A 72089-nucleotide genomic window follows, 5' to 3' on the forward strand; every position below is an offset into this window, starting at 1 on the left:
TTGTTTCTTCCTGCAAAACGTACACCCATCCTTGCACCGCAGGAGATTCGTTCTCGCAGGTCAAGAGGCACACATCACATACCTAGAATACGTAAGAAAAGAGGATAATTAGCGCATGCTAATTCCTGTACATTTCTCCCTTTGTGACGAGCCCTGGAATCTGTTCTTGAATTCTATACAAACAAGGTTCGCACCCGGCCTTAAACTGAGGCCTGTTCCTGAACTGGCCAAGATCCATGTCTGAACAGACAATTTTGCTGTAAAGAACTTCGAGATCTCACTTCCGTACGTGAGAAATATATTCTGTTCACCACTAACTGTGTAATGAAATCACGTCAAGAATTTTCAAAATGAGAGGATCCGCACATGTGTGGATACTTCTTTTATCGTAGTCTTGGCTCCTTGCTTTTGGCTTTTTACGAACTTTGACCTTTTGTTTAGTCACAGAAACTCACGTTCCCATGATATGATTTTTCTTTTTAGATCATGTGAGTATCATATATGAGGATATTTTTGCGGGAAAATACGGTTCCCGGTTGACGCTACCGTCGGTCAAGTGATAACTCCCTAATAACCAGCAGCCTTGCAGGCTTGCACACAATCAGATCCATGTTCGCGTAGCGGTTGGATCGGAGTGTGGAGCAAGTCAATGTAGCAGCCGGCAATGCTACACTTATGAAAGAAGTTAACGTAATGTTACGTAATTAGACAGTTGGCAGATTTTGATTGGTGTAGGGGGAGGCGGGGCCCACCCCCACTGAAAATCAGGGGGGGGGGGGGGGATTAGGGAAGGAAGGTTTACGTAGCCTTTTCGTAGTCCTTGGTAGGTGTAGGATTATTGGTGTAGCAGCCCCTTCTCAATGACGTTTGTGTTGCATATTAAAGCTACACACCATCAGACCACATCGTAGCAAGTGATGTTGCGATCGCAACATGGGTGATGGTGCGAGCCGCAACCTGGCAGCAAGCTAGAGATGTTCCTCCCCTTTATTGCAGCGGAGGCGCCGCTCTCCAATTGTAGCATCGTATGAGTGTCGCGACGACCGGCTGCTAGTGCCTCGTCCCTGATGTAGGTCCTAAAGGAGGGGAGAGAGAGCGGACCCCAAAGGACGCGTTGCGTTATAATTACTCGGTGGATTGTGAGTGTTTCCCAATTATATATAGTCAAAAAAGAACTAGGCAGGGCACGTAAACTAGTAATGAATATCATTGCATGAAATCCTCCTACATAGTTCGAAAAAAGAATATCACGACATGAAAAGTAAAAAAAAAGGTGATATTTTGTTATCTGATACGATTCTGTTCTAGAAAGTTGAACAACAGTCCAGGCATGCAAAGACGATGATGGTCTACAGATTGACTAGTCGAACAATCAATCCATTTCAAGCCAGTTATATTGGCCTGCTGCCTGCCTCAATTGTCAAGTTAGCTGGTTAATGTTCTGAGCATGAAGTCCATGCCGTCTCATCCATGCCAAGTGGAGAAAGAACCTATACTAATTTGCTCAAAAACTGATAATGACGCTTTGGGCATTTCAAGATTTACTACTATATGTCACAATCTAAGTCTGATTGCTAGATATTATTACCATATGTACTCTAAAAATGTACAGAAATATTGTACTATGACTCTATAAATACAATGTTCATTCAATAACAGTATTCATAAACAATATTGGACACCAAAAATGTTCAACCTATACAAATTCGAATTTCAAGTGGACCCCTAAATATGTTTGAAATAAGCTACATCACAAAAAATTTAATGCGACTTATAATAAGAAATAATTTCATCAGTTCACTACTGAAATGGTCGCTTTTGCCTAGTGCCCAGGGAGTTTGCCCTTGTTGACCAGTTAAGGATATAGGTGTGAAAAGACAAGAGTGCCTCAGGTTGGGCTTTTCTGCTTAATTGCATAATTGAGTTTTAGGAGTTTTAGAAAAACATGATGAATTTGCAATGAGTACCTCTAAGAAATTACTAACTACTATAAAAATAGAATGAAAAATATTTTTATTGATTGTTTGCCAAAAACATTATTGTTAAGAACTACACATGTCTCATAATTCTTTAAATTTAAAGTATGTTTTAAAGACTGAAACAAATCTTTTTCCGACGTGCACTTGTTGGAATAATGTATTGTCGGCAAAGGAATATTGAAAATAATGCTCCCGTCATTCCCCTTATATAGAATGTATTATATTTTTTTTGGACGAGACTTTGACAAAGAATAATTTTGTTAATATATGGTTTATATGACATGGAATTGTTATACCACAATTCGGTTGTTCAAAAGTTCATTGTCATTTTGTATCATGTAAGAAAACATTATTGTTAAGAACTACGCATGCCTCACATCTCTTTTATATTTAAAGAACATCTTAAAATACTGAAACATATCTTTTGCTAGGATTAGAGATTGAACAAGCCAAACTCAAGCCTCCCAGCCAAACTCGTGAACCTCAGCGAGCAAGCTCGAAGGCTCGGTGGACACAAAAGTTATGCATAACATTTGCGCCCCAAAACAACTAACAAGTTCATAAATATACATGACATAATATAAGGGACCATTAAGATTATACGTACATCCTTCATGCAATCATGCAATTGCTTGATCCAGCAAAAATAGTCTAATAATTCACAATGTGCACCATGTCACCTCAACAAGTGCAAAGTCTAATCACATGACATGCAAAACTAAACATATGCAAGCAATGAGATGTGCACCACACCATCACCACACAAGTGTAAATAACAACAAATGAGAAAACAATTCCAACCATCAAAGGGGCCATATGTCCATTACTCCATCAATTTCATTCGGGTACGTATGGTCAAGTATGAAGATGGAATCACACAAGGAATGAAAAGGAACCTTAAGTGAAGTTTCAACACTTTAAAGCCACCTTGCATGAAGACATGACAAAATATACATGATAGCACTTTATAATTCCTTTCAAGCTATATATAGGTGTAGCCTCAACTTATTATTGAACCAAACACATGCAATTTTGGGCTACAATTGTTAGGCGGTTCTAGAGTTCTAATTAACTCAAGGAAAAAAACGTTATGTCGTTCGTTTTGTCCATTTCTCCTTGGGCTGTCCAAACCCCTTGATTTCCTCCTTAAATACAACCCTTAGGGAGTCATTCAGGCCGGGATACCCAAAGTGTTATCACAAACCCCACATTGTCAGCCTTTTAAGGTATAAAAGATCCAACATAACGTTGGACTAACTTGACGTCGTTTCTTATGAAATCCATGCTTATAAATGGGTAATATGCCAAGGCTGAGCAGAGTCCTATGAAGAAGACTCTGGTCATCAACATGTCAGGCGCCAGGAAGGCTGTGCAGGCACGTTTCCTGGCAGTCGGGCTCTTCCTGTCCGTTCTGCTTGTGAATTCCAGGCAAGTGATCGACCACATGAAGAAGGTACGGAAGGTCCGTGGGGAGCTGTGTGACCATGAGCTGGCTGCGAAGGAAGGGCGGAAATTTGTCCTTGAGTTTTCTGAGGATGGAGACCGGCAACACGTCATCAAGGGGGGGGGCCGTGGCAGTACAAGGGAGACGTGTTCCTGGTGGTCGGTTTGGAGGATGGAGTTGATCCTGCATCGATATCATTTTCTCATATGTCAATGTGGGTTCAGTTTAGGGGTATCCCCTTCTATCTGCTCACTAAGGAGCTTGCTCGCAGTCTGGGTGAGCAGGTTGGTTCAGTGGTGATGATCGACCAGCAGGCGAGGGGCAATATTTGTGACAAGTTTCTCAGAGTAAGAGTCCAGCTGCCCTTGTACTCTGCTTTGCAAAAGGACGCTTGCCGATGAGATTACTAAAGAGGAGGTGACAGTTTTCTTGCGGTATGAGAGATTGCCAAATTTTTGTTTATTCTGTGGCTACATAGGGCATATGGAAGCGAGGTGTGATTTCTCAAATGCAGAAAAGAAGTTGAGGTACAATAAGGAGCTTGGGGTGTTACCGGTGCACTTTGATGATCCCCGCGCTTGGTTCCTGCCTGAGAAAATGGGACAAGGAAGGGGCCCTCAGTCACCAACTCCCCTGTGGCGTGCTCCCAAGCCTGTCATCCAGGCCATGGTGTTGTCAGCCGTGGAGCAAGTGTGGGGTGGTGTTGATCGGCTCTCGATGGGCGATGGGATGGAAACTGACACAATCCAAAAGGAGCGGGATGAAGGAACACAAGCTGACACCAAGGCAATTGCAACACCGGTGAGCAATGATGATGAAAAAATGCTATGGAATCTCCAACACCTCCGAAGACCCTACCCACGCCGAGGGGGAATGTGCCTATACCTATCGACACCAGCTCCGAGCACTTGCAGGACAAGGCTGAGGGGGTGGTGCATGACCCCAAGATAGTGTCTGGAGCAGCTGCAGGAGGGGATATGCCGCCCTTCACCGACACTAGCGACCCAGCTCCAACTGTTGTTGGCACCCAGTACCCAAACACTAACACTCTTTCCGCCCTAGGTGATGATGGAAGACCCCTGGAAATTGGGGCAGTGGAAAAACCGTTGTTGGAGGACTCAAAGGTTGATCCTGACGAAACTAAGAAAACCCTGAACAATGTCAAAGACAAGAATTCAGCTTCAGGAAGTGCAACACCAAGTAATGTCAACACTGAGGATGGTGGAAAAGGTACTCTAGGGTCAAGAGTTACAAGCAGTGGACATAGGGGTCGTAGTCGCTCTGAATCCATTGTGAATGTTACTGAAAGTAGGGCTGTAAAGATTGTGAAATCTGCTCTAGGCAAAAGGCAGGATAGATCTCTAGATGGAGAGAAAATAGGGAGTGAGAGTAGCTCAGGCAAACTTGTGATCAGAAAGAAGTTATGTAGCGGTCAAGAGGAGAAGCAAGGCATAGGTCAGCAAGGTGGAAAGGCGGCAACCGATCCTGGGGCCATCGGTACTCTGACGGGCGCGAATGGCGACGCCCGTCAGGAGAAATGAGTCTCCTCAGCTGGAACTGCCGGGGCTTGGGGCAACCCCGGACAGTTCAGGAACTAGTGTGCCTAGTGCACACATACAAGCCCAAGCTTGTGTTCCTCTCTGAGACGCGGCAAAGCAATTCCTACGTCAATAAGTTAAAGTGGAGGCTTGGCCTCAGGCATTGTATCACGCAACCCGGCATAGGAAAAGGTGCTGGTATTGTGCTCTTCTATGATGAAAGTGTGGAAGTAATAAAGCTTGCCGTTGGCCCGAGGTACATCGATGTGTTAGTGCATTTTCACTCTTCGAGTTTGCAGTGGCGTTGTACCTTTGTTTATGGTGAACCGAAAGCAAGTGATAGGCATCTCATGTGGGAATTGATGAGGAGATTAAAAAGTAACTCAAACGCACCATGGCTGATGATGGGGGATTTTAATGAGGCGATGTGGCAATCAGAGCAGTTATCAGCTACAAAAAGATCAGAACGGCTAATGGAAAATTTTCGAAAGGCTTTATCTGATTGTAACCTGTTTGACCTTGGTTTTAAAGGCCCAAGTTGGACTTTTGACAACAAACAAGAGGGATGGACGAATGTTAAAACCAGACTGGACAGGGGGGTCGCCTCGCCGGAGTGGTCAGATTACTTCAGAGATGCTTCAATTGAGCACATCTGCTCTTCCAGATCAGACCACTTGCCTGTGTTGCTGCGTGTAGGAAAAAGAAAGGAGTGGAGACCCATAGGGGAAAGAAAGAGTAGGCAGTTCCACTACGAGCAGATGTGGGAGCGACTGGATACCTTGCAGAACACCATTAACGCAGCTTGGAGTAGGAATGGATCGGCTACAAACCTTCAGGACGTGGGAGCTAAACTAAAGCTAATGCAGTCCGCTTTGGCTTCTTGGGCTGACAGAGATTTTGGCTCTGTGATCAAACAAACAGCAGTGATAAGGAGTAAACTTTGTGCCCTCTGGAGCGGACCCAGGTCAGTCGAACGGCAAGAAAACATCAAGAAATACTCGAAGGAATTGGATGAGTTGCTTCTAAGAGAAGAGCTCATGTGGAGACAGCGATCGCGGGCTACGTATCTTAGAGAGGGTGATAGAAATACAAAATGGTTTCAGAGAAAAGCAACATGGAGAAAGAAAAAGAATGATATTGCGAAGCTAAAAGATAGCACAGGTGTTTGGAAGGAGAACAGACAGGAAATCAAGGTGATGGCGCGGCAGTTTTTTCAAAGCCTATATGAAAAAGAAGCAGAAGTGAGGCCACATGAAATTCTGCAGCTTGTTGAAAAGAGGGTGACCGAGGACATGAACAAAGAGCTAACAAAAAACTTCACAATGGAGGAAATTAGTGACGCTCTATTTCATATCGGTCACCTTAAAGCTCCTGGGCCGGACGGATTTCCTGCGAGATTCTATCAAAGAAACTGGTATCTTCTCAGAGATGACGTTACCAAAGGCGTTCTGAGTTTTTTTGATAATGGCCACTTACCGGAAGGGATTAATGACACGGTGATTGTACTCATCCCCAAGAGTAAGGACCCACAATCACTGAGAGATTACCGGCCTATAAGCTTATGCAACGTTCTGTACAAGGTGATCTCAAAGTGCCTAGTGAACAGGTTACGCCCCTTGCTGGATGGTATCATTTCAGAGACCCAGAGTGCGTTCATCCCAGGCAGGATTATTACAGATAATGCCACCATTGCTTTTGAGTGCTTCCATAAGATACAACACAGCAGGAACACCCATAATACTCATTGTGCATATAAACTGGACCTCGCCAAGGCATATGACAGGGTAGATTGGTATTTCCTCGAGGAGGTGCTGCTGAAAACCGGTTTTGATAAGAGGTGGACGAGCTGGGTTATGCAGTGTGTACGGTCAGTTAGATACTCGGTCAGGTGCAATGGAGAGCTGCTAGAACCTTTCACGCCATCTAGAGGTCTTAGACAGGGAGATCCCCTCAGCCCGTACTTATTCCTTTTTGTTGCTGATGGCTTGGTTAACCTGCTATGCAAGGAAATTAATGATGGGAACCTAACACCCCTTAAAATCGCGAGGAATAGCCCGGGCATCTCAAACCTCCTATTTGCTGACGATAGCCTTCTCTTTTTTAAGGCAACAGTGGATCAAGCAAGAGTCATCCGAAGAGTCTTGGAAATCTTTCAGAAGGGTACAGGCCAACTCCTTAGTGAGAGCAAATGCTCTATTCTATTCAGTGAGATTTGCCCTGCTGAAACTAGGGAAGAAATCAAGAGCACAATGGGAGTTATCTCTTCGTCCTTTGAGAGCAAGTACTTGGGACTCCCGACCCCAGAAGGGAGAATGAAGGATGATAATTTTCAGCCGATCATGGATAGATTCGGAAAAGATGTAATGATTGGTCGGAAAAGTATATGGCATATGCTGCAAAGGAAGTACATGTCAAATCAGTCGTCCAAGCTCTACCTTGCTACACGATGGGTGTTTTCCTCCTTTCTAAAGGTTTTTGCGATAAATACGAGAAGCTGATTCGCGATTTCTGGTGGGGGGATGAGAATGGACACCGTAAGGTTCACTGGATGTCATGGGAACGCATGACGATGCCGAAGAGAGCGGGTGGAATAGGTTTTAGGGACATGCACCTCTTTAACATTGCTCTACTTGCCAAACAGAGCTGGAGGCTGGTCCAGAACCCAAATAGTCTTTGTGCTAGGATACTCAAGTCAAAATACTACCCGAATGGCAACCTTTTGGACACTGTGTTTGCGTCTGATGCATCACCCGTGTGGAAGGGAATCGAGGCTGGGTTAGAACTCCTTAAAAAGGGTATTATTTGGCGAGTGGGAGATGGTAGGAGTATCCAAATCAAACGAGACCAGTGGATTCCAAGAGATGAGGGACTGAAAACAGCTACATTCATAAAGAGGTCGAGGTTAAGATGGGTAAGCCAACTCATGTGCCCGGACAGGAAAGAATGGAACGAGCCACTAGTAAGGCAAATTTTTCACTCCTTTGATGCGGATGAGATTTGCAAAATCCCCATCCCGAGGGTGGATGCCACGGACTGCATAGCGTGGCATTATGAAAAGAGTGGCAATTTTTCAGTCAGGAGTGCTTACAAACTTGCGGCTGCCATCAAGGTCATACGAACTTGGCTCCCTCCAGCTCGTCTAGTGCCACCAATAACCGCAGCATATGGGACTTGATCTGGAAGGCGAAAGTACCCCCCAAAATCAGGATTTTTGGTTGGAGGGTAGCAACTAATACCCTGGCAACCCAACGCAATAAGTTCAGACGAACCATCATCCAGGATGGTACCTGCATCATTTGTGGTACAGCAGCAGAGGACGAGCATCATGCGGTAATTAACTGTACTAAAAGTAGAGCTCTGAGGCAGGCCATGAGGGAAGTTTGGGATCTCCCTCCAGAGAAAAGCTTCTGCTACACGGGTCAAGACTGGTTACAGATTCTTCTGGACTCGGCGTCAGACGATCTACGTGCTAAAATTCTCTTTCTTCTCTGGAGATGCTGGCACTTGCGAGATGATTGTGTCCATGCAGGGGGCAAGGAGTCAATATTGGGATCAATGGGCTTCCTTCAGAGATATGAAGAGGAATGGAAATCTGCTTCGGTCCAGGAACTTTCAGTTTCAGGCAAAACTACTAGGACTCTGTCCAAACCAGGGGGAGCGGCCTCGTTGTACAACGCTTACTTTGGTCGACTCCAGCAGTTGGATGGGCAAAGTGCAATACTGACGCGGCGTTTATTCAAGAAAATGGCAATAGCTGGGCGGGAGCGATGAACCGTGATCATGCCGGTTTGGTCTTGTCTTCAGTCTGCAGGAAATTACCACATTCACGCACGGCTGAGGAAGCGGAGGGTCGAGCGGCGCTGATCGGCCTTCGGTCCTTGGCAAAGGTCTACAAGGGACCAGTGGTGTGGGAAACTGACTGCAAGTCTCTGACCATCCTTTGCAGTGCTGATAACCCAAGTAAATCGCCGCTATTTGGTCTGATCCTGGACATAAAAGCTAGCCTTGCAGTCTTTACTGAATACAGAATATCACACGTCCCAGGGAATGCAACCAGCTAGCACATGAGCTCGCTGCTGAAGCCAGGATTAGTGGAGACCAGGAAATTATTGCTAAAGTTCATGACAGACTTCAGGGCCTTGTTGCCTCCGAGTGTATTACAGCCTGAGTTGTTTCTTGGGCACTCAAAAAAAAAGTGTGTTCTAAACTGGCCCTCACACGATGATGTAAACCTGATTCGATACATATATGCAGCAGTTAATCAACTAATTAACATCTCCTTAACGATTTGAACGGTGATAGAGTTTTTGGGCGCAATCGCATCTCAGACATATCTGCATGCATTTGGCGTAGATATGGGGTAGCATCTCCTCTACTTTTAATAGCACTTAGCCTTTTTCTCATCACACGATGATGATGATCCATTGGAGGAGTTAATTGCATAAAACCACCACATTTAGGATATCGTTTGCAGAAAACCACGAGGTCACTAATTTCTTGCAAAAACCACCGCGCATTCAGTAATCCTTTTGCAGAAAACACTTGTTGCTTGCTTTGACGTGTTTGATTGCGTTTCCGATAGGTGGGGCCCGCTCATCGAGAGCTGACTTGGCAAAAAATTGCCATGTGTGCGTCTTGACCAAGTCTTCTTCCTTCTCCTCTCTTCCCCTCTCATACACATTACAACAAACATGTTGAGGGCAGGGCCGACGCTGGCGCCGCTTCACCATGGGGAGCAGAGGAACGTGGCCGTGTGAGAGGCCATGGAGGAGAGTCTCACCGCTGCTCGCCGCCGGCCGCTCCCTCAATGCCCACGACCAGGGCACCCGCTGCTGCGCCACCCGGTGAGCAACCGCCGACGCGCTCGTGACACAAGCGGCCTCGCGAGCCCGAGGCTCTGCATTGTGGCCTCGCTCCCTCTGACGCTCCCTCTGCGCGGCGGCCTCGCTGGGCGCGTCGGGAGCGCCGTCGCCGGGCGCGCACGCGTCCTTGGACCTCCACGAGCTCCCCTGCATCTCCCAGCTCTCCGTCCACGCCCACATGGCTAGCGGGAACCATGTCCATTCCAAGACTATCCATCATCCTCGCTGTGCTCTTACCTGCGTTTTGGATGGCCATGGTCTCCGTGTGCAGCTCAATGCTGCTCCTAGCACGCTCGCACTTGCAACTACGTGGCCTGCGCAAGGCTCGGCACGCCGTCGCAGACTCTGCTGGTCGCCATCGACCACATCAACGATGCCACTTGGATCCCGTTCAGCGCCTGCGGCGGCTGCGCGCCCAAGTCGTCGCCGCGAGCATCCAGGCTCAGCACGGCCTACTCCCCCACGGCGGCGACCAAACCTCCCGCTGCCTTGCGGCTCCCTCGGTCTCTGCACGGCCGGCAACAATGGGCCCTCCTGCACCACACACACGAGCGGCAACTGCTCGCCGGCCCACGGCTCCACTCTCCCCGTCCAAGCCGACAACGTCAGGCCCTGCCCCTCCGAGTGCATGCACACAACGTGTTTGTTGTAATGTGAGTGAGAGTGGAAGAAAGGAGAAAGAAGAAGACTTGGTCAAGATGCACACGTGGCAATTCTTTTGCCAAGTCAGCTCCTGACGAGCGGGCCCCATCTGTCAGAAACGCGTTCAAACACGGCATAACTTGTATCAGCATGCTGCTAACAGGCTGCCACATGGAATCCCCGTGGGCCCCACCCCATGTTGTTTGCATTTATTCCACAGCTTATTAATTTGTTGGTTGAAGCTGGCCTCAAAGTTCACGACGAGTTGACGGGGTTGTATTGCGCACATTTGTCGTGCCGGTGAATCGTTGCATTGCTTGGTGCTGTCCATTATCCATCAAAGGGGGTTGATACATGTGTGCAAGAGTAACCAACCAATTAACTTTGCCTTATCGATTTGAACGGCAGTAAAGTTTTAGGCGCAATCAGCCATATATATCTGCATATATATCGAGTAGCATCTCCTCTACGGCTAGTAGTTAGCCTTTTTCTCATCACACGATGATGATGATGTCGTGCACGTGACGGTCTCATGACCCGCCTCCCGCCACGGTCGTCCTTGATGTCGTGATCCATGCCCTGGCATTCTCGGGCATTGTGCCGGCCCAGCCAAGATATCTTCCATGGTGTCGTGCACGATGTCTGGGCGCGCGGGTGCGTACGCCTATATGAAACTTGTGATTGTCAAGCGTAGTGCAATTCGATTTAGAAAACCAAATCCATTTGAATAGGAATTTTTCAATAGGTCCATTTGAATAGGATTTTTTTTTCGCACCGAATCAATTTTAAAACGAAGTCATTAATGCAATTAATTAATTTGTTAGACAATTCTTTATGCTATGGATAATTAGAGGGTGTTTGTTTTCAGGAACTTATTGGTTTAGGGACTTAAAAAAGTTCCTATAAGTCCCATCTAAACCAAACAGGAGGGACTTAAAGTGGGCATTTGGGACTTATAGGGACTTATAGTTGTAATATGGTCTTATAGAGACTTATAAGTCTCAGGAACCAAACAGGTAAGGACTTTTTAGGGACTTGAGACTTATAAGTTGGGACTAAAAAAAGTCTTAGGACTTATGAACTTTTTCAATAGGTTTTTCTCCCATTGGTTTTTCTCCCTCTCATTGAAAAACCAAATCCCATTAAGGGGAGATCTTGTTTCGTATTTCTTTTGGTAGGAGTTGATTCAATTCAATCATGTAAATAATAAGTAATTAACAATTAAGAAATTGCATCATATATGTGAAATCACCGTCCTAAAAGATAGACATAAGATTTTTTTCTTATACTCTTCCATAATAAAATAAGATATTCCTTCATAACAAATCACTAATCCAATTTGAATAGACATAAGATATTCCTTCAAGCATAGAAATATCTTATTTTATTATGAAAGAGTACTAAGAAAAATCTTATGTCTATCTTTTAGGAAGGTGATCTCATATATATAATTACTTATTATTTACATGATTGAATTGAATCAACTCTTACCAAAGAAAGCACGAAACATGATCTCTCCTTAATGGGATTTGATTTTTCAATGGGAGGGGGTAGTGGGAGGTGGGACGAAGTAAAATCGGACAAAAATAAACCGTATCAGGCTACCAACTGCTTAATTGAGAGTAGAGATTTCGATTCCCCATTTGATTTTTCCTTGCACACGTGGTCAATTCAGAAGCTGACACTCACTTGCTGATCTCTCGCGCTACATATATAGCTAGCTGCAGCAAGCAGTACACCACACTCGTGCCATCTTAGCTTGGGGCAACGAGATCAAAGTGGATCGATAGTCCAGTCGAGCTAGCTGAGCCATGGTGTCTGGCGATGGCGATGGCGGCGGCCGAGTGCCGTCGACGCAATTCGCCAAGCACGTGGTGGCCGGGCGGTGGTTCATGTTCTTCGCGTCCATCCTGATCATGGCGGCGGCGGGCGGCACCTACATCTTCGCCATCTACTCCAAGGCCATCAAGTCGTCGCTGGGCTACGACCAGCAGACGCTCAACACGCTCAGCTTCTTCAAGGACGTGGGCGCCAACGTCGGCATCCTCCCGGGCCTCATCAACGAGGTGACGCCGCCGTGGGTCGTCCTCGCCTGCGGCGCCGCCATGAACCTCGTCGGCTACCTCATGATCTACCTCTCCATCACCGGCCGCACCGCGCGCCCGCCCGTCTGGCTCATGTGCTTCTACATCGCCGTCGGCGCCAACTCCCAGTCCTTCGCCAACACCGGCGCCCTCGTCACCGCCGTCAAGAACTTCCCCGAGGACCGCGGCGTCGTGCTGGGGCTCCTCAAGGGCTTCGTCGGCCTCAGCGGCGCCATCTTCACGCAGCTCTACCGCGCCATCTACGGCACCGACAACGACGGCGCCGACCTCGTGCTGCTCATGGCCTGGCTGCCCGCCGCCATCTCGCTCCTCTTCATCCCCACCATCCGCATCATGCCGCGCGGCGCCGTGGCCGCCGCCGCCACCAGCAGCCGGGAGCGCAAGGCCTTCTTCTACTTCCTCTACGCCTCCATCGTGCTCGCCGTCTACCTCCTCGTCATGAACGTGGTGGAGCTGGAGGTGCTCAAGTTCCCCAGGCCCGCCTACTACGTCACCGCCACCGTGCTCCTCCTCCTCATCTTCTTCCCCATCGTCATCGTCGTCCAGCAGGAGCTCAGGAACTACCTGCAGCCGCCACTGCCCACCCAGTCCCACTCTCAGTCTGTCGTCCCGACTACGACGACCACGGCCGTCGTCCACGAGGCCGAGACAGCCACCGTGAGGCCGCCGGCGACGACGTGCTTCCAGGACGTGTTCCGGCCGCCGGCAAGGGGGGAGGACTACACCATCCTGCAGGCCCTCTTCAGCGTGGACATGCTGGTGCTGTTCGTGGCCACCATATGCGGCGTGGGCGGCACGCTGACGGCCATCGACAACCTGGGCCAGATCGGGCAGTCGCTGGGGTACCCGCAGCGCAGCGTCACCACCTTCGTCTCCCTGGTGAGCATCTGGAACTACGCCGGCCGCGTGGTGGCCGGGTTCGCGTCCGAGTACGTGCTGGCCCGCTACAAGGTGCCCCGCCCGCTCGTCCTCACGGCGGTGCTCCTCCTCGCCTGCGCGGGGCACCTCCTGATCGCCGTGGGCGTGAACAACGGGCTGTACGCGGCGTCGGTGATCCTCGGCTTCTGCTTCGGGGCGCAGTGGCCGCTGCTCTTCGCCATCATCTCCGAGGTGTTCGGCCTCAAGTACTACTCCACGCTCTACAACTTCGGCGCCGTGGCCAGCCCCGTGGGGTCCTACATCCTCAACGTGCGCATCGCCGGCCGGCGCTACGACGAGGAGGCGCTCCGGCAGGGCGGCCGCAGGGGCAAGGACCTGACGTGCATCGGGGTGCGCTGCTTCAGGGAGTCATTCTACACCATCGCCGGCGTCACGCTGCTCGGCGCCCTCGTCTCGCTGCTGCTCGCGTGGAGGACCAGGAACTTCTACAGGGGCGACCTCTACGGCAAGTTCAACGCCGACCTGGCCATGGGCCCTGTTCCTGCCGGCGAGGAGCGGCCGGAACAAGCGACCACCAAGGGTGCAGATACCTCCAGCGACAACGCCGTCGCCACCAATGGCAGCAAGATCCGTTCCGCTGATCACTAACCAAAGACAGACAGATCCAAGCATGGAACCGAAATTGTGTAGAAATATATACGGATGGATGCGAAAGCTTGGTCAATTTATGTAGAAATATATAGATGGATCATGGATCGATTGTTGTGTACTACAAAATGGATAACTGAAATTCTTGGTTCAGTAGTACTGTACAAGTAGCGGGTGGAGATCAGCAAGTCTTGTGTGATCCCGCATTTCCAGGAAAGGGATGATTGTTCCAACGATAGTTTGTTGAGTCGTCATGTGAGTGAAACAGTGAACGTTTACTGTGAACTATCAAAATCGTAGCACACCGTCACCAAGCCTTTGCAACAAGCCTGCCTCATGTTGCGCTTAGAGTTTTGCAACATGAGCCTTATGGCATCCCCAAACAGTTTTTCAGTTTTTTTTTCTACACGGTCCGCAAAATAATTCATATTGCGTTCATGCGTCTTGCAATAATGGCCATGTTCAAAGGGCACATATGGCCTGTGGACGACGCGGCAGATGTTTCGCATCCACTCACCCATTTTAAACCATTTTCTGCGGAAGAACAAATTATTCAGCATTTTCTTCAGAAAAAGAACGTAGTATATATAAGAGAAAAGTCTTGTAACGTCACCGACCAAAATCTTGTCGCAAACCGATCAGTTACATCTTACTCGATGCGCGTCTAATTTTTTCTAATCACATGTGTGTTCATATTAACGCGCAGACCTCCAAGATCCGGCATCAATATTGCTAACTACTCCCTCCGTCCCAAAATATAAGAACGTTTTTTGCACTATACTGGGGGAGTAGTACATATTACTTGAGCTGAAAAGACATTTCTAGACACTTGTTAGAGATTCCGAAGAAGTAGTGAGAGCTAACGTTTCTAGGCATATATACGGCTTTTATATTTCATGTTACGTAATCCTCTGAAGGACCTTATCTCTTGGCTCTTGAGTTACTGAATATACTCGAGCCGAGAGCAACTTGATAGGGGATAAGTGCACCACTGTCTCGTCGCTCTCTTCTTGTTGCTTTGTGGGAAATTTGCACCAAAATGTTACTAACCAAAATATGAACCTAAATGTTCCGACCATTAGTAGCATACTTTTCTAAATACAATATATGATAACGGAACTAGTTGCCAAACTGTCATCTAATTGACCTTGACGAGTCATTATTCAAAGACGTCCGCCTCCATCTCTCTCGTCCCCTCTTGTTGGATAAGAGAGGGCATCGATCTGCATACAGCCAGAGCATCAGCAACATTGACGTTGGGACTTTTTAGCTTGAGCAGGATCGCGTACAAACTAGAAATGGATTGAGTGATCGGTCCACCGACAAGGATTAATATGGTAGATTAGTCAATCAATCCCCGGAGCGTCCCTTTCTTGGCATTGCCACAATTAGTAAACCTTTCTAGATCACCACTTCTCTCACTCCTTGGGCAAGGATGAAATGGTTGTTGCTGTGATTTTGTGCAACTAGTAGTTGCCAACTACTACGACAGGAATATTTGGTTTATTCCTAGATTTATTTCAGGATTTCTGGCGATGCGCTTTCAGTGGGAGGAGACATTCCCGTCGACGATGAGGAGTCTACGGTGACTTCGTAAATCTTAAAATGATATGCCGGCTCAGTCTCTCGAAGGTGCTCATATGGGTGCTTGTGTGCGTTCATAGGGATGAGTGTATGCGCGTATGTATGAGCGCTTGCGTCTGTATTGTGTTAAAAAAAATTATATACTCGTGGAAAAATGGTGAGGAATGTTCATGGCCACCCATGCATTGCAGTCCTGAATGTGTGGAATAATTCCACGCGGGATGGAAAAGTTGCTGCGTTTGAAACTGGATGAAAACAAACTAAAATGAGTCGATATAGTTGAGTTGAAACACTTCATTGTCAAACTACTAGTTAAATGATCTTAGACAAGAAGCCCTCAGGATACAAGTAACAGAGACGAGTCGTCGGCAGCGAGCCAGCGACGCACCGGCAGTCACTTTCTCCGGCGATCGACTAGTAGTCGCACAGCTCATCAGTGCTCTCAGGGAGCCAACTGCGCGCTACGCGCCAGCAAAATCAGTAGAGGACGATGGAGCAAGGTATTCCGGCGGTGACGACCGATGACGATGATTGGTTTGACGCGAATCATCTTCGCGGCCAGCCACGCATCTAGTTCATTGCTGGCTCTGACTTCTGACAACGGCCGGAATATATAACAGGCTGCCGTGACGGCGAGGCCGTCGTTGGGTGCGTGACCAAGCCGTGACTCCAACATTACGTACTACCAAAGATGTCAGTCTCGTCATCAAGACAGCGAACTAGCTGAAAATCTTTCGAACTGACAACAGACGCCCCCACAGCTGATGTAGTAACTGCGAATGTTTCTCACAAAATATATGTGCCTACGTTCTGTCACATGCATATACCACCAGCATGTTTTTAGAGGACGCTAACCGAAGGCTAAAGTTCTTGCAGGCAACACGTCCTACCAAACCATGACAAGTTCCATACATAAACCACAAACGGCAACGATGAGACTGCTGTGGTTCGAGCAGGCCATCAGCAGCACAGCCAAGCAAAAGGTGTGGACACCACTACTTCTCGCAAGCAAGGGATCAGCCATCAGCAGTAGAACATGAACTCCTTGACACTGTCCCTGATCTTGGGGAGCTGCCTCGTAGGCGCCAACCTGGCCGTGGCCGACGACGAGCCCCCGTCGGAGAACTCGTCCTGCATGTAGTAGCGCGCACGGAAGGCCGCCAGGTGCGCGTAGTACGCCGGAGGAACTGTCACGGTAGCAATAACCAGAATCAGAAGCAAGTCAAAAGACATTGCTCATGTCTAAAATCATGAGCACCTGCCTTGCAAGCTGATACAGAGATTTGAAGACTTGGTTAAATGCGTACCTATAGAGACCGATCGCGTGCACCGGGCGTAGCTGCGAGCGAGGAACCGTCAGAAGAAAAAAGTTAGATAGTTAGATAACAGGGTACAACAGTATGCTGGCTATGCATCATTGATCATGGAGGAAACTGGCTTAGAGCGGCTTACGTGTAGCAGAGATTGTAGGTCAAGGTTTGCAGGGCATCAGCACTGAAACGGTTTTCGTCGAGAAGAACGTGATAGTGTGTCGGGCGGCTTGTTCCCTGTCCAAAGGAAAACACAGGAGAGACTTTAGTATCGAGTCATGAAACATTTGCCCAGTACACTAGAAGTATGGGACTTCACGAAAATGTGAATCATGCAACATTACCCGAATACCAGCATGGCTGCAGAGGTAAAAATCAAACTCTGTAGGATGGCAGATCTTTGTGTCGACAACAGTACCTGAGGACAATGCACACTTGATACTTTAATCTTGTTATTACTGGAACACACTTTGGTACGTAAAATCTACTCCCTCCGTCCCAGAATAGATGACTCAACTTTGTGCTAAAGTTAGTACAAAGTTATGCACACATTATGCACACATTATGCTAATTAACCAGGTAAACTTACCAGGTAGGATATTCCCACTTCTATCCGTCAGATCCCGCGCACGATGATTTTCAGGAAATAGGCGAGTGTGATGCCGCTTTTGCACAACAACAAATGAGACTGGTGGGAGGTAACCCGCCTGTAAAGTGGCACAAGCCTGGGAACAAGAAGAACATGGTGTGGCAAACACATTAGAAATTAGAATGTCAGGGTATGAATTAATCACTAGCTGACATGGTGTAGCACAAGCCCGGAGAATGTTGAAAACGAAAATAAAGGACGAATGTGGCGTTATATGGAGAGGGTCAAAGGGGGTGAGAAGAACCTTGCGAATCGCATCCATTTCATAAAGCAACACTTGGCTGAACTGACCCTCACTAACACCATCTCTGCATATTAAACGATTCAGTATTAAGCAGAGACTAAGAAATGATTCTTGGAAAAACAAAGACTGCACGCTTTACAAACATATAAAATATGATCCTGTGAGGTTTGCATCCAGTTGCTCTGTAGAAAGAGAGAAGCAACTCCCTGCAAAATTTCAAGAATTCAATGTTATTGTTGCAAAAAGGAAAACTAGGCAAATACTTCCGTATCTTGCATTACCTTATCATGCCACCACCAACACGTCCCCTTTGTGGATCCATTGTTTCCGTGTAAAGGTCGGCAATTATTTCTTCCCTAGGGCCTTGTGAAGAGACCAAGCATTTGTATTTTGTTACTTCTGGCCAATCCATAGATGCAACAACCTACAATGTGAGGATGTAGAAGCCTTAGTTCCAGAACTCCAAATTCTATCATGCGTTATTCATAGTATGGTGCCAAGACGGCAAACAGAAAGAGAGGATCTGTACCATCCACACAAAGCAAATTGAAAAAATAGATAGGTAGTATGTTTCTCCTTTGAAGCACAAGTAAAAGCTTAGCAGCCTTTTACAATGAATATCGCTACTTTTGTTCTGACATATCGTTCCTTTTGTTACCGAAAATGCAAAGCTATTCCAAACTTCCAATACAGATGGTACTGATAAAAAGTGAAAAAAAAAATAGAAACGGAAGTTGAGCGCTATTAATTAGTGCGTCCCACTCTGACAGTCTCTTGTCAAATAAGCAGACTTCAAATTAACAAACTTGACATGATGAGAGAGAGAAGAATGACATACTGCTGCAATAGATGGAGATGCATCTTCTCCAGCAGCTGGGTGGGTAACATCAGCTCCGAAAACTATCGTAGGCACATCTGTCAGAAGGGGTATCCTCTTGTACAAAGCATCTTCAAGTACTGTATTCCGACCTCCGACCTAATCATAAAACAGCAAAGGTCTTAGCATTTCGCAGGCCTGATTGTCGAGCAGCTAGCAATTGATTCATACCTTAACATTGATCTTCAGAGAAAGATTTTCAAGGTATTGTTTCCCACCCTTCTGAACATTCTTGGGTAAGCAGCACTGAGTTATTACTCCAAGCTCGGTTTCACAGAGCCGTTTTATCTTTCCTGCATTAGATGGCAGAAACTTGGAATTAAAACTGATTTCTATTTTAAAATAGTCAGATATCAGCTCAGAAAATCAACTTGAAGAACATACCATAGGAACCACTAATATCAGGTAATATGATGATCAATAATTCAAGTTGCTTCCCTTCTAGACCTTGCTTAGTGAGCACTTCTGCAGAATGCCTATGGATATTTCTGATTGCAGACTCCACTGTGTCCTGACGGCGCGCTTGTGTGATATTCACGCATGGTTCCATGTTCATTTCCTACAACAGGAAAATTTATTCAGTCAGTATATATGATGCTAGCGACAGAGGTTCATTCCAGAAGAAGAAAAGGTTACCATGCCAATGCTATTGCACATGTGAGCCAGATCACGGCAAAACATGCCGATGTCGTTTGGATGAAGTCGAGACGCGAAAGTTAGACATGCCCAATGGTTGATAGATCCTCCATTCACCATTCTCTGGGAAAAACAACGAAATTAGAATTACCAAGACTGATGTAGAAAGCAAATGAAATAGACAAAAGATATAGAAACATCGCTACAAACAGCCAGGCAAATTAAGTATATACAATCATTTGAATGCATGATATCATATATCAAGAAGTTTAGAGACTGACACAAATGTTCTCCACTTACATGTTAGTGCTAAATAACATGCAAGACAAAAGTGATATTGATAAACATAAACACTGAGCATAACAATGTTGCTGAGAAATGAAGTTTTTATGTCACACGGAAATAGGGTCTAGGGTATAATACCTTGTTTATCATGTTCCATTGTCCTACTGAAGGATTACATACTTTTTCCCGTCCAGATTCATGATATTTAAGCTAACAACAGGAGAAATATTTAAGAGGTCAAATAAATAAAAAATTATGTAAAAACAGTAAGGTCATTTTCTTTAAAAGCAGTTACCCTTGGGGCAGGTAGTACACGAGCATCGACCAATGCAAGTTGGTTCATGACTTTCATGCCAAATTCTTTGGAATATTCATCATTACCATAATTATTCCTATTAACAATCTGGGAATAAAAAGAAGGAATCAGATCATATATCCTCAAATCAAACGCATACAAATATGTTGATATAAGAGCAATGCAAAACTGTACACTTATGCTATGCTACAAATACCAACTGCGGAGTAAATGAGAATTAAGGGCTAATATTCACCTCTAGAACACTGCTCTCCCATTGAGCTGGTCTTTCACATGCCATCTTTCGTATGCTTGAAACTTGGCGTTCATTCAACTTCCGAGAATACCTTTGTCCTCCAACAATGCTGCAAACCTGAAGAAATCATATGTACAAGCTATTGATTTGACTACAAAAACAAAAGACAAACTTAGCGAGTCACAAAAGAAGATCAGCCATAAGCACCTCCATAGGCAAATAGATCGGTCTGCTGTCACTGCCAGCCTGAAGGCATGGCCAATTGGTATATTTCAAAGTGTAATTGTATTGCTTCTTAAAGTGCTGGACTACTGATACGCGCACACCATCTTGATCAAACCTGCAATAGCAAACAATCACAGGAAAATCGCAGTTGAGCTCATTTCTACCTACCCTATAAATAATCACAATTATTTAACAGCATCATGTAACTAAATAAATGAAAATGTAAAGAAAGTGCATGAAGTAAACAGGGTATAATAGTGAATAGATACATTAATTCCTTCAATGGAGCTGAGGATACGCTAGTGATCTTGTAGCGTATGGTTTTATCCGTCCGATGAGTGGCCTCAACCCGGACACCTCTAAGGGCTTTCTTCAACTATATAAAGCAGAAAAGAAAAGGGAATGCAACAGTTAGTTTGGTAGACAGAAGAAAAAATTAATAATTAATAAGAATGGCTGTGTGCATCACACTGATGCAGAGGCCGGGGGTTTTAACCTCCTTTTCAAAAAAGAGAGAAGAAAAAATAATAGTTAAGGAGAACAATAAGCCAGCATCATTCATACCTTAATGCGATCCCATATTTAGTGACAAGAACACATTTAGGCACAGCCGTACCAATATTTAGTGACAAACCCATCTGTGTGGGGCGAAGGCTTTGGTAATAACCCCTCCAGCATTCAACACCGTTGCCAATTGCGCCACCATGTCCAAATGACTGATAGAAGAACGATCTAAAGATCGATACATACCTGTTTCAATTTAAAGAAGATGCACACAAAATTTTGAATTACAAATATAAGAAATGAAAACAGGCCAACTCAGAAAATGAAAACTTTCTACTCCACATCAAGAAAGTACTAATGGATTACTTTGTTGTGGGGCACTCCCTTAGGGCGATGTCGAGAGCTTGGATAGTGTCCTGTGGAAGCTCCCTGCTTCTACCAGCCAAAAACTGCCGGAGGCTGTACATATCCAGATTTGAAGCAAGCTTTACGGTCACCTTGTATTCCTCCTCGCTATAACACAAGAACCAGTACTATGTTAAAACCATTACATGAACAAGCAGGTTTTGATCACAAAAAGGAAAACTGAAATGTTTTCGTTCTACCGTTTATTCCCTTTGGCGGCATTAGCAAGTTTGACGACAAACACTTTGTTCTTGAACGGCAGTGCACCAGCGGTATACAGGCTCTTCCTTCCATCATAAACAGGCAGCCTACCGTCCAAGTGTTCCTTGTACAATTTTATGAGTTCGTTGATTATTGATCTGTTCCAACCGCGAGACCTCGTTTCCGGATCAATTGTCACCTGCGCAACAGGAAGACGGTTGTTATGCTGAAAATTAACCATGATCATGTGCTTGCAGAATCAAATTATTCACCCACTTTCGAAGGTGAAAATTGTTAACCATGATCATGTGCTTGCAGAAATTATTCACCCACTTTTGAAGGTAAAAATTAACCATGATCATGTGCTTGGAGAAATTATTCACCCACTTTTGAAGGTGAAAATTATTAACCATGATCATGTGCTTGCAGAAATTATTCACCCACTTTTGAAGGTGAAACCTTAAATTTGCATGAAACTTGTAAGTTGGCTGATTTTGGCATCTGCTTGTTTCTTTAATAACGTTTGGATTAGCTAAGACATGTGATTGGTTCTATTTTGATCCAAATCCACTTGATGGTTCAAAATACAGCTTACAACGAATGAAATGAAATGAATATTTACGAATATCACCGAACGGGTTCGAGCATACGTACATCGTAATGGTAGATCTCCTTGTCGGCGACCTGCACGAGGAAATGGTTGGCGCGGACGCGGCACCTCCGCCCGATGGTCCCGAACCCCGGCCGCGCCGGGAACTTCTCCGCCTTGGTCGACACCGGCGGCAGATTGGCCGGCGCCGCCGGCACCGGAGGCTCCATGACGACCCTCCGCTGCTCCTTCGCCGTCACCGGAGCGGAGGACGACGACGACGGCCGCTCGCCTGCGGCCTTAGAGAGCACCATCTTCCGCTCGACCTCGGCACCCAGCACCTCCACCGCCGCCGTCGGGGCCGCCACTTGCTGGCCGGCTCGGCCAGGTCCAGTGCCGCCATAACGCGGGTCGTGCTCCCCCACCGCGGCGACGCCACCCCGCCCGCCAGCTGCAGGTTGTTGCGAAGCGCCTCGACCACCTCGGCCTCTCGCCGCGTCGTCCCGATGGCCACCGCGCTCACCGCCTCGGCCCCTCCCTCGGCCGTCCCCGCCGCGTCCTCCATGTGGCTCCTGCTCTCCGGAGCGACCGCGCGGCGCGTGGCCGTGTCCTCCGCGGCCGCGCTCGCCCCCGGCCTCCTCCCCTCGGCCCCTCCCTCGGCCGCCACCGCCCCGACCGCGGCCACCTTCGTGCGCTCCGGACGACTGGTCGCCGCGGCCGTGGCCGCCGCGCCGGCCGCCTCCACCTCGCGAAGACATGGACAAGCTAGGACCAAACCCTACCGAAACCCAAGGAGTTGGTAGAAGAGAACGTACGAAGCTCAAGCGGCCTGGACGACGACGCTACTATATAGAAAGACGGGCTCGGAGATGTACTATCGGGGAAAGAGAAACGGCGGTGACATGTGGAGCCCGCGTGTCAGGGACTCGGAGCGGAGCGGCGCGATCGGTCAGGGGCTCCCCGCATTCTCCTCGCGCGCTCGCGGAACGAGGAGATCTTTCGAGCCGACGCGCACGCAACCGGCCGGCGCGGGGGCACGTTCTCGCACCAAACCGCCGTCACGTCTAGTCGCCATTAAGGGCACGCTGTAGCGGAGGCAATGATGAAGAATTATCGGGGCGCGGGGCGGCCGTCTCCTGCTTTTCTGCCTAGCAAAGCATGCAGCCCACGTCGCCCATCCTAGCCAAATCCATGCAGCTACTAGTAGGAGTACCTGGCTACTGTACGTGGCAGTGCACATCTCCGCAAGTGTGTACAGACCCTCATCTCGACTTCGCCGTTTGGAGCGAACGCATCCGTCGTCGTTCGACCCTGCATACTTAATCTTGATGCATATATAATGGCCACGTCATTACCAAGATCCGTTCGTTCCAAAGACCGAACGGGCCAACGCCTCGACCCGCCACTTCCTCTCCCCTCACCCCCACGATGCGGTCGCCCAACACACACACACACGCACACACACACAAACACTTCCTCTCCGACTTTCTCCGCCGAGCTGCGGTGGCCGAGGCTTGATGGCGAGGAGTACGGCGGCGAGCTCAAGAGAAGTGGGATGATGCTACGGCCGTCGGCGCGCAACACGCCCAGCAGAGCCGTTCAGGAGCCCTCCTCTCATCGTGGGAGCGTGTGCGCCGCATGCTCCCCGCACCGCCCGGCGGGTGACGAGGCCTCCTCTCTCTTGATCAGATCCACTTTGACGCACGCGTCTGCGCAGACGAGATCAACTGCCGTCCTGGTCACTTACTTTAGTTGACCATGATGAATAATTTTTAGAACATGGTCATTTACCTTTCTGAAACATGGCAAGTTTGTTTTTATCATGCTCTTTTATTCATTTGAACCCTTCCATGTGTTTGAAATTGAATAATTAGGTTTGTAAATTCTGAATTTGCAATATTTGTGAGTTGTGTGAACCTTAATTGTGTGAAATTTTAATATGTGTGCAAATATGCAGTTGAAATGTAGTATGTAAACTAAATCTAAATTTTGGAAGATTTGAAAAAAAAGAGGAATTAAGTTTAGAGGATCAATTTGGAACCACACTTTTTTAGAGGAGCAAATATATGGAGTTAAGAGATATTCCGTCGTTTGCTCGTCTAAATTATAAGAGATCGGTTAGAGATACTCTTAGTGAGGGACTGAGATCCAATGGCATGCCATGGCCATAGTCCCTTAGAGCATCTACAGGCGTGATGGACAAATCTGGCCTCCCAAATGCCCGAGGACGCGCCCGGGCACGTCCGCAGACACTGGCCGGTCACACCTCAAATATTTGATTCTACAACCGGACACCTCAAATAGAAACCTCAAATTCATATTTTTACATGCAACGTGAAACCTAATCTAACCGAAGATCGCCCGGTTCTGTCATGGCCATGTCCGGCACCAGGCCATGCTTCCCAGAATGTTGGTTTGGTCGCCGACAAGGTAGAGAAGGCATGGGAAACAAGCCACCTCACGGGACTCAAGGCGCCGTCGTTTCCCATGCCCTACTCTTCCTCGTCAGAGCCCGTAACCCGAATGGTGCCGGTGGACGTCAGATCGATGATGGATCCATCCTGAGACGAGTCGGCGACGTCCACCACGATGCGGCTGCGGGCCCGGATTGTTGCATCATTGGGGTGCCGGAGAATGCGACTCCGCCTCGCCGATGTCGACCGCCGCGAGGGCTACCGTTGTCTCGCACAGCGGGCACGCTGTGCCATGTTCTCGTCGGACGAGGCCCACGGCGCGTCCCAATGTTCGGCGCGTCAACGGAGGGGTTGCGTGTCCGCCACCGCATTCGGACGCTAGATGGACCGCACCGCCTCCTACGAGGTTGCGATGGCACACCTATCGGCGGATCCATGCACCTGGTCAGACGCAATGGATTCCTGGCGGAAGGAGTCCGAGCGCCGTCGGGCACATGTCTCCTCCCGGGAGCGGCAGATCGCAAGCGGGACAGACATCTCCTTCTCGGGGCCGCGTGGGATGAGCTCCCTGTACGTGGGTTTTGATCTCGACTTCGCCATTTGGAGCAAACACATCCGTCGTCGTTCGATCCGGCATACTTAATCTTGATGCCAAGATCCGTTGGATCCAAAGGCCGAACGGGCGAACGCCTCGACCCGCCACTTCCTCTCCCCCACTCCACGATGCAGTCGCCCAACACACACACACACACACACACACACACACACACACACACACTTCCTTTCTCTGGGATCCCCAATTAACTCGATCCTGACCGACTTTCTCCGCCGAGCTGCGGTGGCCGACGCGTGATGGCGAGGAGTATAGCGGCGAGCTCAAGGGCAGTGGGATGATGCTACGGCGGTCAGCATGCAAGACGCCCAGCAGAGCTGTTCAGGAGCCCTACTCGCATCGTGGGAGCGTGTGCGCCGCATGCTCCCCGCACCGCCCGGCGGGTGACGAGGCCTCCTCTCTCTTGACCAGATCCACTGCGACACACGGCAAATTTGACAGATTTGACCTATTGACGAAATCAAATCACAGAATGAACTGTCCGTGAAACTATTTCACGCGGCTGACCTTTTTGTGTGACGCCCGACACGACGGCGCCACACTACACTGTGCAACGCCTCAGAGATAGGCGCTACAGCGTCGCATCCGTGTGTTCAGAAAATTACTGAGTCAGTGTGCAGCGCCTGAGAGCTAGGCGCCACACTATACAGTGTAGCGCCTAGCTCCCGGGCGTTGCACTAGTGCAGCGCCTAGCTCCCGGGCGTTGCACTAGTGCAGCGCCTGAGAGCTAGGCGCCACGGGTCAGCCGCGTGAAATAGTTTCACGGACAGTTCATTTTGTGATTTGATTTCGTCTATAGGTCAAACCTGTCAAATTTGCAAATTTGACGGATTTAACCTATAGACGAAATTAAATCACAGAATGAACTGTCCGTGAAACTATTTCACGCGGCTGACCTTTTTGTGTGACGCCCGACACGACGGCGCCACACTACACTGTGCAACGCCTCAGAGGTAGGCGCTACACGGCCAGCGTCGCACCCGTGTGTTCAGAAAATTACTAAGTCAGTGTGCAGCGCCTGAGAGCTAGGCGCCACACTATACAGTGTAACGCCTAGCTCCCGGGCGTTGCACTAGTGCAGCGCCTAGCTCCCGGGCGTTGCACTAGTGCAGCGCCTGAGAGCTAGGCGCCACGGGTCAGCCGCGTGAAATAGTTTCACGGACAGTTCATTTTGTGATTTGATTTCATGTATAGGTCAAATCCGTCAAATTTGACACACGCGTCTGCACAGAGGAGATCAGCTGCCATCCTGGTCACTTACTTTAGTTGACCATGATGAATAATTTTTAGAACATGGTCATTTACCTTTTTGAAACATGGCAAGTTTGTTTTTATCATGCTCTTTTATTCATTTGAACCCTTCCATGTGTTTGAATTTGAATAATTAGGTTTGTAAATTCTGAATTTGTAATATTTGTGAGTTGTGTGAACCTTAATTGTGTGAAATTTTAATATATGTGCAAATATTTAGTTGAAATGTAGTATGTAAACTAAATCTAAATTTTGGAAGATTTGAAAAAATAAAGAGGAATTAAGTTTAGAGGATCGATTTGGAACCACACTTTTCTAGTGGAGCAAATATATGGAGTTAAGAGATATTCCGTCGTTTGCTCGTCAAAACTATAAGAGATCGGTTAGAGATACCCTTAGTGAGGGACTGAGATCCAGTGACATGCCATGGCCATAGTCCCTTAGAGCATCTACAGGCGCGATGGACAAATCTGGCCTCTCAAATGCCCGAGGACGCCCCCCGGGCAAGTCCGCGGACACTGGCCGATCACACCTCAAATATTTGATTCTACGGACACCTCAAACTAGAAACCTCAAATTCATATTTTTACATGCAACGTGAAACCTAATCTAACCGAAGCTCGCCCGGGCACGTCTGTGGACACTGGCCGGTCACACCTCAAATATTTGATTCTACAACCGGACACCTCAAACTAGAAACCTCAAATTCATTTTTTTTACATGCAACATGAAACCTAATCTAACCGGAGCTCGCCCGGTTCTGTCGTGGCCATGTCCAGCACGAGGCTGCACTGACCAGAGTGTTGGTCTGGTCGCCGGCAAGGTAGAGTAGGCATGGGACACAAGCCGGCTCACGGGACTCAAGGCGACGCCGTCTCCCATGCCCTACTCTTCCTCGTCGGAGCCCATAACCCGAACGGTGTCGGTGGACATCAGATCGATGATGGATCCATCCTGAAACGAGTCAGTGACGTCCACCACAATGCAGTTGCGGGCCCTGACTGCTGCATCATTGGGGTGCCGGAGAATGCGACTCCGCCTCGCTGACGTCCACCGCCGCGAGTGCTGCCGTTGTCTCGCACAGCTGTAAGGGCATATTTATCCCTAAGGTGTTTTGGTGATTGATGACAATGCTTTTGCGGACTAATCATGTGCCTTGAGTTTCACAGACGCTTCATCACTAGGCACGAGACCATTCGGTGCCCCTCGAAGACTATTGAAGACGGCGTTGTTCTACGTTTCTTTTTGGTGGATTTGAGTCGTAGGAGGGCCGTACTATTAAGAAGGGGTCCGCGTCGGAAAGGTTCGGGTGGAATCATCACGTACACGTTTCCCTCCTTGCCTCCACCTTTCCTTTGCACTTTGGAGCTTCCCTCTGTTATCCTCTTTGTGCTTTTTCTAGCGGCTATTGCTGAACTTGCGGTAGTATTGCTTCCTAGAGCGGTAGTACCGCAAGCACCTGCGGTAGTACCGCTGGAGCCCACGGTAGTACCGCTCCTCTGGAGTCTTAGTACCGTGGCTCCCAGGCCTAGTGCCGCTCCGGTATGGTAGTAGGGGCGGATGTAATTTTTTACATCCGCGGCCCCATGGTAGTACCGCTCGTCCAGCACGGTAGTACCACGGGTGCCCATGGTAGTACTGCTCCCCTGGAGTTGTAGTACCGTAGCCCTCATGCCTAGTACCGCTGCATCACGGTAGTAGGAGCGGATGTAATTTTTTACATCCGCGCCTCCACGGTAGTACCACGCTTTGTGCGCGGTAGTACCGTGCGCGGCCTGGTTCAGCTGGTATACGGTAGTACCGCTCCCTAGCGGTAGTACCGCGTCGGATGTTTGCACTATTTTGTTTCCAGCGGAAGTAGGCACGGATGTATTTTTATTCATCTGCGCTCTTTGTGGGCTGGGGCTTTCCTGCCTTGCGGTAGTACCCCAAGGGGGAGCGGTAGTACCGCGCCAGTGGAAGTACTGCTCTCAGTCAGGCATGTCCTAGTCCGTGCTGCTGATGTCTACTACACAACCTTCTTCTTGTAGACGTTGTTGGGCCTGCAAGTACACAGGTTTGTAGGACAGTAGCAAATTTTCCTCAAGTGGATGACCTAAGCTTTATCAATCCGTAGGAGGCGTAGGATGAAGATGGTCTCTCTCAAGCAACCCTACAACCAAATAACAAAGAGTCTCTTGTGTCCCCAACACACCCAATACAATGGTAAATTGTATAGGTGCACTAGTTCGGCGAAGAGATAGTGATACAAGTGCAAAATAGATAGTAGATATAGGTTTTTGTAATCTGAAAATATAAAAACAGCAAGGTACAAGCGATAAAAGTGAGCGTAAACGGTATTGCAATGATAGGAAACAAGGCCTAGGGTTCATACTTTCACTAGTGCAAGTTCTCTCAACAATAATAACATAGATAGATCATATAGCAAGCCCTCAACATGCAACAAAGAGTCACTCCGAAGCCACTAATAGCGGAGAACAAACGTTATGGTAGGGTACGAAACCACCTCAAAGTTATCCTTTCTGTTCTATCTATTCAAGAGTTCGTAGTAAAATAACATAAAGCTATTCTTTCCGCTCGATCCATCATAGAGTTCATACTAGAATAACACCTTAAGACACAAATCAACCAAAACCCTAATGTCACCTAGATACTCCATTGTCACCTCAAGTATCCGTGGGCATGATTATACGATATGCATCACACAATCTCAGATTCATCCAACCAACATAAAAGTACTTCAAAGAGTGCCCCAAAGTTTCTATCGGAGAGTCAAGAACGTGTGCCAACTCCTATGCATAGGTTCCCAATGTCACGAAACCCGCAAGTTGATCACCAAAACATACATCAAGTGGCACATGATATCCCATTGTCACCACAGATAATCACGGCAAGACATACATCAAGTGTTCTCATAAAGACTCAATCCGATAAGATAACTTCAAAGGGGAAACTCAATTCATCACAAGAGAGTAGAGGGGAAGAAACATCATAAGATCCAAATACAATAGCAAAGCTTGGGATACATCAAGATCGTGCCATAGATGGAACACGAGAGAGAGAGATCAAACACATAGCTACTGGTACATACCCTCAGCCCCGAGGGTGAACTACTCCCTCCTCATCATGGATAGCACCGGGATGATGAAGATGGCTGAGGGAGTCCTGGACTAGGGGGTGTCCGGATAGCCGAACTATCATCATCGTCCGGACTCCAAGACTATGAAGATACAAGATTGAAGACTTCGTCCTGTGTCCAGATGGGACTTTCCTTGGCGTGGAAGGCAAGCTTGGCAATACGGATATGTAGATCTCCTACCATTGTAACCGACTCTGTGTAACCCTAGCCCTCTCCGGTGCCTATATAAACCGGAGGGTTTTAGTCCATAGGACGAACAACAATCATACCATAGGCTAGCTTCTAGGGTTTAGCCTCCTTGATCTCGTGGTAGATCCACTCTTGTACTACCCATATCATCAATATCAATCAAGCAGGAGTAGGGTTTTACCTCCATCGAGAGGGCCCGAACCTGGGTAAAAACATCGTGTCCCTTGTCTCCTGTTACCATCCGCCTAGACGCACAGTTTGGGACCCCCTACCCGAGATCCGCCGGTTTTGACACCGACATTGGTGCTTTCATTGAGAGTTCCTCTGTGTCGTCACTGATAGGCTTGATGGTGTTGGAAATATGCCCTAGAGGCAATAATAAATTAGTTATTATTACTATATTTCCTTGTTCATGATAATCGTTTATTATCCATGCTATAATTGTATTGATAAGAAACTCAGATACATGTGTGGATACATAGACAACACCATGTCCCTAGTAAGCCTCTAGTTGACTAGCTCGTTGATCAATAGATGGTTACGGTTTCCTGACCATGGACATTGGATGTCATTGATAATGGGATCACATCATTAGGAGAATGTTGTGATGGACAAGACCCAATCCTAAGCCTAGCACAAAGATCGTGTAGTTCGTATGCTAAAGCTTTTCTAATGTCAAGTATCATTTCCTTAGACCATGAGATTGTGCAACTCCCGGACACCGTAGAAATGCTTTGGGTGTAGCAAATGTCACAACGTAACTGGGTGGCTATAAAGGTGCACTACGGGTATCTCCGAAAGTGTCTGTTGGGTTGGCACGAATCGAGACTAGGATTTGTCACTCTGTGTAACGGAGAGGTATCTCTAGTCCCACTCGGTAAGACATCATCATAATGTGCACAATGTGACCAAGGGGTTGATCACGGGATGATGTGTTACGGAACGAGTAAAGAGACTTGCCGGTAACGAGATGGAACAAGGTATCGCAGGATACCGACGATCGAATCTCGGGCAAGTACAATACCGCTAGACAAAGGGAATTGTATACGGGATTGATTGAGTCCTTGACATCGTGGTTCATCTGATGAGATCATCATGGAACATGTGGGAGCCAACATGGGTATCCAGATCCCGCTGTTGGTTATTGACCGGAGAACGTCTCGGTCATGTCTGCATGGTTCCCAAACCCGTGGGGTCTACACACTTAAGGTTCGATGACGCTAGGGTTATAAAGGAAGTTTTTATGTGGTTACCGAATGTTGTTCGGAGTCCCGGATGAGATCCCGGACGTCACGAGGAGTTCCGGAATGATCCGGAGGTAAAGATTTATATATGGGAAGTCCTATTTTGGCCACCGAAAAATGTTCGGGATTTTTCGGTATTGTACCGGGAAGGTTCTAGAAGGTTCCGGAGTGGGGCCCACCTGCATGGGGGACCCACATGAACGTGGGTAGTGGGGTCAAGGCCCCACACCCCTGGTCAAGGCGTACCAAGATCCCCCCTTAGAAGGAATAAGATCATATCCCGAAGGGATAAGATCAAGATCCCTAAAAAAGGGGGATAACAATCAGTGGGGAAGGAAATGATGGGATTTCTTTCCTCCCACCTTTGCCAACGCCCCAATGTACTTGGAGGGCAAGAAACCAGCCCCCTCTACCCCTATATATAGTGGGGAGGCGCATGGGAGCTACACGCTTCCCCTGGCGCAGCCCTCCCCCTCTCCCAAGTACTCCTCCTCTCCCGCGGTGCTTGGCGAAGCCCTGCAGGATTGCCACGCTCCTCCATCACCACCACACCGTCGTGCTGCTGCTGGACGGAGTCTTCCCCAACCTCTCCCTCTCACCTTGCTGGATCAAGGCATGGGAGACGTCACCGGGCTGTACATGTGTCGAACGCGGAGGTGCCGTCCGTTCGGCACTAGGATCTCTAGTGATTTGGATCACGACGAGTACGACTCCTTCAACCCCGTTCTCTTGAACGCTTCCGCTTAGCGATCTACAAGGGTATGTAGATGCACTCTCCTTCCCCTCATTGCTAGTCTCTCCATAGATAGATCTTGGTGTAACATAGGAAAATTTTGAATTTCTGCTACGTTCCCCAACAGTGGCATCATGAGCTAGGTCTATTGCGTAGATTCTTTGCACGAGTAGAACACAAAGTAGTTGTGGGCGTTGATTTTGTTCAATATGCTTACCGTTACTAGTCCAATCTTGTTTCGATGGTATTGTGGGATGAAGCGTCCCGGACCGACCTTACACGTACACTTACGTGAGACAGGTTCCACCGACTGACATGCACTTGGTGCATAAGGTGGCTAGCGGGTGCCAGTCTCTCCCACTTTAGTCGGAACGGATTCGATGAAAAGGGTCCTTATGAAGGGTAAATAGCAATTGGCATATCACGTTGTGGTTTTGCGTAGGTAAGAAATGTTCTTGCTAGAAACCCATAGCAGCCACGTAAAACATGCAAACAACAATTAGAGGACGTCTAACTTGTTTTTGCAGGGTTTGCTATGTGATGTGATATGGCCAAGAAGAATGTGATGAATGATATGTGATGTATGAGATTGATCATGTTCCTGTAATAGGAATCACGACTTGCATGTCGATGAGTATGACAACCGGCAGGAGCCATAGGAGTTGTCTTTATTTATTGTATGACCTGCGTGTCATTGAACAACGCCATGTAATTACTTTACTTTATTGCTAACCGGTAGCCATAGTAGTAGAAGTAATCAGTTGGCGAGACAACTTCATGGAGACATGATGATGGAGATCATGATGATGGAGATCATGGTGTCATGCCGGTGACGATGATGATCATGGAGCCCCGAAGATGGAGATCAAAAGGAGCAATATGATATTGGCCATATCATGTCACTATTTGATTGCATGTGATGTTTATCATGTTTATACATCTTATTTGCTTAGAACGACGGTAGTAAATAAGATGATCCCTCATTAAAATTTTGAGAAAGTGTTCCCCCTAACTGTGCACCGTTGCGAAAGTTCGTCGTTTCGAAGCACCACATGATGATCGGGTGTGATAGATTATAACGTTCACATACAACGGGTGTAAGCCAGATTTACACACGCGAAACACTTAGGTTGACTTGACGAGCCTAGCATGTACAGACATGGCCTCGGAACACAAGAGACCGAAAGGTCGAGCATGAGTCGTATAGTAGATACGATCAACATGAAGATGTTCACCGATGATGACTAGTCCGTCTCACATGATGATCGGACACGGCCTAGTTGACTCGGATCATGTAATCACTTAGATGACTAGAGGGATGTCTATCTGAGTGGGAGTTCATAAGATGAACTTAATTATCCTGAACATAGTCAAAAGATCTTTACAAATTATATCGTAAGCTCGCGCTTTAGTTCCACTGTTTAGATATGTTCCTAGAGAAAATTTAGTTGAAAGTTGATAGTAGCAATTATGCGGACTGGGTCCGTGAACTGAGGATTGTCCTCGTTGCTTCGTAGAAGGCTTATGTCCTTAATGCACCGCTCGGTGTGCTGGACCTCGAACGTAGTCTGTGGATGTTGCGAACATCTGACATACACGTTTTGATAACTACGTGATAGTTCAGTTAAATGGTCTAGAGTAGAGGCACCAAAGACGTTTTCGAAACGTCGCGGAACATATGAGATGTTTCGAGGGCTGAAATTGGGATTTCAGGCTCGTGCCCACGTCAAGAGGTATGAGACCTCCGACGATTTTCTAAGCCTCAAACTATGGGAGAAAAGCTCAATCGTTGAGCTTGTGCTCAGATTGTCTGAGTACAACAATCACTTTAATCGAGTGGGAGTTGATCTTCCAGATGAGATAGTGATGTTGCTCCAAAGTCATTGCCACCAAGCTGCTAGAGCTTCGTGATGAACTATACCATATCAGGGATAGATATGATGATCCTTGAAGTACTCGCGATGTTTGACACCGCGAAAGTAGAAGTCAAGTAGGAGCATCAATTGTTGATGGTTAGTAAAACCACTAGTTTCAAAAGGGGCAAGGGCAAGAAGGGATACTTCATGAAACGGCAAATCAGCTGCTGCTCTAGTGAAGAAACCCAAGGTTGAACCCAAACCTAAGACTAAGTGCTTCTGTAATAAGGGGAACAACCACTGGAGCAGAATTACCCTAGATACTTGGTAGATGAGAAGGCTGGCAAGGTCGATAGAAGTATATTGGACATACATAATGTTAATGTGTACTTTACTAGTACTCCTAGTAGCACCAGGGTATTAGATACCGGTTCGGTTGCTAAGTGTTAGTAACTCGAAATAAAAGGCTACGGAATAAAGGAGTCTAGCTAAAGGTGAGCTGACGATATGTGTTGGAAGTGTTTTCCAATCTTGATGTGATCAAGCATCGCACGCTCCCTCTACCATCGAGATTGGTGTTAAACCTAAATAATTGTTATTTGGTGTTTGCGTTGAGCATAGACATGATTGGATTATGTCCATCGCAATACGGTTATTCATTTAAGGAGAATAGTGGTTACTCTGTTTATTTGAATAATACCTTCAATGGTCTTGCACCTAAAATGAATGGTTTATTGAATCTCGATCGTAGTGATACACATGTTCATGCCAAAAGATATAAGATAGTACTGATAGTACCACCTACTTGTGGCACTGCCATGTAAGTCATATTGGTATAAAACGCATGAAGAAGCTCCATGTTGATGGATCTTTGGACTCACTCGTTTTTGAAAAGTTTGAGACATGCGAACCATGTCTATTGGTGTATATGCATGAAGAAACTCCATGCAAATGGACCATTTGGACTCACTTGATTTTGAATCACGTGAGACATGCAAATCATACCACATGGGCAAGATGACTGAAAGCCTCGTTTTCAGTAAAATGGAATAAGAAAGCAACTTGTTGGAAGTAATACATTTTGATGTGTGCAGTCCAATGAGTGCTGAGGCACGCACTGGATATCGTTATTTTCTAACTTCACGGATGATTTGAGTAGATACTGAGTATATTTACTTGGTGAAACACAAGTCTGAATTATTGAATGGTTCAAGTAATTTCAGAGTGAAGTTGAAGATCATCGTGACAAGAGGATAAAATGTCTATGATATGATCATAGAGATGAGTATCTGAGTTACGAGTTTTGGCACGCAATTAAGACATTGTGGAAATTATTTCACAATTAATACCGCCTGGAACACCATAGTGTGATGGTGTGTCCGAACATCATAGTGGCACCCTATTGGATATGGTGCGTACCATGATGTCTCTTATCGAATTACCACTATCGTTCATGGGTTAGGCATTAGAGACAACCGCACTCACTTTAATAGGGCACCATGTAATTCCGTTGAGACGACACCGTTTGAACTATGGTTTGGAGAAACCTAAGTTGTCGTTTCTTAAAAGTTTGGGGCTGCGACGCTTATGTGAAAAAGGTTTCAGGTTGATAAGCTCGAACCCAAATCGGATAAAATACATCTTCATAGGACACCCAAAACAGTTGGGTATACCTCCTAATTCAGATCCGAAAGCAATAGGGATTGTTTCTTGAATCGGGTCCTTTCTCGAGGAAAGGTTTGTCTCGAAAATTGAGTGGGAGGATGGTGGAGACTTGATGAGGTTATTGAACTGTCACTTCAACAAGTGTGTAGCAGGGCACATGAAGTTGTTCCTGTGGAGCCCACACCAATTGAAGTAGAAGCTTATGATAGTGATCATGAAGTTTCGGATCAAGTCACTACCGTACCTCGTAGGGTGACAAGGATGCGTACTACTTCAGAGTGGTACAGTAATCCTGTCTTGAAGGTCATGTTGCTAGACAACAATGAACCTACGAGCTATGGAGAAGCGATGGTGGGCCCATATTCCGACAAATGGTTAGAAGCCATGAAATCCGAGATAGGATCCATGTATCAGAACAAAGCATGGACTTTGGTGGACTTGCCCGATGATCGGCAAGCCATTGAGATAAATGGATCTTTAAGAAGAAGACGGACGTGGATGGTAATGTCACCGTCTATGAAGCTCGACTTGTGGCGAAGAGTTATTCACAAGTTCAAGGAGTTGACTACGATGAGATTTTTCTCATACGTAGCGATACTTATGTCCGTCGGAATCATGTTAGCATTAGCTGCATTTATGAAATCTGGTAGATGGATGTCAAAACAAGTTTCCCTACCAGTTTTCGTAAGGAAAGGTTGTATGTGATACAATCAGAAAGGCTTTGTCGATCCTAAGGATGCTAAAAGGTATGCTGGCTCCAGCGTTCCTTCCATGGACTGGAGTAAGCATCTCGGAGTTGGAATATACACTTTGATAAGATGATCAAAGATTTTGGGTTTATACAAAGTTCATGAGAAACTTGTATCTCCAAAGAAGTGAGTGGGAGCACTATAGAATTTCTGATCAATATATGTTGTTGACATATTATGGATCAGAAATGATGTAGAATTTATGGAAAGCATATAGGGTTATTTGAAAAGTGTTTTTCAATAGAAAACCTGGATTAAGCTACTTGAACATTGAGCATCAAGATCTATAAGGATAGATCAAAATGCTTAATAATACTTTCAAATGAGCACGTGCCTTGACATGATCTTCAAGGTGTTCAAGATGGATAAGTCAAAGAAGGAGTTCTTGCCTGAGTTGTAAGGTATGAAGTTAAGACTTAAAGCTCGACCACGGCAGAAGAGAGAGAAAGGACGAAGGTCGTCCCCTATGCTTTAGATGTAGGCTCTACAGTATGCTATGCTAAGTACCGCACCTGATGTGTGCCTTGCCACATGTCTGGCAAGAGGGTACAAAGGTGATCAAAGAGTGGATCACCAGACAGCGGTCAAAATTGTCCTTGGAGTAATAAGGACATGTTTCTCGATTATGGAGGTGATAAAGAGTTCGGCGTAAAGGGTTACGTCGAGGCAAGCTTTAACACCTATCCGAATGACTCTAAGTAGCAAACCGGATACGTATAGTGGAGCAATCATTTGGAATAGCTCCAAGTGGAGCGTGGAAGCAACATTTACAATATGACCTAGAGATTTGCGAAGTACATATGGATCTGAATGTTGCAGACCCGTTGACTAAAACCTCTCTCACAAGCAAAACATGATCAAACCCCAGAACTCATTGAGTCTTAATCACATGATGATGTGAACTAGTTTAGTGACACTAGTAAACTCTTTGGATGTTGGTCACATGGCGATGTGACCTGTGAGTGTTAATCACATGGCGATGTGAACTAGATTATTGACTCTAGTGCAAGTGGGAGACTGTTGGAAATATGCCCTAGAGGCAATAATAAATTAGTTATTATTACTATAATTCCTTTATCATGATAATCGTTTATTATCCATGCTATAATTGTATTGATAGGAAACTCAGATACATGTGTGGATACATAGACAACACCATGTCCCTAGTAAGACTCTAGTTGACTAGCTCGTTGATCAATAGATGGTTACAGTTTCCTGACCATGGACATTGGATGTCATTGATAACGGGATCACATCATTAGGAGAATGATGTGATGGACAAGACCCAATCCTAAGCCTAGCACAAAGATCGTGTAGTTCGTATGCTAAAGCTTTTCTAATGTCAAGTTCATTTCCTTATACCATGAGATTGTGCAACTCCCGGATACCGTAGGAATTCTTTGGGTGTACCAAACATCACAACGTAACCGGGTGGCTATAAAGGTGCACTACGGGTATCTCCGAAAGTGTCTGTTCTGTTGGAACGAATCGAGACTGGGATTTGTCACTCCGTGTAACGGAGAGGTATCTCTGGGCCCACTCGGTAAGACATCATCATAATGTGCACAATGTGACCAAGGGGTTGATCACGGGATGATGTGTTATGGAACGAGTAAAGAGACTTGCCGGTAACGAGATGGAACAAGGTATCGCGGGATACCGACGATCGAATCTCGGGCAAGTACAATACCGCTAGACAAAGGGAATTGTATACGGGATTGATTGAGTCCTTGACATCATGGTTCATCTGATGAGATCATCGTGGAACATGTGGGAGCCAACATGGGTATCCAGATCCCGCTGTTGGTTATTGATCGGAGAATGTCTCGGTCATGTCTGCATGGTTCCCGAACCCGTAGGGTCTACACACTTAAGGTTCGATAACGCTAGGGTTATAAAGAAAGTTTTTATGTGGTTACCGAATGTTGTTCGGAGTCCCAGATGAGATCCCGGATGTCACGAGGAGTTCCGGAATGATCCGGAGGTAAAGATTTATATATGGGAAGTCCTATTTTGGCCACCGGAAAATGTTCGGGATTTTTCGGTATTGTACTAGGAAAGTTCTAGAAGGTTCCGGAGTGGGGCCCACCTGCATGGGGGACCCACATGAACGTGGTGTTGGGGGACGTTGCAGAAAACAAAAAATTTCCTACTCGTTTCACCAAGATCATCTAGGAGTTCATCTAGCAACGAGTCATTGGATGCATCTACATACCTTTGTAGATCGCGCACGGAAGCGTTCAAAAGAACGGTGATGATGTAGTCGTACTCGACGTGATCCAAATCACCGATGACCAGCGCCGAACGGGCGTCACCTCCGTGTTCAACACACATACGGGACGGGAGACGTCTCCTCCTTCTTGATCCAGCAAGGGGGGAGGAGAGGTGGATGAAGATCCAGCAGCACGACGGCGTGGTGGTGGATGCAGGGCGTGACAGAAGCAGGGCTTCGCCAAGACTACGAGGGAGAGACGTAACGGGGAGAGAGGGAGGCGCCAGGGGCTGGTGTGTCAAGTCCCTCCTCTCCCCCACTATATATAGGGGTGCCAAGGGGGGGGGGCGCCGGCCCTAGTAGATGAGATCTACTAGGGGGGGCGGCGGCCAAGGGGAGGTTTCCCTCCCCCCCAAGGCACCTAGGGGTGCCTTCCACCACATGGACTCTTCCATGGTGGAAACCCTAGGCGCATGGGCCTAGTAGGGCTTGTGCCCTTGGCCCATCTAGGCCAAGGCGCACCCCCTACAGCCCATGTGGCCCCCCGGGACAGGTGGCCCCACCCGTGGGCCCACGGGACCCCTCCGGTGGTCCCGGTACAATACCGATAACCCCGAAACTTGTCCCGATGCCCGAAACTGCACTTCCTATATATAATTCTTTACCTCCGGACCATTCCGGAACTCCTCGTGACGTCCGGGATCTCATCCGGGACTCCGAACAACATTCGGGTTTCTGCATATACATATCTTCACAACCCTAGCGTCACCGAACCTTAAGTGTGTAGACCCTACGGGTTCGGGAGACAAGCAGACATGACCGAGACGACTCTCAGGTCAATAACCAACAGCGGGATCTGGATACCCATGTTGGCTCCCACATGCTCCACGATGATCTCATCGGATGAACCACGATGTCGAGGATTCAATCAACCCCGTACGCAATTCCCTTTGTCAATCGATATGTTACTTGCCCGAGATTCGATCGTCGGTATCCCAATACCTCGTTCAATCTCGTTACCGGCAAGTCACTTTACTCGTACCGTAATGCATGATCCCGTGACCAGACACTTGGTCACTTTGAGCTCATTATGATGATGCATTACCGAGTGGGCCCAGTGATACCTCTCCGTCATACGGAGTGACAAATCCCAGTCTTGATCCATGTCACCCAACAGACACTTTCGGAGATACCCGTAGTCTACCTTTATAGTCACCCAGTTACGTTGTGACGTTTGGCATACCCAAAGCACTCCTACGGTATCCGGGAGTTACACGATCTCATGGTCTAAGGAAAAGATACTTGACATTGGAAAACTCTAGCAAACGAACTATACGATCTTGTGCTATGTTTAGGATTGGGTCTTGTCCATCACATCATTCTCCTAATGATGTGATCTCGTTATCAATGACATCCAATGTCCATAGTCAGGAAACCATGACTATCTGTTGATCAACGAGCTAGTCAACTAGAGGCTCACTAGGGACATGTTGGTGTCTGTTATTCACACATGTATTACGATTTCCGGATAACACAATTATAGCATGAATAAAGACAATTATCATGAACAAGGAAATATAATAATAATGCTTTTATTATTGCCTCTAGGGCATATTTCCAACAGTCTCCCACTTGCACTAGAGTCAATAATCTAGTTACATTGTGATGAATCGAACACCCATGGAATTCTGGTGTTGATCATGTTTTGCTCTAGGGAGAGGTTTAGTCAACGGATCCGCTACATTCAGGTCCGTATGTACTTTACAAATCTCTATGTCTCCATCTTGAACATTTTCACGAATGGAGTTGAAGCGACGCTTGATGTGCCTTGTCTTCTTGTGAAACCTGGGCTCCTTGGCAAGTGCAATAGCTCCAGTGTTGTCACAGAAGAGCTTGATCGGCCCCGACGCATTGGGTATGACTCCTAGGTCGGTGATGAACTCCTTCACCCATATTGCTTCATGTGCTGCCTCCGAGGCTGCCATGTACTCCGCTTCACATGTAGATCCCGCCACGACGCTTTGCTTGCAACTGCACCAGCTTACTGCCCCACCATTCAAAATATACACGTATCCGGTTTGTGACTTAGAGTCATCCAGATCTGTGTCGAAGCTAGCGTCGACGTAACCCTTTACGACGAGCTCTTCGTCACCTCCATAAACGAGAAACATTTCCTTAGTCCTTTTCAGGTACTTCAGGATATTCTTGACCGCTGTCCAGTGTTCCTTGCCGGGATTACTTTGGTACCTTCCTACCAAACTTACGGCAAGGTTTACATCAGGTCTGGTACACAGCATGGCATACATAATAGAACCTATGGCTGATGCATAGGGGATGACGCTCATCTCTTCTATATCTTCTGCCGTGGTCGGACATTGAGCTGAGCTCAATTTCACACCTTGTAACACAGGCAAGAACCCCTTCTTGGATTGATCCATATTGAACTTCTTCAATATCTTATCAAGGTATGTGCTTTGTGAAAGACCTATGAGGCGTCTTGATCTATCTCTATAGATCTTGATGCCTAATATATAAGCAGCTTCTCCAAGGTCCTTCATTGAAAAACTCTTATTCAAATAGGCCTTGATGCTGTCCAAGAGTTCTATATCATTTCCCATCAAAAGTATGTCATCTACATATAGTATGAGAAATGCTACAGAGCTCCCACTCACTTTCTTGTAAACGCAGGCTTCTCCATAAGTCTGCGTAAACCCAAACGCTTTGATCATCTCATCAAAGCGAATGTTCCAACTCCGAGATGCTTGCACCAGCCCATAAATCGAGTGTTGGAGCTTGCATACCTTGTCAGCATTCTTAGGATCGACAAAACCTTCCGGCTACATCATATACAATTCTTCCTTAAGGAAACCATTAAGGAATGCCGTTTTGACGTCCATTTGCCATATTTCATAATCGTAGAATGCGGCAATTGCTAACATGATTCGGACGGACTTCAGCTTCGCTACCGGTGAGAAAGTCTCATCGTAGTCAACCCCTTGAACTTGTCGATAACCCTTAGCGACAAGCCGAGCTTTATAGATGGTCACATTACCATCCGCGTCTGTCTTCTTCTTAAAGATCCATTTATTTTCTATGGCTCGCCGTTCTACGGGCAAGTCAGTCAAAGTCCATACTTCATTTTCATACACGGATCCTATCTCGGATTTCATGGCTTCTAGCCATTTGTCGAAATCCGGGCCCGCCATCGCTTCTTCATAGTTCGAAGGTTCACTGTTGTCTAACAACATGATTTCCAAGACAGGGTTGCCGTACCACTCTGGTGCGGAACGTGTCCTTGTGGACCTTCGAATTTCAGTAGGAGCTTGATCAGAAGTATCTTGATCATTATCATTAACTTCCTCTCTAGTCGGTGCAGGCACCTCAGGAACATTTTCTTGAGTTGCGCCATTTTCCGGTTCAAGAGGTAATACTTCATCAAGCTCTACTTTCCTCCCACTTACTTCTTTCGAGAGAAACTCTTTCTCTAGAAAGGACCCATTCTTGGCAACAAAGATCTTGCCTTCGGATCTGAGGTAGAAGGTGTACCCAATAGTTTCCTTTGGGTACCCTATGAAGACGCATTTTTCCGATTTGGGTTCGAGCTTTTCAGGTTGAAGTTTCTTGACATAAGCATCGCATCCCCAAACTTTTAGAAACGACAGCTTAGGTTTCTTCCCAAACCATAATTCATACGGTGTCGTCTCAACGGATTTCGACGGAGCCCTATTTAAAGTGAATGCGGCAGTCTCTAAAGCATAGCCCCAAAAAGATAGCGGTAAATCGGTAAGAGACATCATAGATCGCACCATATCTAATAGAGTGCGATTACGACGTTCGGACACACCGTTACGCTGAGGTGTTCCAGGCGGCGTGAGTTGTGAAACTATTCCACATTTTCTTAAGTGTGTGCCAAACTAGTGACTCAAGTATTCTCCTCCACGATCTGATCGTAGAAACTTGATTTTCCTGTCACGTTGATTTTCAACCTCACTCTGAAATTCCTTGAACTTTTCAAAGGTTTCAGACTTGTGTTTCATTAAGTAGATATACCCATACCTACTTAAATCATCAGTGAGGGTGAGAACATAACGATAGCCACCGCGAGCCTCAACACTCATTGGACCGCACACATCAGTATGTATGATTTCCAATAAGTTGGTTGCTCGCTCCATTGTTCCTGAGAACGGAGTCTTGGTCATTTTCCCATAAGGCATGGTTCGCACGTGTCAAATGATTCATAATCAAGAGACTCTAAAAGTCCATCTGCATGGAGCTTCTTCATGCGTTTGACACCTATGTGACCAAGGCGGCAGTGCCACAAGTATGTGGGACTATCATTATCAACCTTACTTCTTTTGGTACTCACATTGTGAACATGTGTAGCATCACGTTCGAGATTCATAAAGAATAAACCATTCACCATAGGAGCATGACCATAAAACATATCTCTCATATAAATGGAACAACCATTATTCTCAGATTTAAATGAGTAGCCATCTCGAATTAAACGAGATCCCGATACAATGTTCATGCTCAAAGCTGGCACTAAATAACAATTATTAAGGTTTAAAACTAATCCCGAAGGGAGATGCAGAGGTAGCGTGCCGACGGCGATCACATTGACCTTGGAACCATTCCCGACGCGCATCGTCACCTCGTCCTTTGCCAGTTTCCGCTTATTCCGCAGCCCCTGCTTTGAGTTACAAATGTGAGCAACTGCACCGGTATCAAATACCCAGGAGCTACTACGGGCACTAGTAAGGTACACATCAATTACATGTATATCACATATACCTTTTGTTTTGCCGGCCTTCTTATCCGCTAAGTACTTAGGGCAGTTCCGCTTCCAGTGACCGCTTCCCTTGCAATAAAAGCACTCAGTCTCGGGCTTGGGTCCATTCTTTGGCTTCTTCCCGGCAGCTTGCTTGCCGGGCGCGGCAACCTCCTTGCCGTCCTTCTTGAAGTTCTTTTTACCCTTGCCTTTCTTGAACTTAGTGGTTTTATTGACCATCAACACTTGATGTTCCTTCTTGACTTCTACCTCTGCTGATTTCAGCATAGCAAATACTTCAGGAATGGTCTTTTCCATCCCCTGCATATTGAAGTTCATCACAAAGCTCTTGTAGCTTGGTGGAAGCGACTGGAGGATTCTGTCAATGACCGCATCATCCGGGAGATTAACTCCCAGCTGAGTCAAGCGGTTATGCAACCCAGACATAGTGAGTATGTGCTCACTGACAGAACTATTTTCCTCCATCTTACAGCTGAAGAACTTGTCGGAGACTTGATATCTCTCGACCCGGGCATGAGCTTGGAAAACCATTTTCAGCTCTTCGAACATCTCATATGCTCCGTGTCTCTCAAAACGCTTTTGGAGCCCCGGCTCTAAACTGTAAAGCATGCCGCACTGAACGAGGGAGTAGTCATCGGAACGTGCCTGCCAAGCGTTCATAACATCTTATTCTGCAGGGAGAACGGGTGCGTCACCAAGCGGTGCTTGTAGGACATAATCTTTCTTGGCAGCTATGAGGATGATCCTCAGGTTCCGGACCCAGTCCGTATAGTTGCTGCCATCGTCTTTCAGCTTGGTTTTCTCTAGGAACGCGTTGAAGTTGAGGACTACGTTGGCCATTTGATCTACAAGACATATTGTAAAATATTTAGACTAAGTTCATGATAATTAAGTTCAACTAATCAAATTATTAATGAACTCCCACTTAGATTAGACATCCCTCTAGTCATCTAAGTATTACATGATCCGAGTTAACTAGGCCGTGTCCGATCATCACGTGAGACGGACTAGTCAACATCGGTGAACATCTTCATGTTGATTGTATCTTCTATACGACTCATGCTCGACCTTTCGGTCTTCTGTGTTCCGAGGCCATGTCTGTACATGCTAGGCTCGTCAACTCAACCTAAGTGTTTGCATGTGTAAATCTGTCTTACACCCGTTGTATGTGAACGTCTGAATAAAACACCCGATCATCACGTGATGTTTTGAAATAGTGAACTGTCGCAACGGTGCACAGTTAGGGGGAACACTTCTTGAAATTATTATGAGGGATCATCTTATTTACTACCGTCGTTCTAAGTAAACAAGATGCAAAACATGATAAACATCACATGCAATCAAATAATAAACGTGACATGATATGGCCAATATCACATAGCTCCTTTGATCTCCATCTTGGGGCTCCATGATCATCTTGTCACCGGCTTGACACCATGATCTCCATCATCATGATCTCCATCATCGTGTCTCCATGAAGTTGCTCGCCAACTATTACTTCTACTACTATGGCTAACGCGTTTAGCAATAAAGTAAAGTAATTTACATGGCGTTTCTCAATGACACGCAGGTCATATAAAAGAATAAAGACAACTCCTATGGCTCCTGCCGGTTGTCATACTCATCGACATGCAAGTCGTGATTCCTATTACAATAGCATGAACATCTCATACATCACATATAGATCATTCATCATTCATCACAACTTTGGCCATATCATATCACAAACCACTTGCTGCAAAAACAAGTTAGACGTCCTCTAATTGTTGTTGCAAGTTTTACGTGGCTGAATTAGGGTTCTAGCAAGAACGTCTTCTTACCTACGTTAAAGCCACAACGTGATTTGTCAACTTCTATTTACCCTTCATAAGGACCCTGTTCATCGAATCCGCTTCAACTAAAGTAGGAGAGACAGACACCCGCCAGCCACCTTATGCAACTTGTGCATGTTAGTCGGTGGAACCGGTCTCACGTAAGCGTACGTGTAAGGTTGGTCCGGGCCGCTTCATCCCACAATACCGCTGAAGCAAGAAAAGACTAGTAACGGCAAGAAAGTTGACAAATCCACGCCCACAACTGATTGTGTTCTACTCGCGCAAGAAGAACTACGCATAGACCTAGCTCATGATGCCACTGTTGGGGGACGTTGCAGAAAACAAAAATTTTCCTACTCGTTTCACCAAGATCATCTAGGAGTTCATCTAGCAACGAGTCATTGGATGCATCTACATACCTTTGTAGATCGCGCACGGAAGCGTTCAAAAGAACGGTGATGATGTAGTCGTACTCGACGTGATCCAAATCACCGATGACCAGCGCCGAACGGACGGCACCTCCGCGTTCAACACACGTACGGGACGGGAGACGTCTCCTCCTTCTTGATCCAGCAAGGGGGGAGGAGAGGTGGATGAAGATCCAGCAGCACGACAGCGTGGTGGTGGATGCAGGGCGTGACAGAAGCAGGGCTTCGCCAAGACTACGAGGGAGAGACGTAACGGGGAGAGAGGGAGGCGCCAGGGGCTGGTGTGTCAAGTCCCTCCTCTCCCCCACTATATATAGGGGTGCCAAGGGGGGGGCGCCGGCCCTAGTAGATGAGATCTACTAGGGGGGCGGCGGCCAAGGGGAGGTTTCCCTCCCCCCCAAGGCACCTAGGGGTGCCTTCCACCACATGGACTCTTCCATGGTGGAAACCCTAGGCGCATGGGCCTAGTAGGGCTGGTGCCCTTGGCCCATCTAGGCCAAGGCGCACCCCCTACAGCCCATGTGGCCCCCTGGGACAGGTGGCCCCACCCAGTGGGCCCACGGGACCCCTCCGGTGGTCCCGGTACAATACCGATAACCCCGAAACTTGTCTCGATGCCCGAAACTGCACTTCCTATATATAATTCTTTAGCTCCGGACCATTCCGGAACTCCTCGTGACGTCCGAGATCTCATCCGGGACTCCGAACAACATTCGGGTTTCTGCATATACATATCTTCACAACCCTAGCGTCACCGAACCTTAAGTGTGTAGACCCTACGGGTTCGGGAGACAAGCAGACATGACCGAGACGACTCTCAGGTCAATAACCAACAGCGGGATTTGGATACCCATGTTGGCTCCCACATGCTCCACGATGATCTCATCGGATGAACCACGATGTCGAGGATTCAATCAACCCCGTACGCAATTCCCTTTGTCAATCGATATGTTACTTGCCCGAGATTCGATCGTCGGTATCCCAATACCTCGTTCAATCTCGTTACCGGCAAGTCACTTTACTCGTACCGTAATGCATGATCCCGTGACCAGACACTTGGTCACTTTGAGCTCATTATGATGATGCATTACCGAGTGGGCCCAGTGATACCTCTCCGTCATACGGAGTGACAAATCCCAGTCTTGATCCATGTCACCCAACAGACACTTTCGGAGATACCCGTAGTCTACCTTTATAGTCACCCAGTTACGTTGTGACGTTTGGCATACCCAAAGCACTCCTACGGTATCCGGGAGTTACACGATCTCATGGTCTAAGGAAAAGATACTTGACATTGGAAAACTCTAGCAAACGAACTATACGATCTTGTGCTATGTTTAGGATTGGGTCTTGTCCATCACATCATTCTCCTAATGATGTGATCTCGTTATCAATGACATCCAATGTCCATAGTCAGGAAACCATGACTATCTGTTGATCAACGAGCTAGTCAACTAGAGGCTCACTAGGGACATGTTGGTGTCTGTTATTCACACATGTATTACGATTTCCGGATAACACAATTATAGCATGAATAAAGACAATTATCATGAACAAGGAAATATAATAATAATGCTTTTATTATTGCCTCTAGGGCATATTTCCAACATGTGGGTAGTGGGGTCAAGGCCCCACACCCCTGGTCAAGGCGCACCAAGATCCCCCTTAGAAGGAATAAGATCATATCCCGAAGGGATAAGATCAAGATCCCTAAAAAAGGGGGATAACAATCGGTGGGGAAGGAAATGATGGGATTTCTTTCCTCCCACCTTTGCCAATGCCCCAATGGACTCGGAGGGCAAGAAACCAGCCCCCTCCACCCCTATATATAGTGGGGAGGCGCATGGGAGCTACACACTTCCCCTGGCGCAGCCCTTCCCCTCTCCCAAGTACTCCTCCTCTCCCGCGGTGCTTGGCGAAGCCCTGCAGGATTGCTACGCTCCTCCATCACCACCACGCCGTCGTGCTGCTGCTGGACGGAGTCTTTCCCAACGTCTCCCTCTCACCTTGCTGGATCAAGGCATGGGAGACATCACCGGGCTGTACGTGTGTTGAACGCGGAGGTGCCGTCCGTTCGGCACTAGGATCTCTAGTGATTTGGATCACGACGAGTACGACTCCTTCAACCCCGTTCTCTTGAACGCTTCCGCTTAGCGATCTACAAGGGTATGTAGATGCACTCTCCTTCCCCTCATTTCTAGTCTCTCCATAGATAGATCTTGGTGTAACGTAGGAAAATTTTGAATTTCTTCTACGTTCCCCAACAGATGGCTCCTTCGATCATCAACAACGACGCAGTCCAGGGTCAGACTTTTCTCCCCGGACAGATCTTCGTATTCGGCGGCTTTGCACTGCGGGCTAATTCGCTTGGCCATCTGGAGCAGATCGAAAGCTACGCCCCTGGCCATCAGGTCAGATTTGGAAGTCTAAACTTCACGGCTGACATCCGCGGAGACTTGATTTTCGACGGATTCGAGCCACAGCCGAGCGCGCCGCACTGTCACGATGAGCATGATTTAGCTCTGCTGCCGAACAGTGCCCTGGAGGCCGCACACAAGTCCGCTTCGACTCTCAATTCGGAGCCGGCTGCCCAGATCGAGGACAGATGGCTAGACACCGCCTCGGGGGCTGCTACCCCTACGACGATGGAGCCGAATACTGACCTTGTCCCTTGTGACGCTCGTGACTCCGAGGTGCCGGACTCCTCGCCGGACTCCGAACCTCCTGCGCCCCCTCCAATCGAATCCGATTGGGCGCCGATCATGGAGTTCAACACCGCGGACATCTTTCAACACTCACCCTGTGGCGACATCCTGAATTCACTAAAGCATCTCTCGCTATCAGGGGAGCCCTGGCCGAACTGCGGTCAAGATGGTTGGGATGCGGACGACGAAGAAATTCAAAGCCCACCCACCACCCACTTTGTAGCCACTATCGACGACCTAACCGACATGCTAGACTACGACTCCGAAGACATCGACGGTATGGACGACGATCGGAGACGACCAAGAACCAGCGCCTACGGGGCACTGGAAGACCACCTCGTCATACGATATATATATGGTGGACATCCCAAAGGACGGGAATGGCGAGGAAGCAGCGGAGGAAGATTCCTCCAAGAAACAGCCCAAGCGCCGGCATCAGCGGCGCTGCTCTAAATCCCGCCACAGCAAGAACGGAGATTCCGGCACCGGAGATAATAACACCCCAGAGAGTGCCGAAGGCAACCCCCTCCAGCAAGATTCAGCACAGGAGGACGGAGAAGCCAACCCTCATCAGAGAGCGGCAGACGAAGAAGTCGAGGACGATAATTACATGCCTCCCTGCGGAGACGAGGCAAGCCTCAACGACGACGAATTCGTCGTGCCCGAGGATCCCGTCGAACAAGAGCGTTTTAAACGCAGGCTAATGGCTACGGCAAACAGCCTAAATAAAAAGCAGCAACAGCTTAGAGCTGATCAAGATCTGCTGGCCGACAGATGGACTGAAGTCCTTGCGGCCGAAGAGCATGAACTCAAACGCCCCTCCAAAAGCTACCCCAAATGCAAGTTGCTCCCCCGATTAGAGGAGGAGGCATATAAACCTGCGTCACCAGCGCACAATACGGATGACCGACCACCTCGTGGCCGCGACAGAGAGGCCTCTAGGCCCTCCACCAGAACCGTACCCCGGCACCGCTCGAAAAGTACGAAGCCACGGGGGAATGCGCCGGACTTGAGAGACATATTGGAGGATAAGGCAAGACAATCAAGATCGATCTACGAATCGCGTGGGCGCCCCACGATGCGCGACGAATACCGTCGCGCCGGATACAGCAACTCCGGCCAGGCCGAACACAGTAGACAAAGCTCGCTCGAGCTACGTCGTGATATAGCCCAATATAGAGGCGCCACACACCCACTATGCTTCACAGATGAAGTAATGGATCATCAAATCCCCGAAGGGTTTAAACCCATGAACATTCAATCCTACGATGGCACAACAGACCCCGCGGTTTGGATCAAAGACTATCTCCTTCATATCCACATGGCCCGTGGTGACGATCTTCACGCCATCAAATATCTCCCACTCAAGCTTAAAGGACCAGCTCGTTATTGGCTTAAGAGCTTGCCAGCAGAATCAATTGGGTGTTGGGAAGACCTGGAAGCCGCATTCCTTGACAACTTCCAGGGCACATATGTGCAACCACCAGACGCCGATGACCTAAGCCACATAATTCAGCAGCCAGACGAATCGGCCAGACAGTTCTGGACACGGTTCTTAACAAAGAAAAATCAAATCGTCAACTGTCCGGACGCAGAGGCCCTCGCAGCCTTCAAACATAACATCTGCGACGAGTGGCTTGCCCGGCACCTAGGACAGGAAAAGCCGAAATCCATCGCAGCCGTCACATCACTTATGACCCGCTTCTGCGTGGGAGAGGACAGCTGGCTAGCCCGCAGTAACAACCTCAGCAAAAATTCTGGCAGTCCGGATACCAAGGACCGCAATGGCAGGTCGCGTCGCAACAAAAACAAATGCCGCATTAACGGCGATAACATTGAGGATACGGCAGTCAACGCCGGATTCAGAGGCTCTAAACCCGGTCAGCGGAAAAAGCCATTCAAAAGAACTACTCCGGGTCCGTCCAATTTGGACCGAATACTCGACCGCTCGTGCCAGATACACGGCACCCCCGAAAAGCCAGCTAATCACACCAACATGGATTGTTGGGTATTCAAGCAGGCAGGCAAGTTAATTGCCGAAAACAATGACAAGGGGCTGCATAGCGATGATGAGGAAGAAACCCGACCGCCAAACAATAGAGGACAGAAGGGTTTCCCCCCACAAGTGCGGACGGTGAACATGATATACGCAACTCACATACCCAAGAGGGAGCGGAAGCGTGCACTCAGGGACGTATACGCGATGGAGCCAGTCGCCCCGAAGTTCAACCCATGGTCCTCTTGCCCGATCACTTTTGATCGAAGGGACCACCCCACCAGTATCCGCCATGGAGGATTCGCCGCATTGGTTCTAGACCCAATCGTCGATGGATTTCACCTCACCAGAGTCCTGATGGACGGCGGCAGCAGCCTGAACCTGCTTTATCAGGATACAGTGCGCAAGATGGGCATAGACCCCTCAAGGATTAAACCCACAAAGACGACCTTCAAAGGCGTCATACCAGGTGTAGAGGCCAATTGTACAGGCTCAGTCACACTGGAAGTGGTCTTCGGATCCCTGGATAACTTCCGAAGCGAGGAGTTAATCTTCGACATAGTCCCGTTCCGCAGCGGCTATCATGCTCTGCTCGGATGGACCGCGTTTGCAAAGTTCAAATCGGTGCCGCACTATGCATACCTTAAACTCAAGATGCCAGGCCCTCGAAGAGTCATCACGGTCAACGGAAACACTGAACGCTCACTCCGAATGGAGGAGCACACAGCGGCTCTCGCGGCAGAAGTACAGAGCAGCCTCTTAAGGCAATTTTCGAGTCCGGCCGTTAAGCGACCGGACACAGCCAAATGCGCCCGGAGTAACCTACAACAAGACCACCTAGCACGTTCCGAGCACGCGTAGCAATGCGGCCCCAACCCCAACCCTTGCAAAATTGCAAGACTGATCCTTCGCGTACATCATTACGCTCTGGAGATACCATGGGCATAGGGGGAGGGGCACGACCACCGCAGGCCCAGAATGCGGCTTAACCGCACCAGGGGCTCCCAAGTGTGTCACTCTTTTTCATTTTTCTTTTTTTCTTACCCACAGGACTCTGTTCACCTGAGGCCCTGTCCGGCAGTAGACCTACCGGACTCACGATGCAACAGCCAGGGGAGGAGAAAGGCTACGATGAGTATCCAGGTGGTCTCCATTACGAGCATTAAATCCGTTTTATACACCATTCCGCAGTCTACCCCTGGAGGGGGGCATGTTTAATAGTCCTATCCCTTGCTTACCGCACTATTTGTATCGTTCTGCATTCATGGCAGTATTTCTTGAATAAACAATGCATCGCTTTTTGCTTATAACTGCATTTCTTTCTTATATATATGTTCATTCACGACATGTTGCATCTGTACACTTTGGTACGGCTGAACACACCAGGGGCTTAAGCTCCCCACATTATGGTGTGATAAGTCCGAACACTTTCACAAATGCGGCACCCCGAACTTATAGCATTATATGCATCGGCTCCGAATCATGTCTTGGGTCAATAGTTGGGTTTGCCCGGCTCCCATGTTTTGGTACCTTACGTTCCGTTGTATCGGCTAAGGTAGCACTGGGAGAACTACTGCGATTGTGCCCCGGTTGAGCTGGGCGAGCGCCTCAGTGGAGAAAGCTAAAACTGACCGTCATGATGCGGCGAGAGCTGGTCGCTGTTTGAGAGGTTTTTTCGAGTCCTTAAAGACTTATGCCGCTTAGAGCGAGGAACCGGCTTTGTCCGGCCCAGGCGTGGATAGCACCCCGAACTCGGTCTTCCGAACACTAGGGGCTTCGCCAAAATTTAAAATTATAGAATTCTATGGCTAAGTGAGAGTGTTCAAGCATTATAAGTCTGGTTGCCTTGTTCGTTGTGTTGAGCGCTTCCCTAGATGGACCCAAAAATGGGAACAAGAGCGCTCAAGTTTATCCCGAACACCCCAGCACTCGTGGCATGGGGGCTGAAGCCGACGAATTGCCATCTCTCAGATTTAATAGACGGCCGCACAGAAGGTAATATTTTAAATTAATAAGTGTTGCTTAGCGCATATGAACAAAGTTTTCAGCGCACGGGATAACAAAATGCGAGTTTACTCAAATATTACATCTTTGGAGCACTCACCCGCAATCATGCGGGCACCCTTCAGGACACTCTTATAATACATTTCGGGCGTGCGATACTCCTTGCCCGCTGGTGGCGCGTCCATCACAAGCTTCTCAGTGTCCATCCTGCCCCAGTGCACCTTTGCACGGCAAGGGCCCGACGGGCACCTTCAATGCAGGCGGAGTGCTTGATGACTTCAACCCAGGGACACGCATCCACCAGCTGCCACACCAGGCCGAAGTAGCTCCCAAGCATGGGCTCCCCAGGCCACAGCCGAACTATGAGGCCCTTCATGGCCTGTTCGGCCACCTTGTGGAGCTCGACCAGCTGCTTTAGCTGGTCGCTAAGGGGCACCGGATGTCCGGCCTCAGCATACTGAGACCAGAATACCTTCTCCGTTGAGCTCCCCTCCTCGGCTCTGTAGAAAGCGGCAGCGTCGGACACGCTGCAGGGCAGATCGGCGAACGTTCCTGGAGAGCTCCGAATCCGGGTAAGTAACAGGTAATTCACTTTAACATGCTTGCTTTGCATGAAGAATGCCTTACCCGCCGCTTTTTTCTTCAAATCCTCAATTTCCTGGAGGGCCTTCTGGGCTTCGGCCTTAGCGGCTTTGGCACTCTCAAGAGCCGATGCAAGCTCGGACTCTCTAGTCTTCGAGTCACGCTCCAAACTCTCGTGCTTTTCCACGAGAGCCTGGAGCTCTTGCCGTACCTCCGCCACCCGCGCCTCCTGCTTCTCTCGCTCGGCTCGTTCCGCGGCCGCATTGCATTCGTCCGCGGACACCGCCTCCTTCAGGGTCGTCAGCTCGTTCGTGGCCCCTGTAGTACCCACGTTATCCTTGTTATTTCTCTTGCAACCAAATCCTTTTATATAAGGTACAACTTTAATACGGTGTTACTCACCTTCCTTGTCCTCGAGCTGCTTCTTGGCACGGCCGAGCTCGCTCTCGGACCACTCGAGGCTCTACTTCAAGGTATTGACCACCGCAGCCAGTGCGGCAGAGGTCAGCAGCGCAGCCTGCAAACCCATATTGACATATTTTTTAGACTCCTGCGTATATCTTTTTTTTAGATCCTCAGTCCGGCTTTTGTTTCTGAACACCGAACCGAGCATCAGGGGCTACTGTCTATGCAGTATTATATTACATATCTTAAAATTCTTACCTCAAAGCCTGTTAGAAGGCTGCTGCAGGCTTCGGTCAGCCCGCTCTTGGTGAGCTGAACCTTCTGAATTGCCGCACTCATGACAGTGCGGTGTTCTTCTTCGATGGAAGCGTCGTTGAGCACCTCCAGCAAGTTATTCGGCGCCTCCGGTTGGACGGAGGCCGCCGGCGTCACAGTCTTGCCCTTCTTACGAAGGGGCCGTTCGCCGGACTCCGGAACCACTGCAGGTTTCGGTGCGGAGTCCGGTGCGAAGTCCGGGAGGTTGCCCTGCGGCACCTCCGGGGCCTCCTCCTCCTGGCGGGTCCCTTCCCGGGATCCCACCTCGACGTCGTCAGCGTCACGGGGGGTGGAGGCGGTCGGAATGGAATCCACATCCGACGTGCCCAAGGACCCGCTCGACGAAGCGGAAAGATCGTCCTTGGCCGGACTACAGGTTGTATGCGGCATTAGAAAGGCACCGCGTGGCGAAAAGAAAAATTATAAATCATCCAGGAGTCCGGATACTTACGATCTTGCCAGGGGCTTGGCCCTTGAGGGCCACTCCTCGTCGCCGTCGCCGACATTGGCGGAGCAGTCCGGGGGAAGGGTCCTTCCCTTCTTGGACCCTTCGGCCTCCCTCGTTGGGGAGGCCTTCCTCTTCTTCTCTCCCCCCACTGGGGGAGAGGCCTCTTTCTTCTCCTCCTCGTCCTCAGGGGAGGAGTCCGCCACGGAGTCACCGGACGATGGGTCCGATACCACCTGACGCCGGGAACTCCTTCGGGTTCCCGTGGCCTTCTTCTTGGCCTTCTTCTCCGGCACCACGTAAAGTGCCGGGACCAGCAGCCCCGTCAAACGGGTGTCCGTTGGGTCTTCTGGAAGGGGAGCCGGACAGTTAACCTGTCCGGACGTCTTCTGCCAGTCCTGTTAAAGGCATTGGGAGTTTAGATCCCGCATAGAGTCAACTATGAAAAGCAAATGTCCCCTAAAGGATAACATAGCTTACCTCGCCAGCCGGACGCTGCGTGCTGAATCCGCGATCTTCGGTAGCGGATGCGGGGGCTTCGGCGCCCTTGAACAGCACCCTCTAGGCAGCTTCGTACGTAGTGTCGAAGAGCCTGCTTAAGGTCCGGTGCCGCGCCAGATCAAACTCCCACAAATTGAAGTCCCGTTGCTGGCAGGGGAGAATCCGGCGGACGAGCATGACCTGGATCACGTTGACAAGCTTGAGCTTCTTGTTCACCAGGGTCTGGAGACAGGACTGGAGTCTGGTCAGCTCCTCCGAACTACCCCAAAGCAAGCCCTTCTCTTTCCAGGAGGTGAGCTGCATGGGGATGCCAGATCTAAATTCGGGGGCCGCTGCCCATTTAGGGTCACGCGGCTCGGTGATGTAGAACCACCCCGATTGCCACCCTTTGATGGACTCCACGAAGGCACCCTCGAGCCAAGTGACGTTGGGCATCTTGCCCACCATGGCGCCTCCGCACTCCGCTTTGGCTGCCCTTCACAGCCTTCGGCTTGACATTGAAGGTCTTTAGGCACAAACCGAAGTGGGGCTGGATGCAGAGGAAGGCCTCGCACACGACGATAAACGCCGAGATATTGAGGATGAAATTTGGGGCCAGATCGTGGAAATCCAGGCCGTAGTAGTACATGAGCCCTCGGACAAAGGGGTGGAGTGGGAAGCCCAGTCCGCAGAGGAAGTGGGGAAGAAATATGACCCTCTCATGGGGCCTGGGGGTGGGGATGAGTTGCCCCTCGTCGGGCAGCCGGTGCACGATGTCGCTGGACAGATATCCGGCGCCGCGCAGTTTCTCTATGTGCCCCTCCGTAACGGAGGAGGCCATCGAATTGCCTCCCGCTCCGGACATGGCTGGAGAAGGTCGAGGTGAGATGTGCGGACTTGGGCGCTGGAGCTCGAGTGCACGGAGATGGATAAGCAAAGGAGAAAGAAGGCGTAGGTAAAAGAGGTGGATCCTTATCCCCTTATATATGGGCGGACGAAACCATACGTCCCCACCGTCCTGGTAAAACTCGCTTATCTCCCAAGCGCCACAATCAATGGCGCGGTTGGGCTACCCACGTTCGTATTGATGGGAATCCCGGAATAAGGGGAACACGATCTCTGCTTCGACAAGACGTGCCAAGGAAACCGCTTCGCTAAACGCGCTGAGGTGGTATAATAAAAACGATTCAAGTAAAGGCTTGGTAGTGGTGTGATGTCACGCCACAAAATACGTCAGCAGATTGAACTTGTGCAAATATTATTCTCTCTACGGTGGTACGTGGAATTTATTTTGCAGAGCCGGACACTATCCTGGTGTTCACAATCTTCTATGAATTATTCGGAGGAGGAACCCGCCTTGCAATGCCGAAGACAATATGCGCGCCAGACTCATCGTCATTGAAGCCTGGTTTAGGGGCTACTGAGGGAGTCCTGGACTAGGGGGTGTCCGGATAGCCGAACTATCATCATCGGCCGGACTCCAAGACTATGAAGATACAAGATTGAAGACTTCGTCCCGTGTCCGGATGGGACTTTCCTTGGCGTGGAAGGCAAGCTTGGCAATACGGATATGTAGATCTCCTACCATTGTAACCGACTCTGTGTAACCCTAGCCCTCTCCGATGCCTATATAAACCGGAGGGTTTTAGTCCATAGGACGAACAACAATCATACCATAGGCTAGCTTCTAGGGTTTAGCCTCCTTGATCTCGTGGTAGATCCACTCTTGTACTACCCATATCATCAATATCAATCAAGCAGGAGTAGGGTTTTACCTCCATCGAGAGGGCCCGAACCTGGGTAAAAACATCGTGTCCCTTGTCTCCTGTTACCATCCGCCTAGACGCACAGTTCGGGACCCCCTACCCGAGATCCGCCGGTTTTGACACTGACAATGGCCACCGGTGATGGGATCCCCCTCCGGCAGGGTACCGGAACGGGCTCCCGAGAGGTTTTTGGTGGCTACAGAGGCTTGCGGCGGCGGAACTCCCGATCTATCTTCTGTTCTGGAAGTTTTAGGGTATATTGGTATATATAGGAGGAAGAAATACGTCAGGGGAGCCACGAGGGCCCCACGAGGGTGGAGGGCGCGCCCAGGGGGGTGGGCGCGCCCCCTACCTCGTGCCATCCTCGTTTCTTTCTTGACGTGGACTCCAAGTCTCCCGGGTTGCTTTCCTTCCAAAAATAACTTGTCCAGTATATTTTGTTCCGTTTTGACTCCGTCTGATATTCCTTTTCCTCGAAACACTGAAATAGGCATAGAACAGCAAATCTGGGCTGGGCCTCCGGTTAATAGGTTAGTCCCAAAAATAATATAAAAGTGGATAATAAAGCCCAATATTGCCTAAAACAGTAGATAAAGTAGCATGGAGCAATCAAAAATTATAGATACGTTGGAGACGTATCAGCTACTGCTGCGGAAGTACCGTGGTCACTCACGGTAGTACCGCGGTGCCTTGCGGTAGTACCGCGCTCCAGGAGCGGTAGTACCGCATGTCGCAGGCTGGACATGTGGATAACGGTTGGATCTTTTCCTTGACTATAAAAGGGGTGTCTCCTACCTCTAGTTGACCACCTCTTCCACCTCTAAGCTCCATAGTTGCTCCAAGCTCCATTTTCGCCCGATCTCTCTCCCTAGCCAATCAAACTTGTTGATTTGCTCGGGATTAGTTGAGAAGGCCTCGATCTACACTTCCACCAAGAGAGATTTGATTCCCCCCACTTATCCCTAGCGGATCTTCTTACTCTTGGGTGTTTGAGCACCCTAGATGGTTGAGGTCACCTCGGAGCCATACTCCATTGTGGTGAAGCTTCGTGGTGTTGTTGGGAGCCTCCAATTAAGTTGTGGAGATTGCCCCAACCTTGTTTGTAAAGGTTCGGTCGCCACCTTCAAGGGCACCAATAGTGGAATCACGGCATCTCGCATTGTGTGAGGGCGTGAGGAGAATACGGTGGCCCTAGTGGCTTCTTGGGGAGCATTGTGCCTCCACACCGCTCCAACGGAGACGTACTTCCCCTCAAAAGGAAGGAACTTCAGTAACACATCCTCGTCTCCACCGGCTCCACTCTTGGTTATCTCGCACCTTTACTTTTGCAAGCTTACTTGTGTTGTATCCCTTGCTTGCTCGTGTGTTTGTTGTTGTTGCACCATATAGGTTGTTCACCTAGTTTCATATCTAGACAACCTACTTTGATGCAAAGTTTAAATTGGTAAAGAAAAGCTAAAAATTGTTAGTTGCCTATTCACCCCCCTCTAGTCAACTATATCGATCCTTTCAATTGGTATCAGAGCCTCGTCTCTTTATTAAGGACTTTGTCGTCCGAAGAGTATGGTTGACACCGTAGATGGTGGGGAGGAGGAGCACTCCGGTGTGAATCCGATCTCGTCTACGGGTAATGGGGAAACCGCGGTGTCCCGTGAGGAATTCAATGTGGTCTTGGACACACTGAAAACCTCCATGACAACCAGGGTTGAAAGCATGTTTAATAAATTCTTAGAAGGACTTAAACTACCTACCTCGCCGTTGAAAGTGGGTGATCCTGCTCACAAGGTGACGGATGCTAACTCCGACAAGGGGGGAGCTAATAGTGAGAAGGGTCCTTCGGTAGAAATGGCACCGACATCTTTGCCCATGTGGAACCTCCAATTTATGGAGGACCGCTTCCCTCTACTCATTTAAATCATGCCGGTCCTCCTCCTAAGATTGTGAAAAATGAGGATTTTGATTCTTGGGTGTATCGCTTCAAGCGTCATTTAAATCATGTGAATACTAATCTTTGGAGAATCATTGAAGAAGATTTCTATCCACATGACCGAAGCAACTTCACCCTGAGAGAAGTGGTGGATAATCAATTCAATGAGAGTGCTCTCTTTATCATCCAAGATGCAATCCTTCCCGAAGATCTCCCTCATCTTCGACCTGATGCCATGGCCAAAGACGCATGGCAATGTGTTGTGTCTCTCTATCGAGGAAGTGCTAGCATTCAACGCTCCAACTATGAAGTGGTACAAGATGAAGCCGATGAGTTTGCAATGAAAGAAGATGAAGAACCCCGTGAGCTCTTTCGAAGAGTGACCAAACTCGCGGTCTCACTCCGAGATCATGGGAGCAAGGACATGGATGACAATTGGATCAAGCGCAATTTCCTCAAGGCCATGATGCCCTACAACAAGGCCATGTCCTCCGTCATTCGTCAAAGACCGGACTTCCACTCCATGACCTCAAGTGAAGTGTTGGATGAGTTCGTTGCAATGAGCATCTTGGACAAGACCGCCGACAATACGGTGCTCCGCTCTCAAAGGGCAAAGAAGTCCAACCTTGCTTTGAAGGCCAAGGTTAGTGTGGAAGAAGAGGAAGAAGAGGAAGATGAGGAGAGAAACCCCGAAGACACCAAATATGATTATCATGAGCACATGGCTCTTGCTTCAAGACAATTTTGGAGCAAGAAGAATACAAGACCCAACTTCAACAAGAACAACTCAAGTGGCTTCAAGGGCAAGCTACGAGTTAGAACTTGCTTCAACTGTGGCAATGTGAGCCATTTCGTTGCGGATTGTCCTTACGAGAAGCGGGAAGACAATGGTGGCAAGTTCACCCAAAAAGACAAAGCCAAGTCCTTCCTCAACAAGAACAACTTCACCAAGAAGACTCCTACTCGTGGGTTGGTGGTTCAAGACGAATACCATGAGGATGACGATGATGATGAAAATGGAGAAGCAATGGCCATGGCGTCCGTTGCCATTGCTACCACTCCCCGGGCGTCTCTCTTTGATTCACCCAACGAGAACATCACCGCCAAGTGCCTCATGGCTAAAGCTTCCAACAAGGTAACCCCAGACATCAAAACCACCATCATTACTAATCCCTCCTTGGAGGATTGCATTGATGAACATGATGGGTCTAATGAGGAAGTGAATGAATTTGAGTCTTTTATGAGTAAGCTCAAGGGCAAATCCAAGAAGCACTTTGTTGCTCTCTTGGAACAACTTGGTGATGCCAATGACATGATCGAGGCTCACTAAGAAACCATCTCTAAGATGGAATGTCATAGTCGTGACTATGCCGATGAGATATCGGATCTCTCTAATGCTCTTGAGGAAGAGCGTGGGCATCGTTTGACTCTTGAGGAGTCATACAATGATGACCATGCTAAGTTAAAGAAAGATCTTGATCATGCTCTTGTCGTGTCTTGTGTGCTAACTTCCGAGAAGGCTAAACTTGGGGTTGATCATGCTAGACTCAAGGAGGAGTTTGAGGTACTTGACAAGGCCCACAAGGTCTTGAAGGGTGCTCACGCTAACCTCAAGGAGTCTCATGCTCAACTCCAAGTTAAGCTAACCAAGGAAAAGGCCACCTTCCCTCATATGGTATTAATTGATAATGCATATGCTACTAACTCGTGTTGTGAGCATGTGCATCTTGTGGAGGAGAATGCCAAGTTGAAGGATCAACTTGAGAAAGGCCTTGTGACTTGCATTCAAGGTGAGAAGAACCTCAACGACCTTTTGAGCAATCGAAAGGAAGTTGTGGCCAAGAAGGGAATTGGGTTTGCACCCAAGTCCAAGAATAAGAAGAAGAACGACAAGACCAAATGTCCTCTCCTCTCAAGCAAACTTTTATGAAAGAGGGAGAGGGTGCTCCTAAGGAGAAGAAGGAAAAAGTGAAGGGCGTTGATGTCAAAAAGGGCAAAACCATTTCCTCCAACAAAGCCGGCGACTTTAACCCGTCATATGTGTTGTGTCGTGCTAGTGATGGACATGTTTATGCTAAATTTGTTGGTTCTCCTTATGAGTACATTGAATGGTCTATTTGGGTTCCTAAGACCCTTGTTACTAACATCAAAGGACCCATTACTAAATGGGTACCTAAAACCAAGCATTGATCTCTGGTAGGTGGTTGCTTCCGGTGGGGGATCATGGTTGCTCGATAGTGGAGCAACAAATCATATGACCGGGAGCAAGGACTTGGTGGTGGACGTGCAAAAGATTTCATCTATGCCCACCAATGTAGAGTGGGGTGATGCCTCACATTCTAAGGTATTGGGTCTTGGCAAGGTTGTCATTTCTCATGATCTAACGATCAAGAAAGTCATGCTTGTTGAGTCCCTTGCATACAATTTACTTTCCGTTCGTCAACTTGCACTCATGGGCTTTGCCACCTTCTTTGACATTGATACCGTGGCCCTCTTGTGGAGCAAGACTCTTAAAGCAACCTTTGTTGGGCATGTCGAGAACATTCTCTATGTGATAAACTTTTCGGAGCGACCCACTAAGACCGCGACATGCCTAATGGCTAAAGTTGACGTGGGATGGCTTTGGCATCGCCGTTTAGCCCACGGCAATATGAGATCTTTGCAAAGTCTTCTCAAGGGGGACCATGTCCGTGGACTAACAAATGTTAGTTTTGCCAAAGACCGTGCTTGCAGTGCTTGTATTGAAGGAAAGCTTCATGAGAAGGCTCACCCTCCCACGACCATCATCTACTCGAAGAGACCCTTGGAGCTCCTTCACATGGATCTCTTTGGGCCCCCATCATTTGATAGTCTTGGAGGTAGAAAGTATTGCTTGGTGATTGTGGATGATTATTCAAGATACACTTGGGTATACTTCTTCAAGAGGAAGAGTGAGACTCAACAAACCGTCATCGACTTTGCAAATGAAGCTCAACGTCAACATGATGCAAAGATCTTGACAATAAGGAGTGACAACGGCACCGAGTTCAAGAACTACACCTTGGATGAGTTTCTTAGTGATGAGGGGATCAAGCATCAATATGCTGCACCATATACCCCTCAACAAAATGGTGTAGCAGAGAGGAAGAACCGGACGTTGATGGATGCGGCAAGGACCATGATGGCGGAGTTCAAGTCTCCATACAACTTTTGGGCCGAAGCCATCAACACAGCGTGTCATGCATCCAACCGGCTCTATCTCCGCAAAGGCTTGAACAAGACTCCTTATGAGATACTCACCGGTAACAAGCCCAATCTCAAGTACTTCCGGGTGTTCGGGTGTAAGTGTTTAATTCTCAAGAAAGGTGTTCGTTTGTCTAAATTTGAGGCTAGAGCTTATGAGGGCATATTTGTTGGTTATGCTACAAACTCTCATGCTTACCGTGTTCTCAACAAGTCAACCGGACTCATTGAGGAGACGTGTAACGTGGAGTTTGACGAAAATAACGGCTCCCAAGTGGAGCAAAGTGGTACTTGTGATGTAGGTGATGAAATTCCTCCCCAAGCCATAAGAAGAATGGGTATTGGTCATATTCTACCCATTGAGGAACCCCTTGTGGCCGAAGGAGAAGGACAATGCTCCACTCAAGTGGAGCCATCACCTCCTCAAGACCCACACGCTTCCGAAGAACAAAGTGAAGGCCCTCAACCTCGTGAACAAGACCAAGGGCAAGATCAATCTCAAGATGGTGGTGAACCTCCAAATGATGCCCAAGGTCAAGTTCTCCCCCTCGAGCAAGTTCAAGATCATGAGCAAGCTCAAGATCAAGAACAAGCTCAAGACGACGCTCAAGATAATCGAGTTAACCCTCCTCCTTCCACATCCGAGGAGGAATTAGAGCGTCATGCCGCGAAGATTGCTTCCAAACTCACCACCAAAGGCCATCTCATGGAGAATGTGGTTGGAAGCCTAAGAAAGGGGTAAGCACTCGTAGACAATTAGCAAACTATTGTAAACATCACGCGTTTGTCTCTTGTGTTGAACCCCAAAAGGTCTATGAGGCGCTCGAAGACTCGGATTGGCTCAATGTCATGCATGAAGAACTCAACAACTTCGAGTACAACAAGGTGTGGAGATTGGTCCCAAGGCCATCGGGGAACCACAACGTCATTGGAACCAAGTGGATTTTCAAGAACAAGCAAGATGCTCATGGGAACATCATTCGCAACAAGGCAAGATTGGTAGCACAAGGCTACTCCCAAGTCAAGGGTATCTACTACGGTGAAATCTTTGCTCCCGTTGCTCGCCTTGAATCCATTCGTTTGTTGATTCCTTATGATTCCCATCACAACTTTAAGTTGCAACAAATGGATGTGAAAAGTGCTTTTCTTAATGGTCCTATTAATGAGTTGGTCTATGTCAAGCAACCCCCCGGGTTCGAGGATCCCTACTTCCCGGATCATGTGTATCAACTCGATAAGGCACTCTATGGCCTTAAACAAGCCCCACGTGCGTGGTATGACCACCTTACCGAGTTGTTACAAGACCGTGGATTTGAGGTGGGGCAAATCGATCCCACTCTTTTTACTAAGAAGGTCAAAGGGGAGTTGTTTGTATGCCAACTATATGTTGATGATATTATCTTTGGTTCCCCTAACAAAGCTTTCAATGAGGAATTTGCCGCTCTCATGACCTCCAAGTTCAAGATGTCTTCGATGGGAGAGTTGAAGTTCTTCCTTGGTTTTGATATCAAACAAAGAAGAGAAGGAACCTTCATCAACCAAGCCAAATATACTCAAGACATGCTAAAAAGATTCAAGCTAAGTGATGTCAAGCCGGCTTCTACTCCAATGCCTACCAAGTGCCAACTTGACATTGATCCCAATGGTAAAGCGGTGGATCAAAAGGTATATCGCTCCATGATTGGCTCCTTGCTTTACCTTTGTGCATCTAGACCGGATATCATGTTGAGTGTGGGAATGTGTGCACAGTTTCAAGCCGCACCGAAGGAAAGTCACTATGTGGCGGTCAAGTGAATCTTTCGATATTTGGCTCATACCCCAAACTTTGGCTTATGGTACCCAAGAGGGGCAAACTTCAAGCTTGAAGGATATACGGATTCCGATTGGGCGGGAGACAAAGTGGATAGGAAGTCCACCTCCGGAGGGTGCCAATTTCTTGGTTGCTCTTTGGTGAGTTGGTCTTCCAAGAAGCAAAGTTGTGTGTCTCTCTCGTCCACCGAAGCGGAATATGTGGCAGCCGGTAGTAGTTGTGCACAACTCTTATGGATGAGGCAAACTTTAAAGGAGTAGGTGTCATTTGTGACAAAGTGCCTCTTTGGTGTGATAATGAAAGTGCCATCAAGATTTCTCTCAACCCGGTGCAACACTTCAAGACGAAGCATATTGAGATTCGGTATCACTTCATCCGGGATCACATTAGGCGAGGGGAGATCGAGCTGAAGTATGTCAACACTCATGATAACCTTGCAGATATTTTCACGAAGCCCTTGGATGAAGCAAGATTTCACGAGTTAAGGCATGAGCTAAATATCATTGATTCAAGCAATGTGACTTGAACCCTTGCACCCCCATCACACTCAACTTGTTGTCTAGTTTAGGTGTAGGCATGGACATATGGGGAGTGTTGTTCTATCAATGAACTCTCCCTCCCCCCATTATGCATAAATCGATCAACTCTTTCACATTAGCCATTTTTGATGGTACTTGTGCTTCAAAGACGATTTTTGGTCATGGGCCCAAGGATAATTCCTCGCGGTGCCATACCAACTAACTCAAACATAGGTGGCTCCGGCCACCGCCCTCTCCTTTTGAGAGGTAGTGTCGCATGGTTGCTCCTTGTTGTCTTTTTGCCTTGGGTTGTGCGTGTTCTTGTGGTGTCTCTTGTGCCAAAAGATTCCTTGCAAAGACCTCTTTCTGTGTGTTAAAACATGCCTTTTCATGAGCTCACGGTACTACCGCAGCCTACTACGGTACTACCGCGTGTGGAAAGTGTTGGGGATATTACCACTAGGTGTAAACCGGCAGCCTGGGCCGGGTTAACTCCGTTAGTGGTATAAGCAGAGAAAGGCCCAAGGCCTGTAGTCGGTTTAGAACTTGTAGCCGTAAACCGGCCTGTTGTATAACTTGTGTTGTAAGTTAGGAATAGAGAGATACCAACCGGGATATGAGTATGAACCGGTTGGGACTCTATGAACCGACGGGCGTCACCCGTGTATATAAGGGGACGACCCGGCGACGGTTCAAAGACAGACAACCACAACTCGAGCCTAGGCGAAGCTTGTTTGCTCCCTAGCCATCGAGACCACATCAATTCCATCACAACTAGACGTAGGCTTTTACCTTCATCGAAGGGGCCGAACTAGTATAAAAATCCTCGTGTCTTTGTGTCCGCTTTAACCCCTTCAAGTAAACCCGTAGCGATGGCTCCACGACTAAGTCCTTTCGCTAGGACATCTGCCGTGACAAATCCACGACAGTTGGCGCCCACCGTGGGGCAATCACACGATGGTTTGACGATCTTGGAGGGCAAGCTCAAGGGACTCGAAGGCTACGTCGTGGGCCGGATGACCAAGAGTCGCCGTGGCCGGATCTACATCGACGACGCAGGATGGGGTCCCGAGGCCGATTCGATCGAGTACGGGTACCGGGTCCCCTTTGGTGGCATACACGTTTTCATCGGCAAGATCGGTGAGCCTGGGCCTGAGCCGGACATCTGCACCGACCTCGTCGAGATGGCTCAGCGTGCGAGACCTACCCAGGTTAAACCGGCCATGAAGCTGCCTTCATTGGAGTCGTCCACGGAGGAGAACGCGAAGACGGTTCAGAACACGGTAGTGAGACCGTCGTCTATTCCGGCGACGAATCTTCAACAGGAGAGACTGAGTCATTGTACCAGTTACAGGACGATATGATCGGGGGCTGTTCCGATGGCGACAGTATTTTCCGGTTTAACGAAGAAAGACACAAAGCTATTGGAGAGGAAGTGGCCAGGCTTTTAGCAGCTGGCTTTATCATTGAGGTGTTTCATCCGGAGTGGCTTGCTAATCCGGTGCTGGTTCTTAAGAAAAATGGCACTTGGCGTATGTGCGTGGATTACACAGATCTTAATAAGGCCTGTCCAGCGGATCCTTTTGCCCTCCCCCGCATTGATCATATCATTGATGCCATGGCAGGTTGTGAGCACTTGAGTTTTTTGGATGCATATTCTAGATATCATCAGATCAAAATGGCGGTTAAGGACCAGGAGAAAACAACGTTTATCACTCCCTTTGGAACCTTCTGCTATGTGTCTATGCCCTTCGGGCTCAAAAGTGCTCAGGCTACCTATCAGCGGTGCGTACAGAATTGCCTGCACAAACAGATCGGCCGCAATGTGCATGCCTATGTGGATGATATTGTAGTAAAATCAAGGCAGAAGGAGACGCTGGTGGATGATTTGAAGGAAACCTTTGACAACTTGCGCATTTACAAGATGATGCTTAATCCGGCCAAGTGTGTTTTTGGTGTTCCGGTGGGCAAGTTATTGGGATTTCTGGTGTCTAACAGAGGAATTGAGGCTAATCCGGAGAAAATTAAGGCTATTACTTCCCTGGCTAAACCGAAGTGTATCAATGATGTTCAGTGTTTGGCGGGTAGAATCGCCGCACTGAGCCGGCTTATCAGCCGCCTCGGAGAGAAGGCCATCCCTTTGTACCAAATGCTCAGGAAGACAGATAATTTCGTCTGGAGTCCAGCTGCTGATGAAGCATTTGAGGATCTAAAGCGGCAGTTAGCCAACCCGCCTGTTCTTGCAGCTCCGGTTGACAAGGAGCCACTAATGTTATATGTAGCAGCTAATGCTCGAGCAGTTAGCGTGGCTATTGTGGTGGAACGCAAGGAGGCGGGCAAGGAGTATCCGGTTCAGCGGCCGGTTTATTATATCAGCGAGGTGCTCATTGAGTCCAAGCAAAGGTATCCGCATTGGCAGAAACTAGTATATGGTGTTTTCATGGCCAGCCGGAAATTGAAGCAGTATTTTCAAGGGCACCCCATCATAGTGGTCAGTTCAGCTCCCTTGGGTGATATCATACAGAACCGGGAGGCGACTGGCCGGATTGCCAAGTGGGCTATAGAGCTTGGGCCACATGGACTGAAGTATGTACCTCGGACGGCGGTGAAGTCTCAAGCACTCGTCGATTTCATTAATGATTGGACAGAGTTACAAGCGCCAGAGGAGAAGCCGGATCACACATATTGGACTATTCATTTCGATGGATCCAGGCAGTTGGAAGGCTCGGGGGCTGGAGTCGTCTTAACTTCCCCACGAGGTGATAAGTTTTGTTATGTTCTCCGCTTAATGTTCCCTTGTACTAATAATGCAGCTGAGTACGAAGCCTTGCTCCATGGTCTCCGGATGGCTAAAGAGATGAACTTAAGTCGGGTTAAGTGCTTTGGTGACTCGGACCTTGTGGCTCAGCAGGTGTCTGGCACTTGGGATTCTAAGGACCCGCTCATGGCTGCATATCGACGGGAAGTGGATAATATTGCGGGTTGCTTCAAGGGTTATCAGGTGGATCATGTGGACCGCCGGAAGAATGAAGCAGCGGACGCTTTAAGCCGGTTGGGTTCTCAGCGCAAACCGGTCCCGCCTAATGTCTTTTTGGACGTATTGCACAACCCGTCAGTCCAGCTCCCAGGTGAAGCGGATTTGGCTATTCCTGATCCGGAGGCTCAGTTAGTAGCAGCATTACATGCTATTCCGGATTGGACGGTTCCTTTTCTTGCATACATGACCCGAGGGGAGTTGCCAGAAGATGAGATTCTGGCCAGACAGATAGTCCGGCGATCCAAGTCTATGACGATTCTCAATGGTGAGTTACATCATTGCAGTATATCAGGGGCGTTTCAACGTTGTGTTTCTCCTGAGGAAGGTTGTGAAATCTTAAGAGAAATCCATGAAGGGGATTGTGGACACCACGCCGGTTCAAAGTCTCTGGTAGCAAAGGCGTTTCGTCACGGGTTTTACTGGTTGACAGCGCACGCCGATGCGGAGGACTTGGTTAAACGGTGTGATGGATGTCAGAAATTTTCAAGGCGTGCTCATGTGCCGGCTCAAGAGCTGAGGATGATCCCAATAACATGGCCGTTTGCAACTTGGGGGCTGGATATGGTTGGACCTTTTAAAAGATCAAAGGATAAGAAAACCCACCTTTTGGTGGCAGTTGACAAATTTACCAAGTGGGTTGAAGCGGAGCCTGTCAGCAAGTGTGATGTAGCAACAGCAGTGCAGTTCATCAAAAAGGTGATCTTCCGGTTTGGCTTTCCACACAGTATCATTACTGACAATGGTACCAATTTATCCAAGGGTGCTATGAAAGAGTTCTGTGAACGTGAGCACATCCGGCTTGACGTGTCATCAGTGGCTCACCCCCAGTCCAACGGACAGGCAGAACGAGCTAATCAAGAGATCTTACGAGGCATCAAACCCCGGCTTATGGTCCCATTACAGAGGACACCAGGATGCTGGGTTGAAGAGCTACCATCTGTGCTATGGAGTATCAACACTACGCCAAACCGGTCCACTGGATACACACCGTTTTTTATGGTCTATGGAGCAGAGGCAGTTCTCCCCGGTGATATCCGGCACGATTCACCTCGTGTGGCGGCTTATGTTGAAGCGGACAACGAGATGGCACGGCAAGACGCTTTGGACCTATTGGATGAAGAGCGTGATATGGCAGCTGCCCGTTCGGCGATTTACCAGCAAGATCTTCGTCGTTATCACAGTCGCCGGGTTAAAACCAGAACCTTTCAAGAAGGAGATTTGGTGCTTCGACTCATCCAAGACCTGATAGATATGCACAAGTTATCCCCACCTTGGGAAGGACCTTTCGTGGTCAGCAAGAATCTACACAACGGATCATACTATCTGATTGATATTCGAGAGCATCAAGACTCACGCACATCAGAGGAGGAGACCAACAGGCCGTGGAACATAGCTCATCTTCGGCCTTACTACACTTGAGCCATCGGCTCTATTTATGTACATATCATGACAATGTATATATTATCTTCGATATAATAAAACCGGAGCCTCAGCTAAAGCGGGGTCTCTGTCTTTCTTATCATGTGTGGTTACATGGAGTACCTCTATTTTTTAAAAAAGCGGCCTCCGGTTTACCCCTTGACATTTGCTTTTTTATATATCACTAGGGGCCTTGGTCGAGTCCGAACCAATGCACACCTTTTGATAGGCGACAACCACCAGATCACTTGGGGACATGGTCAAGTCTTAACCAGTCACGCCTCTTGGTCGGCCTAAGGCCATCAAATCACTTGGGGGAATGGTCGAACCCGAACCATTACCACGCCTCTTGATCTGGCATATATGCCACGAGTCATTTGGGTACCTGGCTGACTTGAATCATTGTCACACCTATTGGGGACATGATCCTGTCCGACCATGGTAATACCATCTGAACAGCTCAGTATAGCATATGTTGGTAAAACGTTTTTATCATTGCCTTGGTTTCCATGTTATTTTCATGGCTTCTTTGATCTTTGTTTTTGTTGGATTTCTTTTATATCAACAAAACACCTTTTTTCCGGTTCAGCCGATGGATTTGATTTCCCTTTAAACCGGAGACGTATGCCCAGTTTACCTTTTCTTGTTACCCTCATCGAGTAACAAGGGGGCTTGTGTTGATTCAGCACGGTTCATATGGGAGCTGTTCTCTCCCCGCTTTATTGATGGTGATGGTTTATAAAAACCTCCGTTCAAGCTTGGCTAAGCTAGCTTCATGCCCAGACATGGTAGGTATTTGTGTCACCTATTTGTTGTATTACTGATACATATATTCAAGATCATAAACCGGCTGGCGGTATAACTGCCGCCGAAGTTCAAATTTTTCTGATTGCAGGAAATACGAGTCGAGGTTTTTTCAAACAAAAAGCTTCAGTACTTATGCACGAAGGCATACTCAAGATAGAAGTATTAACTATCCTATTACAAGGAAACATGGTGCCCAAATAAGATCATTGTTCTTTTGGACAGCTGCCAACGACAGCTATTCAAACCGGCCTCCGGTTCAAGCCTGCTCCTCATCCTCCGCCGTTTCAGCTTCCTCGTCTCTACCCATTGGCTGGAAATCAACAGTGGTCCAGTCGATTCCCATTAAAGCTTGGAAAACAGCCTCTTCATGGATCAGGGAAGACGGTTCAATATCAGGAGCGTAAGTATGCTTACGGATTGGAGGGATCAGATTTTCCGCTTCAAAAGTTGGGGCAGGCACTCGTTTGTTCTGGTCATTGTACTGTGCTTGATAATGCGTCAAGTTTGCTTCTTCAGCCAGCTGACAAGCCAGAGGGCGCACTGCACGGTTTATCGCCCGTAAATCCTCTTCATTAAATTCAGAACCATCTTCCTTCACACTGGGGTAGCCTTGAGCTGCTTCCACAGGGTCAAAATCTGGTACCCATGCCTTGGCTCGGATCAAAGCATTAATAGCTCCGGTTCAGGCAGCAGATTTTTTTCACCTCCTCAATCCGGGCTGGAAGCATGGACAACCTGTTCAGAGTATCCTAGAGTAAGGAAGGTGCCGGGTTGTTATGAGAGGCTGTGATGATGATCCGCTGGGCTCCGGTATATAGCTGTTCTACTAAGGTGTAGACAGCCTTTAGTTTCTTCCGCACATCGTTTCCTAAGTGCCCGATGCGTGTGCCTACAACAATAAAGAGATAGTCTCAAACCGGATTTATACTACAGCAAGTTTAAAGCATCACAAATGTTCAAAGGAGCTTACCAAAGATCGCCGCGGTCATGGAGTGTACTTGCCGCTTTACGGCTGTAAGATCATCTACCACCGGTTTAAGGGCAGCTTCAGCATTTTCCGCTCGTTTGATTAAAGTGGCCTTCTCAGTGGCCCATTCAGCCTGCTCTTTCTTGAAGCCTTCCTTCAGCTGTTCAGTGGTGTTCAAAGCAATGGTTAATTCTTTCTTGGCCTTGTCTGTTTCGGCCTGTTGGGTTTTCAGTGCCTCCTGTAAATCGGCAATCTGGTCCTCTTTGATCCTCACCTCAGCCTGCATACAGACAGTATTTTCAACATGAGGTTCAAGAAATTGAAGTATCAACCACATAACAAAGTTATATGCCTGATACTTGGGGGCTAATGCACCTTCAATTTTTTATACATGTTATTAGGTGGCAAAGTCCCAAGCTCAATACAAGTATTCAACTTGGCACTTGGGGGCTAATGGCTATTTGATCTACGTATGTTTCCAAGGACAGTTTTTATTGAAGCCCCGGTTTAAGCATGCTAAGTTAAACCGGCCCTTGGGGGCTATGTAGGTGGATTTCAAAATTGTTAAGGAATATATTCAAGTCCCGGTTTGATCAAGATTACAAACCGGCCCTTGGGGGCTAGAAGGACTGATATAATGGCAGTAAGTAAAGGAGTGGGTTACCTCAAACTTATCCCTCATCATCTTGACCAGGCCAGCTTCACAGTCACGGCTAGTATAAAGCCGATTTAAGTAGCCAGAATGAAGGTCTTGGGCGCTCAGAGCAGCATATGTCTCCAGTTCAACATCCCATTTTCCTTTATTCAAAGCGGAAAAATCTTCTTTCACAGTGTGCCTGGTTAAAGTTGCAGGATTCTCCGGTTCAGAGCGGCCCATACCAGTAATCACAACGTCATCATCTTTGGACTCGACGGATTGTGTGGGCACGGCCGTTTTGTCAGCAGGACTGTGGGATTTATCAAACCGGACGGAGCTGGCAGGCGGATCGGCAGAGATTGAAGTGTTAACAGGCCTCTCTTCGGGAATAACATCATCTTGCAGCGGAGGATCATTGGGAATATCTTCAGAGGCAAAATTTTCAAGATCTGGCGCTCTCTCATGATCTGGGGCGGCATCTTCTTCAGCCCCTTTATCCAAACGGGCCTTCTTGCTTGGTTTTGGTTTGGTTCTAAGAGAAAAAACCAAGAGTCAGTGAAAAGCATAAGCCATTACACAATATACTAGAAGCATATGCACGGTTTGGCTTACCCGGCAACTATCTTCAATGGTGGTAACTGAGTGGCCGATGATTCACCAGAGGATGAATGGGAAGTGACCTGATAATCGGAGTCGGACGGATTAAGAGGTTGACGGAAGAAACCCGCTTTAGAATTTAAAGCAATAAAAAGGTCGGAGACCTCGGAGCGGCGCTTTCGAACCGGGCTGTTTGGTAAACCGGCAGAGGTAACTACCTGACCACTGTGCCGGGTTGTGCGGCGAGCTTCATGTTGCTGCGTCTTCATAAGAAATTTGGGATCCAAATAAGCAAGAGGGTGAGAAAAATTAACTTTCCGGTTTGCCTGGTGAAATTTTGGCAAAGGAAAATTTTCTGAATCGGAAGAGAGAATAGTTACCTCAGGGAATCCTGCATTGCTGGCCTCAGCGTCGTCCTGACAAGCATCATCATCAATAAGGCGTGTAAAAAGTAAGCCAAGAGAATCAAGTTCTACCTCAAGATCTGGATTACCCACATCATCGTCAATGGCTGGGTCAGATGAAGCGGTGGTTTTTCTCTTGTGAGCTGGTTTCTTAATAACTTTGGTCTTGGGCCGGGTTGGCCGCCCTGCTTTCTCCGCTTTATCTTGTGAAAGTTTCTTGCTCCAAAACGGATTATCACCCTGGATCAGAAATAATTAAATGTCAGACACATAAAGCAGTAACAGGCTTAATGATGGAGCAACTAAAAGCTTACCGCTGGCGGTTTGTTGGTGGTGCAGTAAGGAGGCAGACCGGTTTGAGCACAGAGATGCTCCGGTTCATTCAACATCTTCTTTACCGAGTCTGTAACTTCATCATCAGAGAGTTGGATTTTGGTGTGTCGGAGTGGGTCGTCGACACTATCAGTATACTGGCACATCAAACCGGAGCGCCGGCTCAGAGGCAGTATGCTCCATGATATCCAGCAGCGTGCAAGGTCTATTCCCGTCAAACCGTTGGCCATAAAAGCTCGAAGCTTGGACAGTTGCGGGGCATATTTGCTTCTATCCTTGGCACTCAGTCTTTGTGGAAAAGGATGAGTGTTGCTCAGCCGCTCTGGACGGAAGCCAGGTAAGGGATTTTCATCCTCAGGAGAAGTATCTTTGCAATAAAACCAAGTCGCATTCCACTCCTTGGGGTGAGTATGGAGTTTGACGTGGGGATAAGTGATCTCCTTCCTCTTTTGAATAG

General features: G+C 48.0%; 2 protein-coding genes across 2 annotated transcripts; one reads left to right on the forward strand and one right to left on the reverse strand.

Moving 5' to 3' along the window:
- The first annotated feature begins 12118 nt into the window (after window positions 1-12118).
- Window positions 12119-14250, forward strand: LOC123094260 (protein NUCLEAR FUSION DEFECTIVE 4-like). Its single transcript, XM_044516310.1, has one exon. It carries the CDS (start codon window positions 12277-12279, stop codon window positions 14095-14097), a length of 1821 nt encoding a protein of 606 aa, XP_044372245.1. The 5' UTR covers window positions 12119-12276; the 3' UTR covers window positions 14098-14250.
- A 2177-nt stretch (window positions 14251-16427) lies between these two features.
- Window positions 16428-22915, reverse strand: LOC123089896 (protein argonaute 12). Its single transcript, XM_044511447.1, has 21 exons — window positions 22223-22915; window positions 21568-21767; window positions 21329-21475; window positions 21031-21208; window positions 20728-20834; window positions 20441-20573; window positions 20234-20350; window positions 19978-20085; window positions 19821-19892; window positions 19398-19520; window positions 19146-19320; window positions 18933-19054; window positions 18723-18860; window positions 18166-18308; window positions 18028-18090; window positions 17885-17948; window positions 17581-17716; window positions 17336-17409; window positions 17134-17228; window positions 16989-17020; window positions 16428-16868 (listed from the first exon to the last, which is right to left on the reverse strand). The coding sequence occupies exons 1-21, from the start codon at window positions 22913-22915 to the stop codon at window positions 16705-16707; spliced, it is 3084 nt and encodes a 1027-aa protein (XP_044367382.1). The 3' UTR covers window positions 16428-16704.
- Window positions 22916-72089: the final 49174 nt, after the last annotated feature.

This window comes from Triticum aestivum, chromosome 4B, assembly GCF_018294505.1.
Source record: "Triticum aestivum cultivar Chinese Spring chromosome 4B, IWGSC CS RefSeq v2.1, whole genome shotgun sequence".
NCBI lineage: Eukaryota > Viridiplantae > Streptophyta > Magnoliopsida > Poales > Poaceae > Triticum > Triticum aestivum.

Bases quoted from the DNA above. Each gene is read 5' to 3' on its own strand.
- LOC123094260 (XM_044516310.1), top strand. From the start codon at position 12,277: ATGGTGTCTGGCGATGGCGATGGCGGCGGCCGAGTGCCGTCGACGCAA.
- LOC123089896 (XM_044511447.1), bottom strand. From the start codon at position 22,915: ATGTCTTCGCGAGGTGGAGGCGGCCGGCGCGGCGGCCACGGCCGCGGC. The intron at 17,949-18,027 runs GTTTGTAAAGCG...TTTAATATGCAG, and splicing joins CACAGGATCATATTTTATAT to AGATGGTGTTAGTGAGGGTC. The intron at 17,410-17,580 runs GTAAGTTTACCT...CATTGTCCTCAG, and splicing joins AAGTGGGAATATCCTACCTG to GTACTGTTGTCGACACAAAG.